This window comes from Neoarius graeffei, chromosome 18, assembly GCF_027579695.1.
Source record: "Neoarius graeffei isolate fNeoGra1 chromosome 18, fNeoGra1.pri, whole genome shotgun sequence".
Taxonomy (NCBI): Eukaryota; Metazoa; Chordata; class Actinopteri; order Siluriformes; family Ariidae; genus Neoarius; species Neoarius graeffei.
The window spans coordinates 2,663,550-2,735,638 of record NC_083586.1 but is presented as its reverse complement, the minus strand read 5'-3'; the positions used below and the strand labels follow the sequence as shown (position 1 = coordinate 2,735,638).

At 42.5% G+C, this 72,089-nt stretch overlaps 1 protein-coding gene across 2 annotated transcripts; it reads right to left on the bottom strand.

The window, feature by feature from the left end:
• Positions 1-16,269: 16,269 nt before the first annotated feature.
• On the bottom strand, positions 16,270-69,294 carry LOC132865873 (zinc finger protein 345-like). 2 transcript variants are annotated; one of them, XM_060898384.1, is made up of 6 exons: positions 69,191-69,294; positions 55,814-55,985; positions 51,965-52,236; positions 24,317-24,384; positions 23,965-24,143; positions 16,270-19,987 (listed from the first exon to the last, which is right to left on the bottom strand). In XM_060898384.1, exons 2-6 carry the CDS (start codon positions 55,971-55,973, stop codon positions 18,687-18,689), a joined length of 1,980 nt encoding a protein of 659 aa, XP_060754367.1. In that variant the 5' UTR covers positions 55,974-55,985; positions 69,191-69,294; the 3' UTR covers positions 16,270-18,686. The 2 variants fall into 2 exon arrangements, with proteins under 2 accessions (XP_060754367.1, XP_060754368.1); XM_060898385.1 differs by lacking the exon at positions 69,191-69,294 and adding an exon at positions 63,490-63,559.
• Between the last annotated feature and the right edge of the window lie 2,795 nt (positions 69,295-72,089).

The window sequence follows — 72,089 nt, the reverse complement described above, 5'->3', positions numbered from 1 at the left end:
TGACGGGGCCTACCCTCTCTCCCGGACTCCCTGGCCAAGGAATCTACATCCTGGTCTCCATCTCCTGGGGTGAGTCTGTCCACTCTTGTCAAGCTTTGTTAGACTCAGGGGTGGCTGGGAACTTTATGGATATTCACTTTGCCCAAAGCATCAATATTCCGACTGCGCCTCTTGAAGTCCCACTGTCTGTGTCTGCCCTCGATGGCCAAGTGTTAGGTGATGGAAGAGTCACCCAAGTTACTTCTCCAGTCTTCCTCCAGTCTCAAGGTCACAAGGAAGAAATATCCCTGCACCTGATTCCTTCACCTGAGTTCCCAGTTATTCTAGGCCTTCCTTGGCTTACTCGCCACAACCCTCGCATAGACTGGGTAACAAGCCAGGTTGTGGAATGGGGCCCTGCATGCCATGCCTCTTGTCTGCTCTCTAGCTCTCCTGTGTCTCCTGCCAAGCCCCCTGATCTCACAGAGTTATCTCAAGTTCCCACAGAGTCCTGGGATCTCAAGGAGGTCTTCAGCAAGAGCAGGGCCGCCGTTCTTCCTCCGCACCGGGCCTACGACTGTGCCATCGACTTGCTCCCTGGGACTACCCCTCCTCGTGGCAGACTGTTTTCCCTCTCTCAGCCAGAATGCAAGGCCATGGAGGAATACCTCAAAGACGCCCTGGTCTCTGGGTTCATTCGACCCTCCACCTCACCTGCTGGTGCCGGCTTCTTCTTTGTCGGCAAGAAAGATGGGGGGCTCCGACCATGTATTGACTACAGGGGCATGAACAAGATCACTGTGTGCAACCGATATCCCCTTCCGCTGATGTCCACTGCTTTTGACCTGCTCCAAGGCGCCACCGTCTTCACCAAGTTGGACCTACGGAACGCATACCACCTCATCCGTATCTGACAGGGAGATGAGTGGAAGACTGCCTTTAACACCCCGTCTGGGCACTACGAATACCAGGTGATGCCCTTCGGACTCACCAATGCACCAGCTGTTTTTCAGGCCCTAATCAACGACGTCTTGAGGGACATGATTAACCTGTACGTTTTTGTCTACCTCGACGACATCCTTATCTTTTCCAAGACCGTGCAGGAGCACCGCCACCATGTCCGCCAGGTTCTCCAGAGGCTGCTACAGAACAATCTGTTCGCCAAGGCCCAGAAATGCGAATTTCATGTTCCCGAGGTCTCCTTTCTGGGATTTATTGTATGGACAGGCCAACTCCAAATGGACCCTGCCAAGACCCTGGCCGTCCGGGACTGGCCTACTCCCAAGTCCATTAAGGAGGTTCAGCGGTTCTTAGGATTCGCTAACTTCTACCGCAAGTTCATCAGGAACTTCAGTTCTGTAGCAGCACCCATGTCAGACCTTACCAAAGGGACAGGTGGATCTTATGTCTGGTCTCCTCAGGCGGAAAAGGCATTCAAAGACCTCAAGGACCGCTTCTGCACAGCACCCATTCTGGTCCTCCCGGACACCTCCCAACCATTCATCGTGGAGGTGGACGCCTCGGACAGTGGTGTCGGCGCGGTGCTCTCTCAATGTTCGGAAGGAAAGCTGCACCCCTGCGCTTACTTCTCCCACCGCCTGAGTCCTGTGGAGTCCCGGTACGATGTGGGGGATTGAGAACTGCTAGCGGTCAAACTGGCCCTTGAGGAGTGGAGGCACTGGCTGGAGGGAGCACAACATCCATTCCTGGTTTGGACTGACCACAAGAACCTGGAGTACCTCCAGCAAGCCAAGAGACTGAACCCTCGACAGGCTAGGTGGGCCCTGTTTTTCAGTCAGTTTGACTTCACCCTCTCTTACCACCCCGGCTCCAAGAACACCAAACCTGACGCACTGTCCAGGCAGTTCTCTGCCACTAACAGGGAGAATGAAGTCGGGCCTATTATCCCTGTGTCCCGGATTGTGGCCCCTGTCTGCTGGGGTATTGAGGAGGCTGTCCGACGAGCTCAACGCCAGGACCCCGGTCCTGGGACGGGGCCACCGGGCCTCTTGTACGTCCCACATCAAGCCCGGGCCAAGGTTCTCCAGTGGGGTCACTCTTCCCCTCTCACCGCCCACCCGGGAGCTCGGAGGACCCTGGACTTCCTGAAAAGATGCTTCTGGTGGCCTAACATGGAGAAGGAAGTAAGGTCATTTGTCCTGTCCTGTGAGGTTTGCACCAGAACCAAGAACCCACGACAGTGTCCCCAGGGTCTCTTGCATCCTCTGACCATTCCCCGGCGTCCCTGGACCCACGTGGCAGTCGACTTCATCATGGGTCTCCCTGAGTCACAAGGTAACATGGTCATTTTGGTCATAGTTGACAGATTCTCCAAGGCCTGCCGCTTCATACCACTGTGCAAACTCCCCTCTGCTCTTGAAACAGCGAAACTTATGTTTAATCATGTCTTCCGAGTCTTTGGTCTTCCACAGGACATCATCTCAGACCGAGGGCCCCAGTTCTCCTCCCGAGTGTGGCACGGGTTCTGCAAGGTCATCGGAGCCACTGCCAGCCTCTCCTCTGGGTTTCACCCACAGTCCAATGGTCAGACGGAGAGGCTCAACCAGGACCTGGAAACCACCCTGCGAGGCCTGGCTATAGATAACCCGACATTGTGGAGCACCTGGCTGCCATGGGCAGAGTATGCCCACAACACCCTGCAGTCATCGGCCACCAAGCTGTCACCATTCCAGTGCCAATTCGGGTTCCAGCCACCTCTGTTCCCGGACCAGGAGGAGGACGCGGGGGTGCCCTCGGTCAACCAATATGTGAGACGGTGTCGCAAGACCTGGAGCAAGGTCAAGAAGACCCTCATACAGACCTCCAGAACCAACCAGACTCAGGCCAACCGCCATAGAAGACCTGCACACGCTTTCCGCCCTGGGCAGTGGGTTTGGCTGTCCACTAAGGACCTTCCGCTGCGGGTGGAGAACCGCAAGCTTGCTCCTCGCTACATTGGCCCCTTCAAGGTGGTGCGCAGGGTGAACCCTGTCTCCTACCAGCTCCAGTTGCCCCGGACTCTGAGGATCAACCCCACTTTCCATGTTTCCCTGTTGCGGCCCGTACTGACGTCTACGTATGCCCCTGCCCCTAGGAACCCCCCACCCCCCCGCATCTTCCAGGGTCAGACTGTGTTCACTGTGCATCGCCTGCTTGACTCCTGCCAGGTCTGCGGCAGGTTGCAATATCTGGTGGACTGGGAGGGCTATGGTCCTGAGGAGCGCTGCTGGGTTCCTGCTCGGGATGTCCTAGATAAAGAACTGTGTCGGGACTTCCATTCGGCCCATCCGGATCGCCCTGGGAACGTCAGGAGACGCTCCTGGGGGGGGGGGGGGGGGGGGGGGTCCTGTTAGGACTAGGACTGTTTTGGCCTCTAGAGGCCGCTGTTATTTCCTTTTCGTGTCATGTTTATTTTGGCCTCTAGAGGCCGCCACTGTTCCTGTGTTTTGTGTTTGTGTTAATTGCCTGTTTAGTCCTGATTATCTTCACCTGTGTTCAATTTAGTTTGTGTATTTATACCCCTGAGTTCAGTCCTCTTGTCACGGAGTCTTTGTGCTATGTTTATCTCCAGTTTCCTCTGTACCGTGTTCTTTATTTTGCATTTTGCTTTTCTTTTGGACCTAGTAGTTACTGTGTTTTTTGGATCTTCTGAGCTTTGGTATTTTTGCCTTTTCTTTTCTGTTTTTTTGGCTTTTGTTTTGTACTTTTGGATTTTTTATTTTTTCCCTTATATCTTCTGAGCGTTTTTGTATTTTTACTTTTTGGATATTTTTTGTACATATTGTAAATAAACCTTTTTGATACTTTTTCTACTTCTGCCTCATGCCTCTGCATTTGAGTCATCCCCCTGGTGGCCTAGTGGGGGTTTGCTGGATTATCATACCAACGAACCAGGTTCGAAACCAAACCCTAACAAACTGGTTTATTTGTTTATTATAAGTAACATTACTACTGCAGCCCAAGCAGTTAATTAAAAGTTAGAAGTGACCGGATTCCTTCTGACTTAATCGCTGTGCACATTGTTTGATCAGAGACTTTTCCTCACGAACGACGAAGTTCGGACCAAGGAAACCTCTGCGCTTTCACGGAAGCGACCCAAGAGCTTCTGTATACCTCTGCGAGCACCCAAAATTCCACGAAACTTCGGGATATCTCTGCATTCTTGCATAGATGCAAGATACTGGAAGTAAGACTGGCATTTGGGCAACCTAGTCTTAGGAATTAGCTTTATGGAGTAGTGTGAATTTAAACTCAGAAACTGTTTAATTGTGCACACTGTAGACACTCAGAGTGTTGAGTTGATCACTGTTATTCTATATTGTTCTCTCAGTTGTTTTAATAGATAGGTTGTTGCATGCTCTTTCTCTATCCTTTCTAACACCTTTAATTTCATTATTACACATATTTTGACCTCATCAAGATTTCAGTGTATTTAGTAATGTTATAAGCTAGTGGGATTAGCAACCATGACATATTCCTTTGTCTCATTAGACCACGAGGTGATTCCTTTTGTCTCCAGAGACCACGAGGTGATTCACTTCCCCCAACCTTAGATAACATTCCAATCCCTGACACACACACACACACACACACACACACTCGCTCTCCCTCCCTCTCATACACACACACACACGTACACACATACATACACACCTCACTGTTTATGCCTTGTATATAATATACTCAACTGCTATTATCCATTTAGTATCATTGTTATAATAAATCCAATTATTCTGTTAAACTGTGCCTGTCTGTTTTTGCTACTGTATACTTGAAGTCACACAAACTCAAAGAGCTCCAAATTGCCTTCACCCAAGTGTATATGAATACTACTGGCTGTAGTGTCTATGTAATATGGTAAGTAATACATTGTTGCTGCATTGGTAGTGATCATAATAATTTGGAATATACCATAATTTAGCTGTTTGGTAATTTATTATTAAACACCAAAATTAATGGTGATGAATGAGACTGATTTAATGAGACTGATTTAATGAGACTGATTTAATGAGACTGATCACTTAAGACCAATTGCACCCACATATTTATTGGTGCCCCGTGTGAGGAGATTGGTTTGTTGACTTCTTGAATATTGTTGCAACAACAGATAAATTATCAGTTTGATTAAGCAACTGCCAAGGTATATCCCCAGGTGTGTTAAACAGTTAACAGTAGCGTGATAACCATATCACAAAATACTAATAACCTATTAATAACTTAGGATAAGAGATAGCATCTCCAAACAAAAACAAATTTATTAATTGATTAATTAATGACATAGTTAATATTAATTAATAATAATTAATTAATTAACTAATTGATTAATTGATTACCTAATATCCAACCTAAGTAAAATGGCATCCCCTCGTGTCTCAGAGGCTGAAGACAATGCTCAAGACGTGTCTCTCTTTGATGTCATTGCAGACCTCATTCACTGCTCTGCCTCTGAAAAAGCAAACATTAGGAACATGAGTAAGGGTGAATGCCAAAATAACATAGATAACTCAATACAACATATGAGAGATCCAAAAAGGACAACTATTAGTGTCCAAGAGGCACTAGGTAGGCTATTCCTGTTACACTTCCAAGGTCCTGATTTAGAAATCAGATACCTCTGCGGAGAGGTTGACAGGCTGACCACCAGCAACGCCGAGCTGGCAGCCAATAACAATGATTTATATAGGGAGCGTGAGCTCTTGAAAAACTCCCTTGATGATTGTGCCAAAAGGCTAGAGAAAGCCGAAAAGGCTGCCAAGAGGGCTGCCAAGGAGCAGACCCCCCAAGAAGGGCGCGAGGGGCGTGAAAGACCCCCAGCAATGCGCCGAAGCTCAGAGTGGGAAGAGGCGTCCGAACCGGACACCATGGATTACCTGGTCGAGGACCAGACATCCCGCCAAACTCCATCAACTCGCTACATGACTCCTTCGTCGTTTAGCCAGGGTGGAGCCATACTGCGCTCATCCCGAGCCCAGGCCCATAGCACACCCAGGTCAGTGCGCTACAGTATCCCTGATCCATCTTCGGATGAATCAGACTACGAATCTCGTGTGAAACAGGAGCGATACCAGAGTAGCTCAGATAGTGAGTACTCAGGAGAGCCAAGGAGGCTGCACAAGGACGTGCACCAAGCCCTCCGCATACGGCAAATTGACCTACTTGCCAAAGATGTTGAGCGATTCGATCCGGACAATAAAAGAATAAATGTAAATGATTATTTGCGAGAAATTGACCGATGCCTGATGGACCTGCCGAAAGCCACAATGCGAGAGAAACTTAAACTGATCTGGAAGACCTCCAGTAGCAGCGTTCGTGCCTTTTTAGAGACGCTACCCCCAGACGTTCGCGATAGCTATTCGAAACTTCGCAATTACATGAGGGAAGAATATGCGCCGTACATGGATGAAACCTCTGCGACATTGTGTGCAATACAAATTAAACAGAAATGGTCTGAGGTGCCTCGTGAATATTATAGACGGCTACGTACTGCCTATTTCCAGGGTAGTAGTGCACCAGGCTTGGAAGAAGATAGAGGCTTCAAATCCCTCTTCTTACATAACCTCCACCCAAGCGTGCGGACTCAAGTCACACTGATGTGTCGACAAGGTTTCTACTCGATGAGGAAAATTAGGCAACTAGCCCAAATGACCTGGGAGACCATTGTCAAAACCACAGACAGAAATGATGATGAACCCAGGGTCCTTAGTCTCCAGGATGCAGACAGCCCCCCGCTAGCTTTAGAAGGAGGTGAAGCTCCAAAAGGGGGACCCCCCTGGAGAAATGCTGGTCTGAACCACCCCTTGCTGAGCCATCACCAGGGTGAGTGGAAGAATCGGCAAGGGAAGGCCAGGAGAGACCGAGGGCAAGGCCACAGTGACTCAGACCAACCTGGTAAGTTCCGCTCAGAGCTGGATTCTTTGAAAGCCCAGTTGGCTGAGGTTAAAGGACTGTTACAGGCCTGATCAAACACCCTCATATGAATGGGTCCATAGCAATCAAATCAAGCCTTTTGAACAGTCCTCACTCCAAAAGGGGGGGACGATAGTTAGGCCCATCCTGACCACCTAGCTTGTATGCCTCACTCACCCATAAGCGTACACTAACATTCCCAGTCACATTTACCAACCCAAACACTAATACTTCTTTTTCTTTCCTTCATCCCTTCTCTTTTCTTGTTTTATGCATAGGAAATGAAGCAACTATGTAGTGTTTAATGTTGAATGTTTTTTTTATAGATGTGATTTTGACCTAGTTAGATAGAGAGTGATTATATGCCCAAATGCTTACAGCCTGATATTGGCCCAAATCCCTATGCCTCCAACTGTCTTACTAGGACTCATGAGTTTATACAGGTTTCACAGAACATCATGGACTGTACAGAGGATGCTACCTGAAGGACTATGGACATGTGTACTGTACTGTACTGTGCTCTCAGTGCTACGACTCCGTCATACCCCTGAGACCAAAAGGGGGAATGTAGGTACAGCCACCGTCCCATCCAGAACTACAAATCCCATCAAACAACTTCCGCGATGACCTACGTCATGGCTGGATGGGATCACCTATGTCACGTCCTCCATGACTCTATAAGTGACCCGGAAACCCTCAGCTCATTCTCTCTCATCTGTGGACCGTCGTGTCATACGGACATAAAGAGACACCCACTCATCAGAACATCCAAAATCAAGACGTCTGCCTTGCAAGAAAAAGAAAACTCAGCGCTCTTTTGTATATACCACTGGCTATGGTAAAAGAGTACTTAAGTTGCGCCGTCTCACTCATATTGAGTTACAACTGGTTTATTTGTTTATTATAAGTAACATTACTACTGCAGCCCAAGCAGTTAATTAAAAGTTAGAAGTGACCGGATTCCTTCTGACTTAATCGCTGTGCACATTGTTTGATCAGAGACTTTTCCTCACGAATGACGAAGTTCAGACCAAGGAAACCTCTGCGCTTTCACGGAAGCGACCCACGAGCTTCTGTATACCTCTGCAAGCACCCGAAATTCCGCGAAACTTTGGGACATTTCTGCATTCTTGCATAGAAGCAAGATACTGGAAGTAAGACTGGCATTTGGGCAACCTAGTCTTAGGAATTAGCTTTATGAAGTAGTGTGAATTTAAACTCAGAAACTGTTTAATTGTGCACACTGTAGACACTCAGAGTGTTGAGTTGATCATTGTTGTTCTATATTGTTCTCTCAGTTGTTTTAATAGATAGGTTGTTGCATGCTCTTTCTCTATCCTTTCTAACACCTTTAATTTCATTATTACACATATTTTGACTTCATCAAGATTTCAGTGGATTTCGTAATGTTATAAGCTAGTTGGATTAGCAACCACAACATATTCCTTTGTCTCATTAGACCACGAGGTGATTCCTTTTGTCTCCAGAGACCATGAGGTGATTCACTTCCCCCAACCTTAGATAACATTCCAATCCCTCACACACACACACACACACACACACACACACACACACACACACGTACACACATACATACACACCTCACTGTTTATGCCTTGTATATAATGTACTCAACTGCTATTATCCATTTAGTATCATTGTTATAATAAATCCAATTATTCTGTTAAACTGTGCCTGTCTGTTTTTGCTACTGTATACTTGAAGTCACACAATCTCAAAGAGCTCCAAATTGCCTTCACCCAAGTGTATATGAATACTACTGGCTGTAGTGTCTATGTAATACGGTAAGTAATACATTATTGCTGCATTGGTAGTGATCATAATAATTTGGAATATACCATAATTTAGCTGTTTGGTAATTTATTATTAAACACCAAAATTAATGGTATTATTAATGAGACTGATTTAATTAGACTGATTTAATGAGACTGATTTGATGAGACTGATTTAATGAGACTGATCACTTAAGACCAATTGCACCCACAGGGGCATGAAGCCCCTATTAGCCCCCATTCTATTAGATATCTGCATGAATGCAGGTTCATGTTACATTTGCTTTCTTCACAAAATCTGTATGGCTTTACTGATTTTATTGATTTCAACAAGGGCTGTAACTTCATTGTCTTGGTATGTGTTTCAAGTTAGGGAGTAGGACCTGTGATTCCCAGGAGAGATTCTTCACTGTGTCCACTATCATAACTAGCAAGAAATTCTTGTGTTTATTTCACCATGATTTATGACTATTACAATGATTCCATTCACTATATTCTACTGGAAAGAAGGCATCCAAAAAAAAAAAAACAGGTTCATGGTGACTTATTATTTACAGGCCCCCGGGGCAATATTCGGAGTTTCTTTCTGAATTTGCAGATTTTATCTCACATCTGGTTATTTCCTCAGACAAAGCTTTAGTTGTCGGAAATTTTAATATTCACTTCGATAACCCAGAAGACCCTTTGAAAACAGAGTTTGTGTCCATTTTAGATTCAGTAGGGATTAATCAGAATGTCATAGGACCGACCCATAATGGTGGTCACACCCTCGATCTAATACTAACATTCGGGTTAAATGTAGAAAATAACTTCAGACTGTGGAAGTATGACTATATCTCAGATCATTATCTCATCTCATTCAAAATATGTCTGAGTAATAATATATGCACCTCACCACGCTACTGTATTAAATGTACATTCACGTCAACTACTGCACAGAGCTTTATAAATGATCTCCCAGAATTATCAACTTTGATTGGGTCACTGTTGGCACATAGACACAGACAACCATTCACACCTACAGTCAATTTAGAGTCACCAGTTAACTTAACCTGCATGTCTTTGGACTGTGGGGGAAACCGGAGCACCCGGAGGAAACCCACGGGGAGAACATGCAAACTCCACACAGAAAGGCTCTTGCCGGCCCCGGGGCTCAAACCCAGGACCTTCTTGCTGTGAGGCGACAGCGCTAACCACTACACCACCGTGCCGCCATATATATAATAGCTAGATAGATAATATGCATTTACACAAAATGGAATCATTTGCTGACAGCTCAGTCCCTCCCAGTTCAAAAATCCTATCTGCACCCCTGACTGAAACCTCTGTTTACGTGTAAATGAGAGGTGCAACCGCATAAATAAACATGCGTCTTCATAGATATCCGGCTACGTGTAAACGCACCATGAGAACGTGTGTCGCTTTATAGCTCTGCGGAACACTGGGAGCTGTTTGAGATGCGCTATCCTGGAGTTTAATATTGAAGGCACGTTCACGCTGTCCCTCTTCTTCCTCGTCACCCGCTTCCTCCTTTTCATCACTTTGTTTGCACTGAACCCATTTTATAATGCCATCCAAGAAGTCTTTGTAAAACTGAAATTTTGGTTTGTGCCAGTCTGTATGATTGACCTCTCTTTCATAGTCCTCTTTTATCAATCTCTATACTGATGCTTGCAAGTTATTAAACTCAATGAAAAATCCCTCAAATAACTTAATTTGTTTCTCAACAGTTTCTTTATCTTGGCCGGATTCAATAAGGCTGTTGATTTTGTTACGTTTATGTGTTAGAACACCAAGCTTCCCTCTGCATGTTGCAATTAACTTAAACAGCTGTCGTTCATTTGAGAAATCCCGGTTTTCAGTCTCTTCCTCAGTCATATTGAAACTGAACTCAAAAGCTTTAAACACAAAAGTTCATTACTAACTTAAAAAGGTTGAACACAGTGCAGTAGGAAAGGCGAAAGGCAGCGTGTGCACAGGTCGGTTCAGTTTGTAAAGTGCGCACGGCGGCCCATTCAGCAGTTCAGCCTTATTCTCACCAACCAGAAAAGTCAGTCAATCCTACAAGCACATAAATCCACATCCACGAACTCCCAACAAGTAATCCACAAGCTTGCGACAATGCAGCTTCCAATCTTCCAAAACCGTGTGCCTGCTGGCGTCTCCAAGCTTCTAAACTTTCCATACACCCTTGAGCACTCACGCGCGCTCTGCTAATTAGCGCAGGTGAACCAATTAACCCTATCATGTACCAGGCTCCACTTAAGGCCAAGACCAACATCTCATATCATCTCTAGCCGCTTTATCCTGTTCTACAGGGTGGCAGGCAAGCTGGAGCCTATATTACAACAGAAGGCTTGGTTTGTCTTAGAAATGGTCAATGCATGACATAGAGGATAGCGTACGAATCCCCAAGAACGTCACAAGAAACTAAATTGCTATAGAGCATAATATTTTGACACTGAATTTTCCCGATACAGGGATTATTCTTTTGAGTACAAATTCCAACTCTGGACCCACCAGAGAGAGAGACAGAGAGGGAGAGGGAGAGAGAGGGGCAGGCGGGCAGGCATCCATCCATCCATCTATCTAAACTGTATCCGTCATTGGTCAAGGGGTTGGCTAGGGAAACAGAGAATTTTGAGGTCCAAAATTGCAATCATTGCTGATCAGTGGTGAAGGTTTTGGGTTAAGAAGCAGAACATTTAGAGTTTAAGAACACAATTATGGCTAGTTAAGTGATTAAGGTCATGGGTCAAGAATGAGAAGGTTTTGAGGTTAAAACAGCAATCATTGCTCGTAAAGGGGTCAAGGTATTGTATACAGAATTAGAAGGCTCCGAGTGTAAGCAGCCAATTAAGCCAAGTGTATTGTATGAAGAATTGGAAGGCTCTGAGTGTAAGCAGACAATTAAGCCTAGTGGGGGTATCCAGTCAATCAGACTTGTTTTAAGGGCTATTCCCCACAACCCCCAAACCTAACCACAACCTCTACACCTAAACTTAACTGTGATCCCAGTACCTAACCCTAACCCCAAACCTCTCAACCCTTAAACCTAATTTCAACCACTAAAATCAAATCTTGGATCTAGACCTTCCCCTCATCCCGTTCCCAAACCCTGGTTGAGGACCATCAGACTGATCACCAACCCCTTCGACCAACATCCAGATTAAGGTACAGAAAGATTGTTTGCTCGGGAGTGTGGTGTCTGGGCTGTGGGGGGTGAGAGAGTAGATGGACTTTGGACAGGCCCATGCAGAACGCAGGCCCCAGCTTTTGCTGGGGCAATGGAAAACTTTCACCCTCACTCTACCCTAATCCTAACCAGAGGTAGCCTATTTTGAGGAGTGGGCCAAAGATAGCACCTTCTGGAACACCAAACTTTACTTTAGCATGAATACGAAAGTCACCATTGATGTATGCAAACTGACAATGATCAGTTAAATAAGACCTGAGCCAGCAGAGGACCATTCCTTTACCTCCAATGACATTTTCTTGTCTATCCAGCAGAATAGAATGATCAGTGGTGTCAAAAGCTGCACTAAGGTTAAGCAGCACAAGCAAGGAGACACACCCCTGATCAGGAGCCATTAGTTGGTCATTTACTACTTTAACCAGTGCTTTGGCTCTGCTATGATGAGATCTAAATCCTGATTGATACCTTTTATGGATGTTATTCCCATGTAGATATGAGCATAACTGTTATGCCATAGTTTTTTTCTAGGATTTTGGAGATAAAAGGGAGGTTTGATATTGGCCTATAATGGGACAGCTGACAAGGGTTGAGGTAGGTTCTTTAATCAAGAGTCTGACAACTGCTAGATAAAAGGATTTAGGTACATAGCCATTGCTAAAAAATAACTGTTTTTCAAAGAGGTTTGCGTCTGGTGTTATTTGTTTAAAGAATCATATAGGTAAGGGGTGAAAAAAATCCCCACAAGTTGAAGATTTTGATTGAATAAGTGAAATTAGTTCGGTCTTTTTAAGGAGTGTAAAACACAAATCATTGCTCATAGTCATAGTGTTGGATACTTATCAAATTGTCTAGTTTCAAATTAATAGTTTGATATTTTTGCCTGATATTTTCAATTTTGCCATTGAAAAAAACTTCATTAAGCCATCGCTACTACATATTGAAGGTTTGCATGTTTCTGTGGTGGTCTTATTCCTAGTTAATTTTGCAAAAGTATCCCATAAAATTTTAAGATTATTTTTGTTATCTTCTATTATGGTGGAAACATTGAACAAGCAGCATTAGAAGCTTGTCTCTGGAGTTCCAGTGGCTCTCATTCCATGCTAATTGGAATACTATCAATTTTGTTTGACACCATTTTCTAATTTTACATGTATTTTGTATGTTTTAAGGTGCATGTGTGATTGTTATCCCAAGGTGCTGGGTTTTTTATCTCCTGAATTATTTTCTTTTAAGTGGAGCTACATTATCTAAAGTAAAGCAGAATGTTGACTCGAAGCATTCAGTTGTCTGATCAAGTTCTGTGAGGTCTAATGGGGATCCAATCATAGTTGATAACTCTGGGAAACTACTGATAAAACTTTATGCAGTAGTTGCTGTGAATGTACTTTTGATGTGATGGTGTGCAAGGTGCATATATTATTGTTAAGACATTTCAAAAAAGATGAGGTAATGGTCTGAGGGAGCATCAGACTGTGGAAGTATGACTATATTTTCTATATTTAATACAAATGCAAGTGCTAGATCGAGAGTGTGACCACTAGGAATCATACAAAAACCTGAACAAAAATAGGGTTAGGTCCTATGACATTCTGATTCACCCCTACTGAATCTAGAATGGACACAGATGCTGTTCTCAGAGTCTTCCAGGTGATCAAAATAATGTTCCCAACAATTAATTTGTTGTCTAAAGATACAACCAGGTTTGAGAAATTCTGCAAATTCAGAAACAACTTCAGAATTTAAACCACGGATCTGTAAATAATTAGTTGAATCAAGTGCGTAGATTTTTTTTTTAGCGACATGCATTAGGATAAAAAACTTCAAGCATACTGAATTTTTGTTCAGGTTTTTGTACAATTCCTAGATTAAGCCTAGGTCACAACCGGACGTACGATTTTTTGGCCGTGCGATTTTTGGCGTTTCCCAAATTGCTGCGTTTTTTTTTTGTTTGTGGAGAAAGACGCACGTTGGCCGTAAGTTTGTCTTGCAACCTGAAAAAACCGTAAGCACCCGTAGTTTGTTTGACATGACAAAGAACCTCTGCGGCCAGTCTACGGCTCGAAAATCAGCACGTCACACGTGCGCCCTCTGTGCGTTTCTTGCACGTAGACCGGCCGTAGGAGCACGTACAGCGGTTGTGACCGAGGCTTTATTATAAACAACTTTGATGCCTTCTCAACCAGTGAGACGAGGTGGATGCATACAGTGGTGCTTGAAAGTTTGTGAACCCTTTAGAATTTCCTATATTTCTGCATAAATATGACCTAAAACATCATCATATTTTCACACAAGTCCTAAAAGTAGATAAAGAGAATCCAGTTAAACAAATGAGACGAAAATATTATACTTGGTCACTTATTTATTGAGGAAAATGATCCAATATTACATATCTGTGAGTGGCAAAAGTATGTGAACCTCTAGGATTAGCAGTTAATTTGAAGGTGAAATTAGAGTCAGGTGTTTTCATTCAATGGGACAACAATCAGGTGTGAGTGGGCACCCTGTTTTATTTAAAGAACAGGGATCTATCAAAGTCTGATCTTCACAACACATGTTTGTGGAAGTGTATCATGACACGGACAAAGGAGATTTCTGAGGACCTCAGAAAAAGCGTTGTTGATGCTCATCAGGCTGGAAAAGGTTACAAAACCATCTCTAAAGAGTTTGGACTCCACCAATCCACAGTCAGACAGATTGTGTACAAATGGAGGAAATTCAAGACCATTGTTACCCTCCCCAGGAGTGGTCGACCAACAAAGATCACTCCAAGAGCAAGGCGTGTAATAGTTGGCGGGGTCACAAAGGACCCCAAGGTAACTTCTAAGCAACTGAAGACCTCTCTCACATTAACATTAGCCAATGTTCATGAGTCCACCATCAGGAGAACACTGAACAACAATGGTGTGCATGGCAGGGTTGCAAGGAGAAAGCCACTGCTCTCCAAAAAGAACATTGCTGCTCATCTGCAGTTTGCTAAAGATCATGTGGACAAGCCAGAAGGCTATTGGAAAATGTTTTGTGGACAAATGAGATCAAAATAGAACGTTTTGGTTTAAATGAGAAGCGTTATGTTTGGAGAAAGGAAAGCACTGCATTCCAACATAAGAACCTTATCCCTTCTGTGAAACATGGTGGTGGTAGTATCATGGTTTGGGCCTGTTTTACTGCATCTGGGCCAGGATGATTTGCCATCATTGTTGGAACAAGGAATTCTGAATTATACCAGCAAATTCTAAAGGAAAATATCAGGACATCTGTACATGAACTAAATCTCAAGAGAAGGTGAGTCATGCAGCAAGACAGCAACCCTAAGCATACAAGTCGTTCTACCAAAGAATGGTTAAAGAAGAATAAAGTTAATGTTTTGGAATGGCCAAGTCAAAGTCCTGACCTTAATCCAATCGAAATGTTGTGGAAGGACCTGAAGTGAGCAGTTCATGTGAGGAAACCCACCAACATCCCAGAGTTGAAGCTGTTCTGTATGGAGGAACAGGCTAAAATTCCTCCAAGCCGGTGTGCAGGACTGATCAACAGTTACCACAAATGTTTAGTTGCAGTTATTGCTGCACAAGGGGGTCACACCAGATACTGAATGCAAAGGTTCACATACTTTTGCCACTCACAGATATGTAATATTGGATCATTTTCCTCAATAAATAAATGACCAAGTATAATATTTTTTATCTCATTTGTTTAACTGGGTTCTCTTTATCTACTTTTAGGACTTGTGTGAAAATCTGATGTTGTTTTAGGTCATATTTATGCAGAAATATAGAAAATTCTAAAGGGTTCACAAACTTTCAAGCACCACTGTATAGTTGAACGAGCTTCATTTAAGTGCTCCGTAGTCATTTGGTTTGATCGACATTTCCATTAAACATTAAAATCCTGATCAGTAATAATTCCATGAACAATTAGTCTCATGCTGCAGTACTACACTGATAAGTGTTACAGTTAAATCATTATTTGTATGGTGGTAATTAATGACTACTGTGGGTGCATTTGGGTAATTGAATGATCAATCTCATTAAATCAGTCTCATATTAAATTTGAAGGTTAATAATTAAATTGAATCAGTCTCATATCATTACATCATTCATGGAATCAGTCTCATTTGAATCGTTTCAATTGAATCATCCAAGTGAATCATTCAAGTGAATCATTTAAAGTGAATCGTGCCGTTTAATTTTGGTGCTTAATAATAAATTACCAAACAGCCAAATTATGGTATAGTCCAAATTATTATGATCAATTACCATATTACATAATTTATATGCACCTTTTTGAATTCTTTGGGAGATTGGGGACTTAAGATATTGTTGGAACACAAATAAAACACAGTTTCAATAATAAATGAATTTATTATAACAAAGATAAAAATGAATAATAGCAGATTAAATATATACAAACAGTGAGGGGTGTGTGTGTGTGTGTGTGTGTGTGTGTGTATACATACATACATGTGGGTGTGGCTTACAAGAGGTTTAGCTTTGTAGCTAACTCCACGTGTGTTTGTAAAAGGCCACTGTAGGCCTAGATTAGCCTTGTGTTGCTAAGTAGACAAAGGAATGCTATCTAAGTAGAACAAAAGGATTAGCATGTGTTGCTAATGTGTGCTTGTGTGTGTGGCCTGTGTGTGTGAAAGGCCCTAGATTAGCCTCATGTGGCTAAGCTAAGAAGGGTGTGTCACCACGTGGGGTTTGAGGAGAACAAAAGAGTTAGCATGGATTGCTATCTAAGGTGTGTGAATGTGGGGGAGGAGTTGACCACGTGGCTAGGCTAAGACAAAGGAATGCTAGCTAACATGGGTTTGTGTATGTAAGCTTTGTGTGCTAACTAGACAAAGGAAAGCTAGCTGACGTGCTTTTGAGGCCGTGTGTAAGGCCTAAACGTCTTTTGGGGACAATACCGCTATCTCTGGATGTTAATAAGATAGAATTAGCCGTGGCAGCTAATCCACTAGCTTTATAACATTACCAAATTCACTGAAACCTTGATAAGGTCAAAATGTGTGATAAGGAAATTAAAGTGTTAGTCAGGGATAGAGAGGAGCATGCACAGCCTATCTATTAAAACAACTGAGAGAACATAGAACAAAATAAATCAACACGCTGCATGTTTAACAGTGTAACAAATAAACCTAGGTTTAATTCACACTATTTCAATAAAAGCTAAATTCCTAAGACTGATCTTTATACCCAAAATGTTTCAGTCTTACTTCCAGTATCTTGCTTATATGCAAGATTATGGAGATGTTCTAAAACTTCTGAGTCTCGCCATTGTGGAGCACGTGAGTCGATTCCGTGGACAGAGAACTTCTCTTGATCTGATGCGTCGTGGCTCATGATGAAAAGAAAGTCTCTGATTAAAATACTGTGCACAGCGCTTCAATCAGGAGGAATTCTGGTCGCTCCTAATTATAAATTAACTGCTTTGGGCTGCAGTCGTATGTACTTAATGAATGAATGAAAAACCGGTTGTAACTCACTGAGTTTAAAATCGCACGATCTTAGATTTTTACCGTGGCCAGTGGTAAACAAAGAAATTGCGCTAACTCGTGGATCTTGCAAGAAAGAAAGAAAAAAAGATGTCTTTATCTGGTTTGCTGGTGGAGGGTCTCTCTTTGTGCGTCCAGATGGCTTGGAATCCGGACACGAGAGACAGCGAGCTGAGCGTTTCCAGGTCTCTTATCACTTCCTGTAGGAAGTGATGTAGATGATCCCGCCCCGGCATGACGCAGGTCAACGCAGAAGTGGGCTGATGGGAAATGTAGTTTCTTAAAGAGAAATCGGACTGTACCTACACTACTTAAGAGCAAAAGAAAACATTAACAGTCTCATTTTAAACATCACTTTTAAAACAGTCATAGAACACAGGTCTACAGCCAAAATGCTTCTGAAATATAGTCAAACTTTATTAATTCTGGATCGCTGAGAACAAAAATGAAACTTAAAATTGTTCATTGGCTCGTTTTCAAGATTGGCTCTATGAATAAATCTATGAGTGGGTTTGGATAGTACTTACTTTTTTGGCAAAAAAATGAATGATGCAATCTGAAGCCGGTATTGCATCATACATGACATTACGTTATTCTTAGAAGTCACTGCTGATGCATTCATAAGTCAACTGACATCACTCTGCTGAACAAACTGTCTTATATCAGCTCAAAAAAAAAAAAAAAAAAAAAAAACATACAGTGCTCTGCACTCGAGATCAAGTCTTTGCTTGACAAGAGATGCTCCGTTTCATGAATACAAGAGACAAGCTGCCAAAAAATAAATAAAAACCCAATGCGTACACACAGAATAAGGACGAAACATATTCAGTACTGATACATGATTGGTTTTTGCAATTTGATTCATAATACATTTTATTTATATAAACTTTTTGCTGATTTTCTAGTGTTACATAGAGAGAACAGGTGAAATATTATGTAAACCGACCATAAACACATGAAGAGACCTAGTTTTACAATTTATACTTAAAACATTACGATCTACACAATGCACATAAGTATAAAATTTAAAATCTTAAATATCTTGGAAACCACAGCCAATCAGCTGATTAACTGTCACTTCTAATTCAACACACCAAATTTCATAATAGCCAATTTCATCTCTGAAGCAGACAACTTCTGAAAAATTGTTGACCAGTGTAACATGAAAAATAAAGTTCAAAGTACAGGTCATTTTCAGTCAAAACTGTAATAACCATATTTAATTTGACAACTTTAAATCATGCAATGTCTCTGAGTTAGTGCACTTGAAGGTCTTAAATGTAACTAAACAAGCAAACATCTTCCCACACTGTGATCAGTGATACGGCTTCTCTCCTGCGTGAATGCGCTGGTGTCGTTGGAGATCATACTGACGAGTAAAACTCTTTCCACACTGTGAGCAGTGATACGGCTTCTCTCCTGTGTGAATGCGCTGGTGTATTTGGAGATGACTCTGATGAGTAAAACTCTTCCCACACTGTGAGCAGTGATACGGCTTCTCTCCTGTGTGAATGCGCTGGTGTGTTTGGAGAGCACTCTGCTGAGTAAAAGTCTTCCCACACTGTGAGCAGTGATATGGCTTCTCTCCTGCGTGAATGCGCTGGTGTCGTTGGAGATCAGACTGACGAGTAAAACTCTTTCCACACTGCGAGCAGTGATACGGCTTCTCTCCTGTGTGAATGCGCTGGTGTATTTGGAGAGCACTCTGATGAGTAAAACTCTTCCCACACTGTGAGCAGTGATACGGCTTCTCTCCTGTGTGAATGCGCTGGTGTATTTGGAGAGTACTCTGCTGAGTAAAACTCTTCCCACACTGTGAGCAGTGATACGGCTTCTCTCCTGTGTGAATGCGCTGGTGAATTTGGAGAGTACTCTGACGAGTAAAACTCTTCCCACACTGTGAGCAGTGATACGGCTTCTCTCCTGTGTGAATGCGCTGGTGTGCTTGGAGATTACTCCGATGAGTAAAACTCTTCCCACACTGTGAGCAGTGAAACGGCTTCTCTCCTGTGTGAATGCGCTGGTGTTGTTGGAGATGACTCTGATGAGTAAAACTCTTCCCATACTGTGAGCAGTGATACGGCTTCTCTCCTGTGTGAATGCGCTGGTGTATTTGGAGATAACTCTGGCTAGTAAAACTCTTCCTACACTGTGAGCAGTGATACGGCTTCTCTCCTGTGTGAATGCGCTGGTGTTGTTGGAGATGACTCTGCGTCATAAAACTCTTCCCACACTGTGAGCAGTGATACGGCTTCTCTCCTGTGTGAATGCGCTGGTGTATTTGGAGATTACTCTGACGAGTAAAACTCTTCCCACACTGTGAGCAGTGAAACGGCTTCTCTCCTGTGTGAATGCGCTGGTGTATTTGGAAATTACTCTGCTGAGTAAAACTCTTCCCACACTGTGAGCAGTGATACGGCTTCTCTCCTGTGTGAATGCGCTGGTGTAGTTGGAGAGCACTCTGCTGAGTAAAACTCTTCCCACACTGTGAGCAGTGATACGGCTTCTCTCCTGTGTGAATGCGCTGGTGTCGTTGGAGATCATACTGACGAGTAAAACTCTTTCCACACTGTGAGCAATGATACAGTTTCTCTCCTGTGTGAATGCGCTGGTGTTCTGAAAGATCCAAAAATGGGCTTTATTTATAAAACTGGATAGGGATAGATTTATTTGCAAATAGTTTCTGGTGGCATTTACACAAGCAAATATGTATTTTCTATCTGGATTTTTTTATATGGATTAGGTTGTCAAGTTTAAAACACTTATTAATTTCAATTACACACTAATTTCATGAAATTAAGTTTTGTGGGATTTTGTGAAGCCCCATGATTCATATTAATGTAATTGATGAAAGCAAGCCAACATCCATAAATTAAGACATATAACAATAGTCATTTAATTTAAATGTAGGTGTATATATAAAAAAAAAAAAAAAAAAAGGGGACACACTGCATCGGTTCAGATGGCATTCAAGTAGGTCTGCAGCAGTAGGAATTTCCTTACTGCAGTATTTGAAGAATGCCACGGTGTGATTTGTAGTAATAAAGCAACCAAACCTCCATGTGTTTAATTGTTCGTTAATTCATCAGACACTATTTGTTTTTTAACATGTTGAAGTTCTTCAGCTGCAAGAGTTTAAAGTGCATATCCTGGACCAATTTATTTATTTTTATATATGAAAAGTATGTCCCTTTACACACTCATCCAGAAGGGTAATTTTTCACAAGACCATCTGTTGACAGCAGAAAAAAATAAAATAAAATGCGTCTGGAAAAATCCCAAGGGAGTCTGGAGCCAGATTCGTGATGTCACCTGCGGAAGCGCCAGCAGGCTGCGAGAGCTTGCACGGTTTAAGTGTACAGCCTGTGTAGACCAAGCGCTCCCATTTCTCTCTCATTGTCCGGTCTTTTGGGAAACGATGAGTACTAATCCCATCAAGATTGATGTTGCTACACCCTCCTACGATACATCTGTTAACCATTTTAATAATTACATGATAACGTTGAAGAAATTTGCAGAAAACCACCAGGTCGTTTTCTCATAAACAAACCACTGCTGATGTAGGATTCAGAGGGAGGCGTCCTGCACGCGACATCACGAAAATCAGTGTTTGCCAGGAAATTCAAATGCCAAGTTCTTCCAGAGGCGGACCGATTCGCCTCAAATGGCTTGATTTCAACTGAATTTTTCTGGTATTGCGCAAGGTAAAAAATTTCAGAGAATGCAGAATGTTCTAGATATTTGACCAAAGTTTAATATAAAATAGGAGAATTACATTGATCTTGCTCCTGAATTTACCCATGATATGCACTTTAAGGAGCTAAAATTTTACATAATTAAAAAGATAAGTTCTCCATGGTATGACTCTTGTGGAAATATTGAATTCCATAAAAATACTAAAATTGTTATTGCTTGTTAAATTGCTTGACAATATACATGTAACCATCACATATGCTCCTGAAATAAAGCAAATGTGTTGCAATTGATTTTTATAATGGTTGATGGGTTTGACCAACATCTGCATTATCCAGTTAACAACTTCGCTTGGTTCAGACACACTGCATGTGTGTTTTCAACTAACTTCTTTCCAGCCAGCTGGTTATATTGCACTGAAGGTATTATAATGACGCCCCCCAGTGTTTCTGTAATATGGGGAGGTCTGACATTATCCTATATTATGTGTTTGCTGTGACAGGGCATTTCCCCCCCGATTTCTCCCCAATTTTCTCCCTAATTTAGCCATGGCCAATTCCCACCCATCAGACTCCTCTCCAGTATCACATAACAGCTACCAACCAGGGAGGGCTATCATGTGCTTCCTCCAAGACAAGAAACACCAGTTGACCATGTTTTACTCATACAATGTCAGGGGGCTGCAAAGCACACTCGGACGAAAGCCCAGTCCACTTACTTCCTATTAAATGTGCTCTCACACACCCATGACTGGCCAGTGTAACTGACAGGGCAGAGAAGAGAGAGCATGCCATCTCTCCCTCCCAGAGAGCCCAGACAATTTTGCTCTCCCAACCACAGATGATTGTGGTATCATCAGGATTTGAAAGTGGCAATATCTGGATGATGGGGAGGATAACGGGGACAACACTTTTCTGCTGTGCCACTCGGGATCCACAGGGCATGCATTTTACGCTACTTCTGGTTAAACTGGGCATGATGAATAAAACTACAACAAAATCTTGTGGTTTACTATATACAGTGGTGCTTGAAAGTTTGTGAACCCTTTAGAATTTTCTATATTTCTGCATAAATATGACCTAAAACATCATCAGATTTTCACACAAGTCCTAAAAGTAGATAAAGAGAACCCAGTTAAAGAAATGAGACAAATATTATCCTTGGTCATTTATTTATTGAGGAAAGTGATCCAATATTACATATCTGTGAGTGGCAAAAGTATGTGAACCTCTAGGATTAGCAGTTAATTTGAAGGTGAAATTAGAGTCAGGTGTTTTCAATCAATGGGATGACAATCAGGTGAGAGTGGGCACCCTGTTTTATTAAAAAAAAAAAGGGATATATTAAAGTCTGACCTTCACAACACATGTTTGTGGAAGTGTATCATGGCATGAACAAAGGAGATTTCTGAGGACCTCAGAAAAAGCGTTGTTGATGCTCATCAGGCTGGAAAAGGTTACAAAACCGTCTCTAAAGAGTTTGGACTCCACCAATCCATAGTCAGACAGATTGTGTACAAGTAGAGGAAATTCAAGACCATTGTTACCCTCCCCAGGAGTGGTCAACCAACAGAGATCACTCCAAGAGCAAGGCGTGTAATAGTCAGTGAAGTCACAAAGGACCCCAGAGTAACTTCTAAGCAACTGAAGGCTTCTCTCACATCGGCTAATGTTACTGTTCATGAGTCCACCATCAGGAGAACACTGAACAACAATGGTGTGCATGGTAGGGCTGCAAGGACAAAGCCACTGCTCTCCAAAAAGAACATTGCTGCTCGTCTGCAGTTTGCTAAAGATCATGTGGACAAGCCAGAAAGCTATTGGAAAAATGTTGTGTGGATGGATGAGACCAAAATAGAACTTTTTGGTTTAAATGAGAAGCGTTATGTTTGGAGAAAGGAAAACACTGCATTCCAGCATAAGAACCTTATCCCATCTGTGAAACATGGTGGTGGTACTATCATGGTTTGGGCCTGTTTTGATGCATCTGGGCCAGGACAGCTTGCCATCATTGATGGAACAATGAATTCTGAATTATACCAGTGAATTCTAAAGGAAAATGTCAGGACATCTGTCCATGAACTGAATCTCAAGAGAAAGTGGGTCATGCAGCAAGACAATGACCCTAAGCACACAAGTTGTTCTACCAAAGAATGGTTAAAGAAGAATAAAAATGTTTTGGAATGGCCAAGTCAAAGTCCTGACCTTAATCCAATGGAAATGTTGTGGAAGGACATGAAGCGAGCAGTTCATGTGAGGAAACCCACCAACAGCCCAGAGTTGAAGCTGTTCTGTATGGAGGAATGGGCTAAAATTCCTCCAAGCCAGTGTGCAGGACTGATCAACAGTTACCGGAAATGTTCAGTTGCAGTTATTGCTGCACAAGGGGGTCACACCAGATACTGAAAGCAAAGGTTTACATATTTTTGCCACTTACAGATATGTAATATTGGATCATTTTCCTCAATAAATAAATGACCAAGTATAATATTTTTGTCTCATTTGTTTAACTGGGTTCTCTTTATTTACTTTTCGAACTTGGGTGAAAATCTGATGATGTTTTAGGTCATATTTATGCAGAAATATAGAAAATTCTAAAGGGGTCACAAACTTTCAAGCACCACTGTTGTCAGTTTTGCAATAGCAAGATATGCAGTGGGCAGACTTCACATGTCTCAAAGGAAGCTGATAGACTTCCCCCTCTCTGGTTGGTCACGGTCATATGATCAAGAAGACCTACTTGGTTGGTGGAACAGGCCAAAATGAGTTCTCTGGGGAATGCTCTAGTTATTGCAGACTGCATTGTACAACAGCTTTCATCCCAGAAACACTGGTAGGCTCAGAAACGTCACGAAATGATGCAGAAAATAACCTCTATAACCTCTTAGACAAAAGTAACACCTTGCTGTCTGGTTGTTCCTGTAGGTGCAGGACTGAGTTCTTTGGTGTACTCCTCTTCATACCACACCAAGAGCTCCTGTCCTGGGTTAATGGATCGACAGCAACGATACAGAATTCCCCCTTGATACTCAAATGCCACAAGATTCTGTTCTTCTTCATTACGGGCACAATTCACATACCTAAAAGAGTGAGGCAATGTTTCAGAAAAAGGTAAAAAATCAAATCAGAGAGTTACAGACTTGGAGAAAGCATGGCAGAGATATCAATGACATGAAGATAAAGTTCTTCCAACAAATGAGGAGCTGTAAAATCAAAATCACTAAAATGACCCAACAGCTAGTGTACTGCTCACCTCATCCAATTCACATGCGTCTCTCTTTTGGCATCGATGTATTCTTCACACTGCATGCTCCTGTATACCTGTAGAAAAATACCACATTTACTTTTTTTTTTTTCACAAGAAATCAATACAGTGGGGCAAAAAAGTATTTAGTCAGCCACCAATTGTGCAAGTTCTCCCACTTAAAAAGATGAGAGAGGCCTGTAATTTTCATCATAGGTACACTTCAACTATGAGAGACAGAATGGGGGGGAAAGAATCCAGGAAATCACATTGTAGGATTTTTAATGAATTAATTGGTAAATTCCTCAGTAAAATAAGTATTTGGTCACCTACAAACAAGCAAGATTTCTGGCTCTCACAGCTCTGTAACTTCTTTAAGAGGCTCCTCTGTCCTCCACTCGTTACCTGTATTAATGGCACCTGTTTGAACTCGTTATCAGTATAAAAGACACCTGTCCACAACCTCAGTCACACTCCAAACTCCACTATGGCCAAGACCAAAGAGCTGTCAAAGGACACCAGAAACAAAATTGTAGACCTGCACCAGGCTGGGAAGACTGAATCTGCAATAGGTAAGCAGCTTGGTGTGAAGAAATCAACTGTGGGAGCAATTATTAGAAAATGGAAGACATACAAGACCACTGATAATCTCCCTCGATCTGGGGCTCCACACAAGATCTCACCCCGTGGGGTCAAAATGATCACAAGAACGGTGAGCAAAAATCCCAGAACCACACGGGGGGACCTAGTGAATGACCTGCAGAGAGCTGGGACCAAAGTAACAAAGGCTACCATCAGTAACATACTACGCCGCCAGGGACTCAAATCCTGCAGTGCCAGACATGTCCCTCTGCTTAAGCCAGTACATGTCCAGGCCCGTCTGAAGTTTGCTAGAGAGCATTTGGATGATCCAGAAGAGGATTGGGAGAATGTCATATGGTCAGATGAAACCAAAATTGAACTTTTTGGTAAAAACTCAACTTGTCGTGTTTGGAGGAGAAAGAATGCTGAGTTGCATCCAAAGAACACCATACCTACTGTGAAGCATGGGGGTGGAAACATCATGCTTTGGGGCTGTTTTTCTGCAAAGGGACCACGACGACTGATCCGTGTAAAGGAAAGAATGAATGGGGCCATGTATCGTGAGATTTTGAGTGAAAACCTCCTTCCGTCAGCAAGGGCATTGAAGATGAAACGTGGCTGGGTCTTTCAGCATGGCAATGATCCCAAACACACCACCCAGGCAACGAAGGAGTGGCTTCGTAAGAAGCATTTCAAGGTCCTGGAGTGGCCTAGCCAGTCTCCAGATCTCAACCCCATAGAAAATCTTTTGAGGGAGTTGAAAGTCCGTGTTGCCCAGCGACAGCCCCAAAACATCACTGCTCTAGAGGAGATCTGCATGGAGGAATGGGCCAAAATACCAGCAACAGTGTGTGAAAACCTTGTGAAGACTTACAGAAAATGTTTTACCTCTGTCATTGCCAACACAGAGTATATAACAAAGTATTGAGATGAACTTTTGTTATTGACCAAATACTTGTATTCCACCATAATTTGCAAATAAATTCTTTAAAAATCAGACAATGTGATTATCTGGATTTTTTTTCTCATTTTGTCTCTCATAGTTGCGGTATACCTATGATGAAAATTACAGGCCTCTCTCATCTTTTTAAGTGGGAGAACTTGCACAATTGGTGACTTACAATACTTTTTTGCCCCACTGTATATGGCTTTAAATGAGGTTTACAGAAACAAGAACAATGGCTCATGCCAATATTATTAAGCCTCATGAAGGCTGAATTAAAGGTTTTTGACTGTATCGTAAGATTCACAAAACAGCCGACAAGCTCCAAGATGAATTAAGTAACTATAGGAAGGCAAGGCAAGTTTATTTATATAGCACATTTCATACACAATGGCAGTTCAATGTGCTTTACAGAAGTAAAAACAAAAAACAGTATACAATGGAGAAATAAAATTACATAAAATAATTTTATTTTTATTCTAAAACAATTAATTAAAAGAATTAAAAGAAAATAAGAATTAAACAATAGTATAAATAAAATAATAAAGTAGAAATAGGAGGAGAGAAAAAAAAGGAAACCAGCAGAATAGAATAAAGAATAAAATAGAGTTAAAATTAAAGTAAATTTAAAACATGCAGAGAAAGTAAAAATTATAAAAAAAAAAAAAAAGACAATATTAATTATTTAACAGAAAGCATCTGAAAACAGCTTGGTCTTTAACCTAGATTTAAAACTGCCAACAGCAGGAGCATTTTTAATGTCCTCTGGCAGTTGGTTCCATAGCTGTACTGCATAGTAGCTAAAAGCTGCTTCACCATACTTTGTTTTAACAACTGGTTTTAATAGTAAATTTTTCTGTTTTGATCTGGTAGATCTGATTGGGTTAGGCCGCTGCAACATATCAGAGGTAATTGGGCCCTGTACCATTTAGAGATTTGTACACCAGCAGCAATGCTTTAAAGTCAATTCTGTAGCTTACTGGAAGCCAGTGAAGGGACCTTAGAATTGGAGTAATGTGCTCTGTTCTTTTAGTTCGTGTGAGAACCCTAGCAGCTGCATTTTGAACCAGCTGAAGTCGTTTGATGGTCTTTTTTGGCAGGCCTGTGAAAAGGCCATTGCAGTAATCAACCCTACTAGAGATGAAGGCATGTATTAGTTTTTCCAGATCATTTTTTGACATAAGTCCTCTTAGTTTGGAAATGTTTTTTAGGTGATAAAATGCCGTTTTAGTGATTGCTTTCATGTGACTATCAAAGTTTAGCTCGCTGTCAATGAAAACACCAAGATTTTTAACCATTTCTTTAGTTTTCATCCCTTTTGTGTCAAGAATAGTGGTAATCTTGAGTCTTTCATCTTTTTTTCCAAATAGAATTACTTCTGTTTTATCTGTGTTCAGCTGAAGAAAATTTTGTGACATCCAGCTATTGATTTGATCGATACACTGGTAGAGACATTCAAGGGGGGCATAATCATTAGGTGATAGAGCGAAATAAATTTGGGTGTCATCTGCATAGCAGTGATACAAAATTGAATTTTTATTGATAATTTGCCCAAGTGGGAGCATATAAAGGTTGAAAAGTAATGGTCCAAGAATCGACCCCTGGGGGACACCACAGGTCAAGGACATTGACGTTGAGGAACAATTTCCCAGGGTAACAGAGAAGCTTCTATCTTTTAAGTATGAATTTAACCAATTTATAACTTTACCAGTCAATCCAACCCAGTGTTCAAGTCGATATAGCAGTATGTTGTGATCAACAGTATCAAAAGCTGCACTGAGGTCCAGTAATACCAGGACCGATGTTTTGCCTGCATCAGTATTAAGACGTATGTCATTTATAACTTTAATCAGCGCTGTTTCAGTGCTATGATTGGCACGAAATCCTGACTGAAAATTATCAAAACGGCTGTTTGCTATCAAGAAGGCAGTTAATTGATTGAAGACAATTTTTTCAAGGACTTTCCCAATGAATGGTAGATTTGATATTGGCCTGTAGTTATTTAATACTGAAGGATCCAGATTATTTTTTTAAGAAGGGGCTTTACAACGGCTTTTTTCAGGGACACAGGAACAATGCCAGTCTCTAGGGATGTATTTATAATTTGAAGCACATCTGTAATTATAAGATGAAGAACAGACTTAAAAAATTTGGTGGGCAGAATGTCCAATTCAAATGTTGAGGAACTGAGATTTTGTACAGTTTTTTCAAGAGTCTCAATCAATTAAACAAAATTCTGACATTGTGTTGAAGTTATCTATCTGTGTCATTGGTGATTGCAGTTTTTCAATTTTTTGCAACTGAGATATATTATGAGGAATATTCTGCCGTATTTTATCAATTTTACCTTTGAAAAAGGATGCAAACTCATTGCATTTATTAACTGAGAGAAGTTCAGGTGCTAATTGTGGTGGGGGATTAGTTAGCTTCTCTACTGTTGAAAATAGCACACGGGCATTGTTCATATTCCTGCTGATAATGTTGGAGAAGAAAGACTGTCTTGCTTTACGAATTTCATAATTATAATTACAAAGCATCTCCTTATGGATTTGATAATGAATGTGAAGTTTAGATTTGCGCCATTTTCTTTCAGTCTTTCTACATTCTCTCTTTAGCAGTTTAACAGCCGGGTACTGCTTCCATGGTGCTTTCTGCTTATCATTGACTCTTTTGATTTTGAGTGGAGCAATATCATCCATAATTTGGGTCATATTTAAATTAAAAAATTCCAGTAAATCATCTACAGAGTCTGACATTTTGGTTGATTTCTGCGAGAGAGCTTGCTCAAAGAGAGCACGTGTTGTCTTTTATGACTCTCCTACCTATAGTCGTTGAGCTATTCTGAATGTGAGGAGACATAGAAACCTCAAAGAAAACACAGAAATGATCGGATAAGGCCAGGTCAACAACAGTATTAGAAACAGTAAGACCCTTTGTGATGACGAGGTCAAGAGTATGACCACGAGAGTGGGTCGGCCCCTGTACATGTTGTACTAGGTTAAAGTTGTCAATAATTGCAAGTAGTTCTTTGGCATAAATGTTATCAGTATTATCTACATGCAAGTTAAAATCCCCAGATATAATAAGACAATCAAACTCTAAGCAAATGACTGATAACAGTTCACCAAACTCTTCAAGAAAGACTTTGGCTGAATGTCTCGGAGGCCTATAAATAGTTAATAATAATATGTTAGGAGAGCATGTAACAAGTGCACATAAGTGTTCAAAGGACATAAAATCACCAAGTGAGGATTGTTTACATTGAAAAGAGACTTTGAATATATTTGTGATCCCTCCACCTGTCCCTTGTCAGGTAACATTCAAAAAATTAAAATTTGGGGGAGCTACTTCAATAAGGGTGGAAGCACTATTTGCTTGATCCAGCCAGGTTTCAGTTAGAAACAAAAAATCAAGATTGTGTTTGAAAATAAGATCATTAATTAAAAATGACTTGTTTAAAAGTGATCTAACATTCAGAAGAGCTAGCTTTACAGAAAGTCTAGAATCTGCTTTTGCACTCTGATGTTTTAAAACAGGAAGGAGATTAGATTGGTTCACCCCCAGGGTTAGATGTGCTCCACGTGTTCTGTTTCTTATCAACACAGGAATAGAGCTGGATGGCATAGGCACATTTTCAACACTACACCCATTTGCAGGGACCCAGAATACATCAAACAAGACTTTCTAAATGTTCCATTTGGTTTGAGGGTGAAAGGATTGGAGATGACATGTATCTTTTGGAAGGTGAAAAAGATTTGTAGCCAGCTGAAAGTCCTGGGCGAACTGGGTACGCTGCTTGTCGCGACAGATTTGGGCTGGAAAAAGAGAGTGTGTAGCCATTGGGAGCAATTTTTTCATGCTATTTGGGAAATCCATCTGAGGAGAAGTGGAATCGTCTGTCCTTGAACGTTGGGAGTCTAGCAAGTCAGATGTTTGTGTGTCCTTGATGACGACTTGCAAAGATGATTGTTTAGGCTTTGTAACTATGTCAGTCTGCGACATCTTATCAACTGTTTTCCTCGGTGCTGGCTGAGAAAAGATTGCAAGTTTGTAATGGTCTGCTAAGACTTTAGCTCCAATCCAGCTGAGTTCAGTGCTATTTGGCTTGTAAAATTCTCTGCGATTCCAGAAAAGGTTAAAATTGTCTATGAAGTTCATACCAAATGAAGAACAAGTTTTTCCAAGCCAGGTGTTAAGACTGAAGAGTCGAGAAAAAGCAAAACTTCCTCTCGCTGGGAGTGGGCCACTGATAAAAGATTGTATTCCAGTCTTATAGAGATCAGAAAAAAAGTTTTCTGAAATCCTCTTGGACAAACAGCTGTTCTCTGAAAACATCATTTGCTCCCACATGCACAATACGTTTAATAGCTTTATGCTCGGACATGAGCTTCAAAATGCTGTCTTTGGTGTCAGAGATGGATGCATTTGGGAGACAACAAATAATCATCCCATAACCTTTTGTCTTACAGTGGAATCACCAAGAACAAGGGTTGTGGGATCAGGTGGTGTTACGAGCTGATTTTTGCCTCTTCTCACAGCTCTTTGAACTTGGTACGATCTCTTTTTACTATGTGTTTGTCTACTTGAAAAATCCTCTTCCACATCCCTGAGGCATTCAAATTTGTTCTGAATCCTTATGGGCTGTGGATTTTCCATAGGATTGTAGATCCTATTGTAATTTGTAGAATGAGCTGGTGTTGAAGTAATCACTCTTCTGTTTTTATTTTTGGGCTTACCACCCATTTTTTTGCCAGTTTTCTGTACTCACATTTTGGCCAGCTTGATTGGTGAATTCATCCACAATGTCCTCAGTCTGTCAGAGTGCAATCTCTGCATTCTCAGCCACTGTTTCTGTACTCCTTTCCTGAGATATCGCTTTTAATTCGTCCGTCTTTGGCAGAGCATTAATCTTTGATTCCAGAATAGAAATCCTCTGTTCTAGTTCCATGCATTTTCTGCAGAATTTTTTGCTTCTTGGCATTTTGTATTAAAAACTAACTTATCTTATGAAGATGAAGGAAAAAAAAAGTGGAAATTAAATTAAAATTAAATTAAAAACTTATAAAGATGAAAAATAAAATGAGAGAGAAAAAAAGTGAAAATTCAATGAGAAAGTAAAGTATAGAAATAAAGATCAAGAAAGCAGGAGCAAAGCAAAGAAGCATCCTACTCGCTTGAGTAGGAGGAGCAGGATTAAAATATAGATTAAAAAGGAGAAAGAATTCCACCTTGCCTGACACCATTGGTAACAAGAAAAGCACTAGAACATGCATCGCCCCATCTCGTCAACATGGCGGCGATGCGGAGACACTGTGAGGCAGGCGCTGCTGACACGAAATGCAGGCAAGGCTTCATCAGAATTTAGGCAAAGGAAAGGTTTCTCATAAAAGGCTTTATTTCTGACATGGCAAAGCTGGGCTGTGAATCAGACCTCTCTGATAAATATCCATCTGTCCCTTGTGTTTTGGTCTCTAAGCAGACAGCTACAAAAATACACAACTTTAAAAGTCAGTTCTGTCTCTAAATGGGTTTTATATAAAATATTTTTTGATCTAAGTAATATTTATTTGGGCACCAATGTTGTTTTAGTTCAGTGTAGCAGTGTTCATCTTTAATTTAAATGATTTTAAATTTACTTTTAGTCTTGTGTCCTGAAAATAGTAGTTACATTTTAGTCTTTTTGTTTTTTGGTCAAGATTTCATCAATGGAACTCAATTTTAATTTTAGTCTCATTCTATCAATGTTTTAATCATAATTTCCTCAGATAGGTACTTGTAAAATATGCCCTGCAGTTTTAAGAGGGCCTGTTGCAGCAGGGGTTTAGCCGGATTCCCCCCAGCATATGGCTGGTTTTGTCACTATGCAGAAGTTACAGTACTCAGCATAAATGAGTACACCCCCTTTGAAAAGTAACATTTTAAACAATCTCAATGAACACAATTTCCAAAATGTTGACAAGACAAAGTTTAATATAACATCTGTTTAACTTGTAACGTGAAAGTAATGTTAATAATATAACTTAGATTACACGTTTTTTTCAGTTTCACTCAAATTAGGGTGGTGCAAAAATGAGTACACCCCACAACAAAGACTACTACATCTAGTACTTTGTATGGCCTCCATGATTTTTAATGACAATCACCAAGTCTTCTAGGTATGGAATGAACAAGTTGGCGATATTTTGCAACAATCTTTTTCCATTCTTCAACAATGATCTCTTTTAGTGACTGGATGCTGGATGGAGAGTGATACTCAACTTGTCTCTTCAGAATTCCCCAAAGAAAATAATTTATTTACACCACAAAGGTGAAGGCTACAAGATAATCAGCAAAGCTTTACTTATCAGTCAGAATACTGTTGCAAAAGTGGTACAAAAATTTAAGAAAGATGGAACTGCAACCATCTCACAGAGACGTCCAGGTCGTCCACGGAAGTCAACACCTCGACAGGAGCGTCTTCTGATGAGAAGGGTTGAAGAAAATTGGCATGCAAGTTCACTGCAGTTACCTAAAGAAGTAGAAAGCCAAACTGGGGTGACTATTTCCTGTGACACAATACGGCGTACACTGCAGAGGAATGGCATGCATGGATGCCGTCCACGAAAGAAGCCTTTCCTAAAGCCCAGGCACAAAAAAGCCCACCTCGAGTTTGCCAGGGCCCATGCTGACAAAGATGAAGCCTACTGGGACTCTATACTCTGGAGTGAGGAGACCAAGATAAATGTTTTTGGAACTGATGGCTTCAAAACTGTATGGTGTCGCAAAGATCATCAAGTCAACATGGCGGCGATGCGGAGACACTGCGAGGCAGGCGCTGCTGACACACACTTCTCACATCAAGAAGATCGCTTATTGTTTGGTAAAACATATAGCTTATTGTTTGGTAAAACACACTCGTCAGCTACTACAACAATTTTAACTAGTTATTTTAAACGGTGTAGACGCACACCCTCACAAGTAATGCACAGCGCACTTTTCACTCTACTGCTGCTGATCATCACATTACCCCTGCAAACTTACCTGTATGGACCGACACATATCGGATATCTAAACCTCGGCAATGTGGGGAAGTGTCGTTTGAACTGGGCTGCTTTAAACCGCGGCCCTTGCACACTGGATATTGACGCCATAAGCCCACATTACAACCCGATGGGCCTCTACACAGGATACTCTTCCGTGCTGGGTCATGGGCAGGCCGCGGCAGGCCGAGATAAACAAACCACCAAACAGCAGAGACTTACCTCTTTGTCTCGAGGAACTCATGGCTTTATCCTAATGATACTACTGCTGCCTGGCGACGTTCACCTTAATCCAGGACCAGTTATTCTGGAGGTTTCTCTAAACATCGCTCGTACTGAGCTATCTTCAGATCCAAAGGTAACATCTTCCTCGGAGGTGAGTGATTATGGAACAATTATACCTGATGCACACAGCGTGGTTTCAACTACCATTGAAAACTGTGACTTGTTCAGAAACTCTTTTGGAGTGTCCCGTGAAAACGACGCCAAAGACTTTAAAACCACAATCATCCGGACCTGTAGGAATCCTGCAGTGATAAAGCAGCGAGCTACTTACTTATTCCAGACTGTCAATCACGCAAAGGTCATATGGGACCCAAAGTTGAAACCCAAAGGGCTTTTTGGTGGACACTTAAAACGCCAGAAGTGTTGTTTCTAAGACTGACCAATTGACTCACTTATCAAACTCAAACTTGGACTATTTATGTTTGTCTGAGACATGGTTACAACAATCAACCCCTGTCAATGTTTTCTCGCTACCCGGATATCAGTGTTTCCAACGAGACCGAGTTGGGGGGGGGGGGGGTGTTATGATCTATGTCAAAGACGGTATTAAATGTGAACGTATTACGTTCGATGCAGCAGATACATTAGAGCACGTTGCCATAAAACTTGTATTATGTCAACAAATGTCATTCATTTTAATTGCATTTTATAGACCACCATCAGCAAGTGATTCTTTTTATAATGACCTTGCTAATATGCTAAAACAATGTAATCAAAACAAAGAGATTATTCTCTCAGGTGATTTTAATCTAAACTGGGAAGACAAAGGGAAAAGGAAAAAACTAAAAGCGATTACAGATAAATACAACCTGCAGCAATTGATTAAAGGACCAACAAGGATAACAAAAAGCTCAAGCACAATGTTGGATCTTGTCTTCTCCAATAAACCAAAGAGGATAACAAAAAGTTACAGTCTCCTCACTGGGCTGTCTGATCACAATCTAACATTAGTAGCAAGAAAATTAACTAAAAATAGATTTCAGAATACACCACATCACACAGAAATCATGGCGCACATAACTAAAACTAAACAACTTGCATATGAGAGTGAGATAAGCAGCCTGGACTGGGAGAATGTTCTGTCCACAGAGGACTTGGATCTTGGCTGTGACTTGTTTACAGCAAAATTGAAATCTGTTAGAGAGAAGTTTACTGTGGAGTCCAAGAGAAAACGGAGAAAGAGAGTAACCCTCCCATGGTTTAGTGACACCTTGTGGCAAATGATGAAACAGAGATCTAGCCTTAAAAAAAGCCATTAAATCTAAAAGAGATACAGATATTTTAATTTATAAAGGCTTGAGGAATAAAGTGGTTAATGAAATGAGATTAGCAAAGTCATGTTTTTATATTCAGGTAATAAGTGAGGCTAAAGAAAATAGTAAAGAAATTTGGAAAAATATCAATAACCTCATAGGGCGAGAAGGACATCACAGATGTAGTACAGCTCAAATCTCAGGGCAAGATAATAAAAGAATGTTTCCATTGCAAACATTTTTAATTCATTTTTTGTTGAATCTGTCTATGAGTTAGGCAATCGTTTTAAGAAAAATGACATTAAGCCTATAGTAGGCCTACACACTAAAAATGACCAGGGCTTTAGTTTGAATGTCATTGATGAAGCACGTATTAAAAAGATTGGTTCCTTAAAAAGTTCTAAAAGTAAAGATGCTTTTCATATGGATAGCATACTCATTAAGAAACATCTGAACACTAACACTTCCAATCACACATTTAATCAATCTCTCAATAACACAAAGTCGCTTTCCTGATAGCTGGAAGCATGCAGTAATTACACCCATTTTCAAGTCTGGAGATTGCTATGAACCAAATAATTATAGGCCGATAAGTTTACTACCAGTACTCTCAAAGGTCGCAGAGAAGGTAGTTATAGAGCAGCTAACACCACACCTAAATACCTGCAACCCTGGTCTAAACAATATGCAATTTGGTTTCAGAGAGAACTACTCTACCGAAACAGCTGTTTTACATTTTACTGAAAAAATCAGAGCACAGCTCGAAAAAGGTGGAGTTGTTGGTGCTGTATTCTTAGACTTACGTAAAGCCTTTGATACTGTTAATCATAATGTTCTCATTTCCAAGCTTTCTTATTTTGATTTTTCAACACAAACATTGACATGGCTTTCCTCATATGTTTCAAATAGGGTGCAGTGTGTCAGAGTCAAAGATGCATACTCTATTTATGTAAGAAATACAATGGGCGTGCCCCAAGGACCTGTGTTGGGACCTCTTCTTTTTAGTTTATACATCAATGACCTTCCACAACACTAAATAAGTTGATGTACAACTGTACGCAGATGACAGTCTTGTATGTACATGGTAAAAATGCTTTGGTAGCAGCGGAGAAATTAACCAATGCTATGCAAGGTGTGGCTGAGTGGCTTGAGCAGTCCTGTCTTACTCTGAACATCAGTAAGACAAAGGGCATGTTCTTCTGTAAAACTAAGGGGCAGACTCCAACTGCCAACATTAAAATTAGACATGAATCCATTGACAGTTACCAAATTCAAATATCTTGGTGTTACACTGGACTCTAATCTCAACTTCAAAAAGCATATTAAAAAAAAAATGACAAAAACAAATATAATTTGGCAAATTTTAGACATAAGATCATCGCTTCCTATGGATGTAGCCAAAACATTTATGCATGCTCTAATTTTTTCACACATTTCATATTGTATCACCTGTTGGGGGCAGGCCAATGAATCTACCATTAGACCGCTACAATCACTATATAAACAAGCTATAAAAATTCTTGATAAAAAAAAAAAACACTTCAGCACCACCATTGCAATATTCTAGAGAAACATCATTTATTAAGTTTTGAAAATTTTAGAATTTTTTCAAGCTTGTGTCTAGTGTACAAGATCCTACATGGTCTGGCCCCAGCTTGTCTATTGGAATTTGTCTGTTACCGTCCTACTAGTTCCATACGATCCTCCAGAATAGCCTCTGTCCATGACTGTAACATACCTTTTTATCGCACAACTTTTGGACAATCTTCTTTTTCTTTTAAAGCCACTACACAGTGGAATGCACTATCAGCAGACATGTGGACTCGAGTCATGTGATTTGGACTCGAGTCAGACTCGAGTCACCATTTTGATGACTTGAGACTTGAAATCCCTAGATGAGGAATGACTTGCAACTTGACTCGGACTTGCACGCTGTTGACTCGAGACTTGACAGTTTTAGCTTGCAATGACTTGGCGTATCAGGTATAAATATTCTCCCCCCCCCCTCGATTTTGAATCCAAGTACACTCGTCATTATTTGAATGCGGTGTAGCTCCTTGTCCTAGGCTACGGCAGCTCAATCCACTAGCACTAGGTGTCACTCAAGCACTTCAACTGGTTCAAATGAAAAACCAAAACGGTGATGGGCAACGAGGACGCTGAACATTGATGACGCTGAATGATGAACGGACAGATAAAAACATGATTCCCCGCGTAATTTCCTTTGGATTTAAAGAATACTCCAATACAGATGGCAAACGCATTGCTACGTGCAGAACATGTGGAGCCACAATTTCGGACAGCCAGTCAACCACATCAAACTTCGCTCGTCACCTGAGGCTGCATAAAGAAAAGTAAGTAGCAAAGCTAGGCTACAGCTAGCAAGACTCTGTACAGGCTAGTTGGTGGCTAGAAGTGGAATGTGTTAATGTATTAACGCTGTCAAGGATTTGTTTTGCTTTGCTGAATATAAAATAGTGAAGTAGATTTTTTATTGGATTGCTTTTGTGTTCAGTCTAGTGTTAGATTATGTGGGCTAGGCTACCAGTTAACACACATTGGGAAGGCATAGCCAGAAGGTGGTGATTTGGTCAGAGCAGAGAACGTTTACAAGATTGTTATAAAGGCTCTGGTCAGAACGACACAGACTTATGATAAGAACCGGACAGCAAAGGATAAAACGTGAATCAAATAAACAGTTACCCAGGCTGCAAACTAAGTATGTAAAACAGAAGTTCGCTCTTTGCAATGGGAAAGTCAGTGCTTGTCATGAAAGGCATTTAAACCACTGAGACGAGATGACTAGCAATGCAAGTTAAACCAGGCGTTTAATTGTTTGCTATGTACTGCACCAAGTTGTGGACGCTGTGCGATGTGTGTTATTAGTGCTGGGATTACGTGTCAGAGACATTCAATTCTATTCTCTTCCTCTCTCTGGTGTCATGTAGGCAATGTGAATAATGGGCCATTTGGGCTATGTAAAATGTAAGCTCAGCTAGGGCTGTGCGATGTCCCCTTAATTGGCATCGATGATGTTTACAGTGCAAACATCGTGATGGACGATGATATCGTGGGCGGGGGGGGGGATTTTAATACCACGTTATTAAATATATTATTATTATTATTATTAAAAGTATTAGATACTCATCCGAGGCTTTGGCACGTAAAGGGAAAAAAAGTGCTAGGTGATGTGGAATATTTGGCCTTGACAACGGATATGTGGTCCAGCTGCAACATGATGCCCTATATGTCAGCTACCGTACATTATGTGGACCGAGAGTGGGCAATGCAGTCCAAATGCCTGCAGACGAGTTTCATGCCAGAGACACATTCAGCGGACAATTTAGAAGACGCACTGCGCAAGACACTTGCCGAATGGAAAATAGAGGAGAAAAAGATCGCCTGCATAACAACGGGGCGAATATTGTCACAGCCATCAGGCAATTGAAATGGCCGTGGTTAAGTTGTTTTGGGCACAATTTGAACCTGGCCATAACCAACTCGCTTGCGCAACAGAGGGCCAGTACAGACCGAGCGTTTGGAGTTTGCCGAGCAGTCAACACTGCGTTTGCGCACAGCTGGCTTCGGAGAAATGAGCTGCGCAAAGCGCAGGTGGAAATGAACCTCCCTGAGCACTCACTGATCACGGCAAGATATTAATCTACTCTAACAATGAAAGACTAGTATTCAAATTATGAGAAGAAACTACACTTAAGCTATTACTCATTGTTTATTTACACCATATCAATTAAAGATGCGTTAAAGTGCCTTTAGTGCGCACTTGAACGTGCTAATTTTTCCAATTTATTAGTGTTTGAATTATTGCATCAGCTTTTAAAATCATGATTTAATATTGTTTTTTTTTACTGTCTTTACATTTATCAGAATCACCTTCATTCTTCCATTTGGTTTGACATTATGGCTTAGAGTGGACCATTTTGTGTCTGAAAGTAGGCCTATTTACCAGATTAAAGTTATTTGACTTCTGCCGAAGTCTGCGCTTCACTGCCGTTTGATAAGGTGCAATATTTCCCGACTGAAGTCGTTAATAGTGGCTATTTGTTTGAACAACATGACAAATTTTACATTAAAAGTATAGTGTAGGCTAAAAAATGAAGTCGAAATTTATTATTAGTAGCATACTGTATTTGTGTAACCACGTTATGTTCACTAGCACGTCCCTGCACCATAGCCTACGTGAACAACCGGTAATAGGATATTACTTTATAATGATTTATATAATTATGTATTTATACATATGTTATATAATATATTTATATATTAAACAAAACTAACTAACTAAACTAACAAAAAACTAACTTTTTAGGTTAAATAGGCCCAGATGATACCGTATATGCATGTTTATGACAGGAGGGGGCGTGGTATCACGATGGTGGCTCTCCATCGTGATGGATGACCACCATCGTCGATGGACGATGGCATCGTCTATCGGCACAGCCCTAAGCTCAGCTGACGTTTTATAGCGCAGTACATCCCGACAGATTGGAGTGTAGCCTACTCCGACGCGAAGCATTATCCCACAGTCTTACCCAAACGACAGGGCACACAATGCCTCTAAATAGCGTGGCTTTACCAGTGCATTTATTAGTCTCTGGCGAGAAACCAAATTCGCCAAAAGCACACAACTTGGATCTGGAGGATTCCGGTGAACATTCTGAAATTCACAACAACTGTTTATTCTACTTTATTATACGGCTCTCTAGAATGTTGCCAGGGCTTCATTCTCACATTCTGGCCAGAGCCCTAGAGGACTCTGATTCTGGCTACATCGTCACAACGTTCTGTGTTTACTGAGGCTACCGGTATTTTAGCGAGTGTTTAGTGAATGCATTGTGGTCTAGCTAAACTGCTTAAGGGAACATCCTGGCTGGCTTGTATTAAACATTATACTGTGTATAAACAAATATGTTCAGATTAAATGAACTCAGACTTTGATATTGAAAATGATAAAAACATGTTAATGTCTACATGATTAAAAACAGAAAACAAGTAGGCCTACTAATTTTACATTTTTTTTCTTGTTTAGATTTGCAGAATATCTGAAGAACAAGATCATCCCAAGTGAGACAGAGCAGCCGTCCATTTCTGGATTCCTTACTGCAAAAGATAGACAGTACAATGCTCCCCACCCACAACAAAAAGCCATCACAAATTCAATACTAACAGATTTGGTCATTGGATGCAACATCCCTTTCTCAGTCGTGGAGAACAGATATTTCCGGAATTTTTTGTCAGTTAGTTGGTCTCTCTCACACACACAAACGTACTCAAGTCACATTGTATTGTGTTAAAGGCATGTCATGTTGTATGTTGGGACAGTGCCTAACTTCAGAAGGAAAACCATTCTTTGATTCTAAAAGTACACAGATCATCTGTTAGCTTGGACTTTGAGTTTCATGTCTTAAAATGCACATGAAAAGCATTTTTATGTGAAAAATGACATGAATGAAATGAAAAGAAAATTATTTTTGTTACACAGTATCAGTACTAGTTTTGTTTAAATTTCTCACTAATTTTCCAATAAAAATTTTAAGGAAATGGTCATACTTTCACTCATTCTCACACCCTTAGCCTCAGATGTACACTGACTCACTCAAACTAAACTCACTGAAAATTTAGGATGCTTTACTAACGTTAACTAACTAATCATTGTCTCCTCTGAGATTCTTTGATTGTCTTGGGGCACAAGCTCTAAAACATTTTAAAATGGAAAAGAATGGGTGTACTGTAGTTACTTGTGCTGACTCTATGAATCATTACATTACATTACATTAAGCAGACATTTTTATCCAAGGTGACTGGAAAAGGAGGACATACACTGCAGTGTGGAGAGGTAATACATTTGTGATCAAAAATGTGTTGATTGCCTGTAGAATAAATGGTGACTTGTTAGGGACTTGGAAAAAAATGAGACTTGGACTCGACTTGGCTTGGGTAGGACTTGGACTTGACTTGGTCAAAAGTGCCTTGACTTGTGACTTGACTCGGACTTGAGTGGTAGGACTTGAGACTTACTTGTGACTTGCACATTAGTGACTTTGTCCCACCTCTGACTATCAGGGGATTTAAAGAGCTGTCTCTCCATCAGGAGCTTCAAATCACAACTGAAATTTTTCCTAAAAAACAGTCAAAACTGTAATCACTTATTCATGGCGCTGACAGAATGTGTTTATGTTGGATGCAGGTGTTTGCGCGTGTGCCTGTGTGCGAGTTTGGGGTGTAGGGGCTTTGGACACTCATGTGAGTGATTTGTTTACTGTACGAGTGGAGTTTGCTACTTGGATGAGGTAGGAGGTCTGGATATTTATTTTGTATGTTTTTATGTATTGTTTTTATGTCTTGCCTGGGACTGCAGATGTAAATTAGCCTGAGGCTAACTCTGGTAGGATGCATTAAATGGCAACATTTATGTTTTAATTGTACATGGTCCCTTATAAAATAAACTGAAACTGAACTGAAGGTGAGGAATACAAAGAAAAATGCATGGTGCCTACAGTGAAACATGGTGGTGGCAGTGTCCTTATGTGGGGCTGCATAAGTGCTGCTGGTGTCGGGGAGCTGCATTTCATTGATGGCATCATGAATTCACAGATGTATTGCTCTATACTGAAAGAGAAGATGCTACCATCACTCCGTGCCCTTGGTTGTCGTGCACTTTTCCAACATGACAATGATGCTAAACACACATCTAAGGCCACTGTTGGATTTCTGAAGAAGAACAGGGTGAAAGTGATTCAGTGGCCAAGTATGTTTCCTGATCTGAACCCAATCGAACACCTATGGGGAATTCTGAAGAGACAAGTTGAGCATCACTCTCCATCCAGCATCCGGTCATTAAAAGAGGTCATTGTTGAAGAATGGAAAAAGATTGATGTTGCAAAATGTCACCAACTTGTTCATTCCATGCCTAGAAGACTTGGTGCTGTCATTAAAAATCATGGACGCCATACAAAGTACTAGATGTAGTAGTTTTTGTTGTGGGGTGTACTCATTTTTGCACCACCCTAATTTGAGTAAAACTGAAAAATGTGTAATCTAAGTTATATTATTAACCTTATTTTCACGTTATAAGTTACAGATGTTATTTTAAACTTTGTCTTGTCAACATTTTGGAAATTGTGTTCATTGAGATATTGTTTAAAGGTCCCATGGCATGGTGGTTTGTTGATGCTTTAAACGGGCTCGTGGAGGCTTCTGGATGTTATATCCGCAGGCTCTCTCGAAATGAACCCTCGGAATGTAGATACAGCCTCCTGGGAGAAAGCCCCATTTTAGCGCTTTTCCCAGTGCGTCGTTTTGCTAATGAGAAGCAGGAGGCGGGGAAGGGTAGAGGGTGGGGGCGTGCCATGGGGGGAGGGGCTGCCGTCTGCCTCCCAAGCCGGCCGAGAGCGCCCCTCGTCGGGCACGGCCAGGCGGGCGAATGCCCTGGTCCGTCCGCCCTGTCTAAAAAAAAAAATGGTACAACTTGAGCCCATGGTAAAACTGGGACTTTGTCGTTTTTTTTTTTCAGCCTGAGGCCCATGGTAAAACTGAGCAGTTTTACCATGGAGGAGTGGGGACTTTGCCGTTTCCTCCCCCCAACTCGCCCCTGGGAGAACCGCTGCCTCCACGGGCGGCCGGTGCCGCTGGAGGGCCGCCCGCGTGACCTCGGCTCCCGACAAAAGATTGGATCTAGGGCTGACTTTCAATGGATCACAGCGATGGAGCTGCTCTGCCACTCACGACACCCCGGCCCAGAATCAGGGAAAAATACCATGCGCTGACGTCATTAAGGTGCGACGCGAGGAAATAAAATAAATTCAACAAATGTTTGGGTTTTTACTGAACAAACAAATAAAATGAACGAGTGACTTAAAAAAAAAAAGTGGGTGTCTTTGTAAAAACTGTTTGGATTGGCTATTATAACAGAGGTAGCGCAGAGTACCTGGCTAACTGCAGGAAGCGGTTAGCTGCACAGCTAATGTAGCCATTGCAAACGCACCGATTTTAAAACACGGCAAAACGACTTAACAGTTATACACTTACTTGTTCGCTGTTTGTGGCTGATGCGGCAGGGATGCTTGGTACGGACCCAGGCTTCAGTGACAGTTGATGTGCAAAACCTGCCCTGTACTGTCCCAAGTTGTGGAAACATTCCTCAGGAAAATGCTCCCGACAAACATACACCGTCTTAGGTAGACTCGACGGCGTATTATTGAAGTAAATAAAATTAAGCCACTGCGTCTTCAGGGGCTCTCCCGTCGGCAGTAAAAACAGACTCTCTTCTGTGTCGTCACATCCATGTACAGCGCAATTTCCATGTTTCGCTCGCTTAGGTGATGCCATGTTGTGTCCTCTATGGTCTCCTCACTACAACTGGGCGGGGCAATCCATACAGTGGGTGGGAATCCAGAGGGGGGGGGGCGTGGGGATCATCTCCCTTGCTGATGTAGTAAAGGGAAGAGCTTATCAACGCGCCGTTTTGACGCGCCATTCTCAAATGTTGGGCATAATTTGGTTTACACATTATGAAATTTCTAGCCACTGGGGTGACTTAAGAAGGTCAGAGGAACTCATTTTAACGTTAAAAAACCTCAGAAAGTGAAAATTTCATGCCATGGGACCTTTAACATGTTACTTTTCAAAGGGGGTGTACTCATTTACGCTAAGCACTGTATGTGGAGTTAGCCACGACTGTAATGGTGATGAGCGCTATTTTCATATGAAGACGTTACTTTGTTCAGACCAATGCCGTGTGTGTGTGTCCTGACTCATATACCCGTTAGAATCCAGGAGCATTATGAAAGCCATGCGAGCAGGGAAGTGAGCGAGTCTGGCAAACCGGATTCACTCCCGCTTCCAAACTACATTCAGGAACGTGAAAAAGAGGGAAGGCAACATACTGGAATGGATTTTGCTCAGGATATTTCCCCTAGCTGTAAAAATGTCACTGGTCATTATAAACCTATGTAAACAGGAGAAATGTGGAAGAGTTTGGTCGCATCTAACTACAGCCCCAAAAAAATACCATTGGCCATGCTGAGCCTAGCTACATTGCTAACAGGAGTGACAGCGTGTCTGACTGACTGGGAGGTCGCGCAAAGCTCGGAGAGGTACGGAGCAGCTCGTCTCAATTCAGATAAGAGCATATTTCATTATGGAAGTACGGTGGACTGTTCCTTTAAGCATGTTACACAGTTTAATTTCATTTTCAAGACCATTCCATAAATTAACTCCTGTTATAGATATACACCTCTGTTTCACATTTGTTCTGAACTTTGTTTTAACAAACATATGAGTTCCTCTTAATTCATGACGACACTCTCGGATTTGAAAGAACCTCTGAATACAGTCAGGGATAGTTTTTTGTTTTAAACATAAATTGAGCAATTTTGTAATCCACAAAATGAATATGAATATGTCTTTATTGTCATTGCCACAAGTACAACGAAATTGAAAGTGCTATCCAGTCAGTGCAAAGAGTCAATAAATAGGGTAAAATAATAGGGTAAAAAGCAATAAACAGTGGCCTAAGCCCAAGACACACAGACCACACACTCACACATACCTACACAGTTCCAGTTGCCTCATTCACACAGTTCAGACATCAGACATCATGTAAACAAATTCTCTGTATGTAAGCAGAGTTCCTTAGTTTCTAGCAGCATTAAGGCAGGTGACTGCAGTGGGATAGAAACTGTTCTTAAATCTATTTGTCCTTGCCCTGATTGCTCTGTACCGCTTGCCTGAGGGCATCAGTTCAAACAGGGGATAGCCAGGGTGTGAGGTGTCTTTTATAATGTTCTGGGCTTTTTTCAAACACCGCAAGTGGTGAAGTTCTTCCAGTGTGGGGAGAGGGCATCCAACAATCTTTTGGGCGGTGTTGATGACCCCCTGAAGCGCTTTCCTCTGAGCTGCTGTGCTGCTTTTATACCAGATGCATATGCAGTATATTAGTATGCTTTCAATGGAGGCCCTGTAGAAACAGACCAGCAGTCTTTGTGTGACGTTGTTCTTTCTGAGTATTCTGAGAAAGTACAGTCTCTGTTGGGTCTTTTTCAGCAGCTCAGAGGTGTTTACGCTCCAGGACAGACTGTCCTCGATGTTGACTCCCAGGAAACGAAAGTCTGCTACCCTCTCCACACATTGCCCGTTGATGGTTAGAGGTGGAATCTCAGTTCTTTTCCTTCTGTAGTCGACTATGAGTTCTTTTGTCTTTGAGGTATTCAGGAGAAGGTTGTTGGCCACGCACCATGACACCAGCTGCTCTACCTCGTCTCTGTAGGCGGACTCGTCACCCCCAGATATGAGCCCCACCACTGTAGTGTCGTCTGCAAACTTTATGATGGTATTGCTCTGATGGACAGGGGAGCAGTCATGTGTGTATAGAGAGTAGAACAGTGGGCTAAGCACACAGCCCTGAGGAGAGCCAGTGCTGAGGCTCAGGGCTGGGGATGTGTGGTGGCCAATTCTCACTCTCTGTTTGCGGTCAGAGAGGAAGCTGTTAATCCACATACAGGTTGTGTGAGGAAGCCCCAGGTCTCTTAGCTTGGTCACCAGTCTGTGTGGGAGGATGGTATTAAACGCAGAGCTGTAATCCACGAAGAGCATCCGCACATAGCTCCCCTGTCCCTCCAGGTGTAACAGGGCGGCATGGAGCGCTGTGGCCACGGCGTCCTCCGTGGATCGGTTTGCTCTGTATGCAAACTGGTGGGGATCAAGGCTGCGGGGCAGGGCTGATGTAATGTGACTGCGGACCAGTTTTTCAAAGCACTTCATTATCACTGGGGTGAGTGCCACTGGTCTGTAGTCATTTAGGCCGGAGATGTGGGGCTTCTTGGGCACCGGAACTATGATGGAGGACTTGAGACAGTGTGGGACAGTCGACTGTGCCAGTGATTGGTTGAAGATCCTGGTGAAGATCCCAGCCAGCTGGTCAGCGCAGTCCCTCAGCACCCATCCCGGGACGCCATCGGGTCCCGTCGCCTTCCTTGGGTTGATAGCCTGCAGCGAGCGCCTCACCTCGTGTTCCTCCAGAGTGAGGACAGTGCTGCTGTGGGCCGCATGATGTTGTTGGGCCTCTGGTGCTGTGACCTCAAAGCGGGCGAAGAAAATGTTCAGCTCCTCTGCCAGTGCAGGATCACCTTCGGCGGCTCTGGGGTTGGTCTTGTAGTTTGTCAGGTGCTGGATACCCTGCCACATCTGCCTACTGTTGTTGCTCTCCAGGTGGTCCTCAATCCTCCTCCTGTAGTCTGCCTTGGCCACTTTGATTCCTCTCTTCAGGTCGGCTCGAGCTGCACTGTAGTGGCCTCTGTCGCCGGTCCTGAAGGCGATGTTCCTCTGCTTCAGCAGCTGCTGGACCTCCCGGGTCATCCAGGGCTTTTGGTTTGGGTAGACCCGGATACGTTTGTGCACTGTGACAGTGTCTATGCAGTTCTTGATGTAACAAAGAACACTGACTGTGAACACGTCCAGGTCTTGATGTTCAAAAATATCCCAGTTGGTCCTATCAAAGCAGTCCTGCAGCTGCATGGTAGCATCCTCTGGCCATGTGGCAACAGTCTTTGCTGTGGTGGGAGCGGTTTTCTTGAGGGGTGCATATGCCGGGATTAGAAACAGTGATACATGGTCTGACTGGCCCAGGTGTGGTAGGGGACTAGCCCTGTAGCCCCCTTTGATGTTTGAATATACTTTGTCCAAAGTGTTGTCACCCCTAGTGGCACATTTGACATGCTGATAGAGTTTAGGGAGAGCTGTTTTTAAGTCCGCATGATTAAAATCCCCAGCTATGATGTGTACAGCGTCAGGGTATCTGCTCTGCTTGTTGCTAACATTTGCATGCAACAATGCAATAGCCGAGTTAGCATTAGCATCCGGTGGTATGTAAACAGCAGTTATTATGACAACGGTGAATTCTCTTGGAAGATAGATAGGTCTGCATTTGACGGTCAGATATTCTATGTCAGGAGAGCAGTGGCAGTCAGTTATCACTGTGTTGGTGCACCAGCTATTATTCACGTACATACAGAGTCCTCCTCCTTTCCTCTTACCGGATTCTGCTGTCCGATCGTGGCGATGTGTGGTATGGCCCGCTAGCTCGATAGCAGAGTCCGGAATGCATTGATGAAGCCAGGTCTCGGTGATGAGCAGGATGCATGAATCTTTGACGTGTTTATTGGCTGCCACTTGTAGCCTCAGTTCATCCATCTTGTTCGCCAGGGATCTGGCATTGGAGATGAGTAGACTAGGAAGCGGTGGTTTGAGTGGCTGCCTACGTAGCCTGGCTAGCGCGCCAGCCCTGCAGCCTCGCTTTCTCCTTCTCTCCCGACGCCGCTTCCGCCTCCTCCCTGCCGGGATGGTAATCCATGGAGAGCCTGGTCCTCTCGCTATCTCTGCTGGTATCTTATGCAGTCGGATAAATTCGCTAGAAACGTTATGATAGCGTAATCCGATCTTAAGGAGGTCATGTCGGCTGTAGATGTTATTCGCTCGACTGACAGTACACAAAAACAAACACGAGACAAACATAAACATCCAAACCCTACACCGACTGGTAGGACACTGAGCTGCTGCAACTGTGTGCGCCGCCATCATCCAAAGGAATCCAAAATCACGAAATTTAAAGCCATTCACGTTTATAAACAACTGATTGGTTGTGTGCTGGTCTCAATAACCATATATATCCATTTGTGTTCCTGAATAAGGTTTTTCCTGTGATTTGCAGTGCACAGGCACCATCTACTGACCACTAGTGGTAACGCAGTGCAAAGGTATACAGTTGAGTTTCGATTTCCTGTTCTCAGAAAGACAGAGACGTTTGCCAGAGCAAGGATGTGCATCCTGTTTACAAGTTTGTAAAGTTTCTTTATACCCCACGGGGGCAATACCCTTTTAAGGCGTGATTTTTCACATATGTTCAATTCGTGTGTAAAATAAAGGAGAGGAGCAAAGGAATTGGATACCCTCGGCATCTTTTCTTTGTTCACCTCACCTAGCCGTTTATATGCGCTGGATCGCTGAGTACACATAAGGCCAATTTATGATAACAACCCAGTCCTCGCAGATAGCTTCACAGACAGTGTCTGCGTAGCCCCCCCACCTTCGCAGACGCTTTGCGCGCACCTCCCAAAAATTGTGACCACCGCAGAAGCCTCGCAGACAAGAGGGCGCTGATTGGCCCACTCTACATCCGCTGTACATGCACTTCCGCTTCCTTACTTTCCCGGTTTGGTTTGTTTTCACGACCGCCATTTTTAAAAACACGAGCGAAGATGGAGCAGCACGAAGAGCAGTTGATCGAGGAAGTACGTACATCTATACGACTCCAGTTCTAGTCATTATAAGTAACTGGAGGATAAACACTCCACTAACCACACCCACCAACTACTCCTAGCGATTTCGCGCCCCCTTGCGTTGTGGCAGTGAATAACATCGCGCACGCCTATTACTCCCCGCTCAACAATAAATTCTGCTCAACTGTCTGCAAAAAGCTATCTGCAAAAGCCTTGTCGCAAGAGCATGCAGAGGCCTTTAGTGAGGCCAGTACAGGTTGGTTCACTATAACATACGTTGTGTATGATCCTAATAGCTCTTTTCTGCAATATGAAGATCGGGTTTGTGATTGTTTTACATGCATTTCCCCAGACCTCCACACAATAAGTTATGTATGGAACAAGCAGAGAATTTAAAGTGCGTGCAATGATTTTTGGCTTAGAATGTGTTTAGTTTTATGAAGTATTGCAATAGACTTGGACATTTTTGTTTTTACATGTTTAACTTGACAGGTAGTGAACTAATGTGACAAGTGTGTGTGGAAGGAGAAATCATGAGACGGAGAGCTCCACTTTTGAATATAAAAACGTGTCATAGCATATCGTACAACGAAATTGGATGCCATCCTACCAGTGCAACATCTGCTTATTAAAAATAAAGAAATAAAATATGTCCACATAATATATATTAACAACTCAAAAACTCTAAAAAGACATACACGCACAAAACATTCACACACTGCTGTTTTTTTTTTTTTTTTTTAAATTGCACGGTCCCTTTAAAACAAGCACTGTTTAGTGCAGTTATGGCTCTTGGATAGAAGCTCTTTTTCGGTCTATAGACCCTTTTCACGTGACGTCACGACAAACGCGGCCGCCATTTTGGACATGTACTACCAGTAGTTTACCACAGCCAGCATTGAGGAACGGCAGCAAAGAAAGTGTTTATTTTCAGCAAGACTTCCATCATGCCACTATATTGTTGTGCACCTGGATGTAGTAACCATCAACAAACAAGGCAAGGGTTATCATTTTATCGGATCCCGACGGAGAAGATGGATAGCGGCCATAAACAGGAAAGATTGGCAGCCCTCGGCATACCAGCGCTTGTGCAGTGACCACTTTGTTGGAGGTAAGACGAATAAAATTAGCCAGAAAAGGCATTACATTGCTGTTAACATTCTGTGGCGGCGAGTGTGTAACCAAATAGGCTAAAATAACCCATTGTAACCTCTGTTCTTCTGTAGTAGCTATTAGCTAACGACATTAGCTAGCGTTGTGTTCCTTTGCTGTTGGTAGACTGTAGGACAGATCAGAGGCAGTGTCCTACAAACAGCGCTTAATTTGAGGGGGAGCAAACCGGAGCGCACTCCGGAACCTCGGGCGTTGGCTCCGGCAGCTATTTACACTGGATCCGGTGATCTGACACCTCTTTTGACTATGTAACAAAAAAATAAATAAATAATTAAATTAAAAAATGCAAGTTTATTTAGTGTTAATGTCTGATTTTGATATCTGTCTTGTTGGTGATTTCTCTCATGAAACGACATCCACAAAATATCTGCAGATGAACTTAATTTGCAGTGTTATTACAAAACATGCCCAGAAGCGCAGCGCCACACCCCCCTCCCCCCCTCTTTTTGTAGAAATATTTCTAAGAGAAGAAATTCAATGTCACTACACGACGCAGAAAAATTAGTTCATGCTTTTGTTACCTCCAGGTTGGATTATTGTAATGCCTTACTGTCTGGATGTTCCAATAAGTGCATAAACAAGCTCCAGTTAGTTCAAAATGCAGCAGCAAGAGTCCTTACTAGAGCTAGAAAATATGACCCCATCACCCCTGTCTTATCCACACTGCACTGGCTCCCAATCAAATTTCACATTGATTGTAAAATACTATTCTTGACCTTGAAAGCACTGAATGGTCTCGCGCCACAGTACCTGAGTGAACTTCTGCTCCTCTATGACCCACCACGCCTACTTAGATCAAAAGGTGCAGGCTATCTGCTGGTACCTTGTATAGTGAAGGCTACATCAGGGGGCAGAGCCTTTTCTTACAAAGCTCCACAGTTATGGAACAGCCTTCCAAGTAGTGTTCGGGAATCAGAAACAGTCCATGTTGAAGTCAAGGCTGAACGCATATCTGTTTAGCCAAGCCTTTTGTTAAGAGTGTTTATGAGGGAAAGAAGTAGATCTGGAGGGTCCTCAGACAAAGTGTTTTGGTAAACTGGGATGTATGGATGCTGTCAGTTCCCCACTCGCTTGCTCGCTCGAGTTTGTTGATCCTGTCGTGGCTGCTGCTTTATGTCCTGGGGCTCCCTCATGCCTGTGCTACCTTCTGGCTCTCCCCTTTTAGTTATGCTATCATAGTTAGTTGCCGGAGTCCCTGCTTGTACTCAGTGCAAAATGTATACTGTTCTTACTCATCAGGTGACACTGGCCATACCCAACAACCTGTGCTTTCTTTCTTTCTCTCCCCCTCCCCCCATCTGTCCCTCTGAGTTACATGGCAATCCTGACCTCTTCTGCTCCTCAGACCTGCCTGATCCATTCTGATGCCCTACATCTGGTTGGAGTCTCATCACGTCGCTCCTGTGGAGGATGACCCCATATGGATAGTTGAAAATCACACTTGGAAGATGCTCTGGACTCTTACAGTAATGCTTTTATGGCTGAGGACTACAGCTGACTTGCTAACTTTAGGACTGCAGTTGTCATGAACAGTTTCACACTCAAGTTTCCATCAATGAAGAGTTAGAACATCAACAAAACTGATTTCATGTTAAAAATGTTAGAATCACATTGTCTCTTATCACCCAAATGAGGATGGATTCCCTTTTGAGTCTGGTTCCTCTCAAGGTTTATCTCTCATGTCGTCTGAGGGAGTTTTTCCTTGCCACAGGTTTGCTCATTGGGGATAGATTAGGGATAACATTAGCTCATGTTTTAAGTCATTCAAATTCTGTAAAGCTGCTTTGCGACAATGTCTATTGTTAAAAGCGCTATACAAATCAACTTGACTTGACTAGAGGGTGAAGAGTGGGGAGCCATTGCTCAGGCAATCAGACAGGAAGTCCTTTATCCAGAGGCAGATGGATTAAGACAGTCTCAGGTCTGTCAGGTTGGACACCAGTCTGTGAGGGAGAATGGTGTTGAATGCTGAGCTAAAGTCCACAAAGAACAGCTTAGCATAGCTCTCCTGCTGCTCAAGGTGAGTGAGGGCAGTGTGGAGAGTTGTTGCTATGGCATCCTCTGTAGACCCATTAGCTCTACAAGTATACTGGTGTCTAACATGGGTGGGGGACTTGAGATGATGCAAGTCTGAACCAGCTGCTCAAAGCGCTTCATGATGACGGGAGTAAGTGCCACTGGTCAGTGGTCATTCAGGCTGCTAATAGTCTTTTTTTGGCAATGGAAGATGGTAGAGGACTTCAGGCAGGGTGGGATGGTGGACTGGGACAGGGACTGATTGACTTATGTGACATCCTATGCTCTGTACATAACATGGTTCTAGATGTTTTATTTTACTACAAGATACATGCCTATCAGAAATACTGGACAGAGGTGGTCAATTACTGCAGGAGTCTTGGTCAAGGTGGCTCATTGCTATTTAGCCCCTAATGTTCTTCATGCTTTAACATTAACAGCCCCATGAGCCTTTGCACTCTGGCAAGGCTCTGTGGAACTGGCAACAACTAAAGTGACTGCCTTTTCTGGTCGCGACAATAATAATCCTCATCCCTGGAGCCAAATTTATTTTCAAAATGGAATTAAAGGCCATTTAGATAAAAAAAAGTAAAAGTGACTACCTACAAACATTTTTAATGAAAAAGTACAGCCTGCATGAAAATGCATGGGGTTGCTCAAAATTCCACAGCACACTTCACTTTGTCTCACAGCACACCAGGTATATACTGTCTCATCTCATCTCTAGCCGCTTTATCCTGTTCTACAGGGTCGCAGGCAAGCTAGAGCCTATCCCAGCTGACTACGGGCGAAAGGCGGGGTACACCCTGGACAAGTCGCCAGGTCATCACAGGGCTGACGCATAGACACAGACAACTTGAGCACTGAGGTGTTACTAGTATTTTCATTAACAGGCAAGTTCCACCACACTGTCCACCACACTGGCTAAAAGAACCGATGTCGGACCACGTTGTGCTCAAACTTGCGATTTACACCACTACTCCACATATCTGCAGGGAAGAAACTGATATTAATTGGAGCTACCTTCATCTAGTCATCATATTTTGTTACATAAAAATATACAATCTTTATAAAAAAATTTATGACAAACTCACAACTGAGGAGTCTCCACTGTTCTTGGCTTCCTCTCGGTTCACCAGCTCTCCCTGGCAGTGGCCGAAGTGTGCACCTACTGGAACAGTCTCCCCCTTATTAAACACTCCCAGGCCGGCATCAGGAATACTGGACTTCTGGATTTCTAGCCCAAGAGGAATTGTTTGTCTGGCTCGGTCAGGGACTCCCATGGGAACAGGAGTATCGGGGATGAAGAGGGGTGGTCCATGAACCTCGCATTTGTTGAGGAAGAAGGATTTGCAAACTTCACAGTCTAGGAGTAGAGAAAACACAACAGGAAGAAATGACACCCAAATGTGTGTGCAATCTGTGTGTGTCTATCTAAGACCGTATACAGTACATTAGTACTGTATAAAGATTATCCTAAGAAAGCTTGCCAGTAAGGTTCACTGAGCATCTGGTTGAGACTAGAGGTGTCCATCAGGACTGGGATCAAACAGGACACAACAAAGTACCAGTATTGGCAAAAAAAATAAGGAAACACCTACCAAAATGACAAAACACCACAATTTGACCTTTTGTTCTCAAGTTCTCTTAATAAACTAAACATTTATCATAAACAAATGTTACAAGTAACCAAGGTAAATCATTCTAAAATATCAATATTTGGTATGGAACCCCTTGACACTGAAGTGCACTGACAAGATCAGGCATGCTATCAAAGTTTATGAATAAAATCAAGTGGAATTGATCTCCATATGTCTTGCAACACTTCCCAGAGCTGTGGCAGGTTTGAAGGAGCCCTTTTCACCTTCTCTCGCTCCATGTAGTTCCAGACTTGCTCAATTATATTCATGTCAGGACTTTGGGCTGACCAATCAAGAATTGCCAAGCTGCCATCTTGTTCTTTGTTTTGTAAACACTGTTTAACCATCCCACCTGTGTGTTTTGGGTCATTATCTTGCTGGAAGATAAAGTTGTTGCCAATGAGAGCTCTTCCAGAAGGCACAGCATGATTGATGAGGATTTGTCTGTACTTGTCAGCAGTGAAGGTCCCATCTATTTTGTAGATATGACCAACTCCATTGTAGGTGATGGCTCCCCATACTTGCAGGACCCCACCGCCATGTTTTACTGTGGGAGAAATACAGTTTGCCTTGTATCTTTCTCCCTTTCTGCACCTGACTTACTGTTGCATAGCGTTGCCAAATAATTCAAAATTTCTTCTCATCTGAGAACATGACCCTTTTCCACTGCTCAGAAGTCCAACTCCTGTGAATTTTTGCCCAGTTAAGGCTCTTCTGCTTATTTCCACCTCTCAACAAAAGTTTTGCGCACTGACACATGACCTTTGAGGCCTTCTGCTGAGAGCGTCTTCCTAACCAGGTGTGGGGAGACATCCTTGCCTGTAAGCATCTTGGAGGTCCTGTGCCAGTTCCTTGCTGGATTTCTTCCTCTCTCGCAGGGATGTAGTCTTGAGATACTGGACATCAGCTTTAGTCAACTTTTTCTTCCTTCCTCTGCCTGAAATGTTCTTGAAGTTCCCAGTCTTCTGGTGATGCTTGAGGCATTTCCAGACAGCACTGTGGGTCACATGCAGTTTCTTTGCTATGGCTCATTATGAATGGCCCTCCTCCCGCAAAACTTTCATCCTAATATGCTGCTCTTCTGTAGTTTCTCTCTCTGATGCCATTTCTGCCTGTTGCCTGGCTGTAGTCAGAGGATAAATACTTTTTCTAATGAATTATTTGTAGAGACCACATGATTTAGTTAATGGTTTTCACCTGTGGAATAATTAGCATATCATGGTAGGATTGCCCAACAAGGAGTGATTAAGGTGGTTTTTGGGGCTAAACTAAACAAAAAGAGATACTATTTCCAATATTTTTATGATGTTTATCACACAACGATGGACAAAACTAGTGTTTTCATGGTTAAAGTATAAAATTGTGGTTAAAAGGTGTCTCTGTATCTTCATAATGCATTTCAGTTGCCTTCAGTGCAGATTCTGATGTCATTTGCATGGATTAAGTATGCAAAATCGATCTTTTCCTAGGCATTTCCATATTTTGTGCCAGTACTGGGTACGAGTATGAGTTTTTTTTTTACTTCCTTGCGGGAGTAAACAAATGGTCAGATACAAAGCTTGCAGGGCAAAATAAAACGAATGTTCATTAACATGACTGTGGCACTGCATGATGTATTTACAGTATTCTCTTAGGACTTGCCTGGTCAGGGTTGTTTTAAATTCAGCTACTTGTTTGCTTATCTTCTGGGGAACAGAATTTCCCAAATTGTTATGAAAATCACATGCAGGTACAAACAAAATTAACTGCAGCATGGTGGTGTAGTGGTTAGCACGGTTGCCTCACAGCAAGAAGGTTCTGGGTTCGAACCCAGTGGCCGGCAAGTGTGGAGTTTGCATGTTCTCCCCGTGTCTGCGTGGGTTTCCTCCGGGTGCTCTGGTTTCCCCCACAATCCAAAGACATGCAGTTAGGTTAACATGGGGCGGCCTTGGACTGAGGTACCCTTGAGCATGGTACCTGACTGCTCCCTGGGCGCTCTGGTGTGGCTGCCCACTGCTCTGGGTGTATGCGCGCGTGTGTTCACTGCTTCAGATGGGTTAAATGCAGAGGATGAATTTCACTGTGCTTCAAATGTGCATGTGACAAAAAGTTTCTTCTTCTTCTGTCCACACAGTAAGAAAGTAAGTAAATAAATAAATAGTCCAACGGGGAGGAGAACTTGCAGAACTTCACACAGACAGCAACCCGAGCTTAAAATCGAATCCAGGACCCCGGAGCTGCGCCACTGTGATGCCCCGAAATCCGTGTATTTGGACTCCTGTCTCTCACACCCACTGTCTCTTATTGAACATTCCATTCCAGAGGCATAATGAGGGGCATACTCTCTGTCCCCTATTAAATCACAGCTGGTTGGGATCTTCTGCGAGTTTATGCATGTGGGGAACAGAGCACATAACACTGTCCTCCAGGTGTTTTGCTATCATGTGACACAGCATGAGCTGCAACTGAAAAAGAGGAGTTTGACGGCTTTACATGTCTTGGAGGAAGTACGTGTTAGCCTTCACTCACATGGTTAGAGAGACCTGGCTAGCGGGTGGATACTAGCAGGTGACCACACTGGACGACAAATGGGTGGAAGAAAGGGGGGGGGGGGGGGACTATAATCTTCTAATGTGGTGAAGACGTTAGGACACATTTATTTAACATTTATGGAAGGAGACCCAGGTATCAGTCAGTAAGTTTCCCAAGATGGAAGAGTCTTCAGGACAGAGGACTTTGTGCTTTCTGGTTTCTCAGTCACACGACATCCCACATTTTTTTGTTTTGTCTCAGAATAAAACACAGGAGTGGCTGGAGAGAATGACAGGCATTCTGCAACATTAAATGTAAACAGAAACAAATTAAACATTGAATGTGCCATTCATTAATAAATTCAAAATTGCAATAACAAGCAAATCACTATGGTTTGAGGGGAATCATACATTTTGGGCCATGCTGTAATATGAAAATAAAACCATGCAGCATAGATTTTTTTAATACACACCCATCGTGTGATATTCCATGCTTTTTTTGTTCAGGTTAACATCCTCGGTTTATAACGACTAAAGTATTTTAAATAAATAAACAAAAACAAATAAAGTTTCTCTCACTCCTCGCTACCATGTTACATGCTCTATAAACAAAGCTCATACTTTAATCAATAAAAAAAATCTAAATTTCAATGTCAATTTGTTGATTAAAATTATAAGAGAGACTGAGGCTACATGCCAAATGTACTGTATTGCACTTTTAGTGCACCAGATAGTGTGCAGGGTAGAATCAACAGTGAGTGTTACTGAGCACCAGAGTGGCCTCATGTCTTACAGAGATAGTCTTTATCGTCAGGATCTTCCACTTTAACGGAGAGACCTTCAGGTGGGTTGTCGAGATCGTCTCCATAGCTGTAGATATTCAGTTCCAGCATCTCCTCTTTCTTCACACAGGCTTCTGAGGTCTCTCCATCCATGGATGTCTCTGTTTTCATGTCCTCACACAGCTAAGGATCAAACAAATCTGTTAGGGCGGGACGGTATCCATCCCACTCGGGAAGATGCTGCTCTCATTTCTCGCAGCATAGCTCAGTCTCAGAACAGGCCTAGTTAATCCACGACAATCCAGAGCCAAGGCCAGGGAGCAGACGGACAGGCTAAACTGTCTGCCTGCTACCTGCACAGAGTCATCACACAGGTACCATTACATTGAGACTGTGCCTGTTCCCCGAGCTATACAAAGAAGTAGAAATACTCACAGTTTGTTCTAATAATCTAATTAATATAAAATTAGATCATACTGACTGTACAGCCACTGCCAGCACCTTTGACCTACTGTAAAAGGTAAGACTTTTAAATATTTTCTCTCTTATGTCTGAAGCACAAAACGTTAATGAACTTCTTACTGATCAGCAGTTTAATGTACTGTGTTTAAACAGAAACATGGATTAAACCAAAGGAGTCTGTAGCATTAAATGAAACTAGTCCTCCTGGTTGCAGTTATATACACCAGCCTGGTCTAACTGGCAGAGGAGGCATCGCGATTCTTTATAATGATTATCTCAGCATGACACAAAAACCTGGACAGTTGGTATGAAGAACTTCAAACGCATTTGTGGCAGTGGGGGCGTGGCTTAAGGCCAATTTATGCTGACAACCCAGTCCTCGCAGATTGCGTCTGCGAAGCCCCCCCGCAGACGCTCTGCTCGCACCTCCCAAAAATTGTGACCACCGCAGACAGTGTCGCAGACAAGAGCGCTCTGATTGGTCCACTCTATATCCGCTGTACACGCACTTCCGCTTCCTTACTTTCCCGGTTTGGTTTGTTTTCACGACCGCCATTTTTAAAAACACAAGCAAAGATGGAGCAGCACGAAAAGCAGTTGATCAAGGAAGTGAGGAAGTACGTACATCTATACAACTCCAGTTCTAGTCATTATAAGCATAATTATAAGTAACCGGAGGATAAACACTCCACTAACCACACCCACCAACTACTCCTAGGGATTTCGCGACTTCGCGCCCCCTTGCATTGTGGCAGTGAATAACATCGCGCACGCCTATTAGTCCCCGCTCAACGATAAATTACAACGGTCTGCGAAAAGCTATCTGCGAAAGCCTTGTCGCAAGAGCATGCAGAGGCCCTTAGTGTCAGTTTGTGAATGTAGGGCGGGGCCAGGGAAGGTGAGTGGCAAAGTCAATGCACCTGTTGTCAATTAAATGTGTGCGCGCGTTTGTTGCAGTGACTGTGGAGAACAGAAAAAGAGGGAGAGAGCAGAGAGAAGAGATTTCCCCAGACCAAAACACAACTGTGTACGCACATGTCTGTGTACCTAAATGGACGTTAAAGCTGAAAAACAACATGAAAATAAAAAGGTGTGTGTGAACGTCATCACTCGCCTGCCATGCTTCTGTACTCCACCCACATGAGGGACGTATTAGAGTGGTGCTGAAACCCGGGAGTACAGAAGGGAACCACCACATGAAGTCTTCCCCATTGAAGGATCTCATCCATGCCCTCGCTACTGCCCAGCAGAACCAGAATCAAGCGCTGACCGCCCTCTGTAAGGAACAAGAGCAATGCTTTGAAGCCTTGACACTTGCCCAGCAGGAAGATCGCCAAGCGTACCGGCATCTGCTTGTGTTGTCGGGGACCTCGACCGCAGCGGACCCTCCCCACAGCACCCTCACAAAGATGGACCCGTACAACGATCCGGAAGGCTTTAATTGCTCACTTCAAGCCAGCAGCCTAAGTGTGGGGGTGGCCAGTCGAGCAGCGCGCGGCATGCCTACTTCCGCTCCTGACTGGCGAGGCACAGCCCGCCACACAGCAGCTCGCTGCCGGCAGCCAGCTCATATACACTGACCTGAAGAGAGCCATCCTGCAGTGTGTCGGCCACTCTCCGGAACATCGCCAGTGCTTCTGGACACGGACATTGGAGGTGGTCAGCCGGCCGTTCGCATTCGACCAATAGCGCTGAGGGTGGAAGACCATGACACTAACAGGATCATCGATCTGGTGACACTGGAACAGTTTATCGCTCAACTTCCGGAAGGAACGGCAGACTGGGTCCAGCGTCATCGCTCAGCGTCCCTGGAGCAAGCCATCAAGTTGGTGGAGGGCCATCTGATGCCGGTTCCGACAGCAGGCGGATGGGTCGCCTCTTCTCCCTTCTCTTCCCATCCCCACCCCATTCCCCCACCACAGAGACGGGGGCTGGCTCCACACAGCTGGCCCACCGCACCAGTGGTGTCCTCCCGTATTCTCCTTCCGCGTCTGTGATTGAGGAATCACACAGTGACTGGAGCAGCCCGGCGGTCCTGGTACCCAAGACTGATAGATCGGGTCTGGTTCTTTGTAAACTATAGAAAAAAAAAGTCAACGTGGTGTCTAAATTCGACACATACCCAATGCCTCGCATTGATGAGTTGCTTGATCGGTTAGATGCTGCTCACTTTTATTCGACACTGGATTTAACAAAGGGATATTGGCAGATCCCCTTGACTCCTCTATCCTGAGAGAAAATGGCCTTTTCCACACCGTTTGGATTACACCAGTTTGTCACGCTTCTTTCTGGGTTATTTGGGGCTCCCGCCCCATTCCAGCAGCTCATGGAGAATATCCTCAATCCCCACACTGTCTATGTGGCAATGTACCTTGACGACATTATCACGTACAGCAATAATTGGCCTCGGCACCTTGAACACCTTAGGGCTGTCCTAGAGTCACTGAGGCATGTGGGTCTCACAGCTAACCCAAAAAAAAATGTGCAATTGGGTGGGTGGAAGTAGAGCCCTGCACTCCCGCGGGACCCGACGCAAAGCAGTGCGGCGCGGGACAAATTTTGAAAGCTCATTGCGGGCACGAGGGGGAGTGCACAATGCAGGCGCGGGCGAGAGAGGTGATAAGCTGTAGTCCCACTAACTAAAAACATGTTTAAAATAAAATTTATAAATTATTAATTTATGTCTATCGTACATAATTTGTGCTGGATATTTTATTTGGCATTAATAAAAACATTTTAAGATGCCTAAATTTGTGGATGTGGTCTAATCTCGCGTACGTTTCCGATTCCTTTCCGCTCTTCCGTGTTTGAGATCTCCGATCATGGCAGAAGAGCAGAGCTCCTCTAGTGAAGCTCACAGTGCTTCAGAAGTAAGTGCTGCTTTAAAAAGAGGTACATTTACTGTTAAAAAGTCAAGAGTATTAGTCCTAAGTATTAAAAAGTATTAAAAAGGACTGTGTATCGCACAGATTGTTCAATTTAAAACTAGAAATAGACATTGTATAATCTGAGGAGCTGGTTGTGGTTGCGCAGCACTTCATATGAGAGGAGAATGAAATCGCGGTTGGAATCATAACGCCACAGACTCGGAAGTGGGAGTGCGAGTGCGCAAAGCGAGAGCTGTCAATCAAAGCGAGAGCTGTCAATCATGAGCGCATGCAGCGCTCAACTTGGAATGTGTCAGCAGAATGTCAGTGTCTAAACAATAAACTTACAATAAATGAAGGATCGGTCAGTGGAGAACTCAGCTAAGCTCAGCATGTTTAACTCCCCAAGCCAATGACAAGAACTTTCGTGGGAAATAACGTGAACGTCTGCATCATGCGGGATTTGGGGGCGGGAGCAGGACAAAATATGGCAGGCGCGGGCTGGAGCGGGACTGAAAATCAATTCTTTGCGGGAGCAGGACTGAAAATTCTGTCCCACGCAGACCTCTAGGTGGAAGTACGGTATCTGGGTCATGGGCAGGTGTATCCCCAAATTGACAAGACTGCTGCGATTGCGGCTTGCCCGAGGCCCAAGACCAAAAAGGGGGTGAAGCAGTTCCTGGGGCTGGCTGGCTACTATCCTAGGTTCATACCTAATTATTCAGATGTCACCAGCCCACTGACTGATCTCACTAAAAAGGGAGCACCAGATCTGGTCCAGTGGACGGAGTAGTGCCAACAGGCTTTCACCAAGGTAAAAGCTGCAAAGTGTGTGTGTGTGTGGGGGGGGGGGACTTTGACACTCCCCTGACTTCTCTCTCCCCTGCATTTTACAGACAGACGCATTGGACAGAAGGCTGGAGGCCGTTTTATACCAGAAGGTGGAGAGCAAAGAACTGTAAATCAGCTGCAAGCTCTCGATGTACGAAAGTATGTACAGCACTATTAAAAAGAAGTGCCTGGCCATCAAGTGGGCAGTCCTCACCTTCCTGCTGGGGTGCCCTTTCACTCTCTGTTCGGACCACGTGACCCTCCAGTGACTCCACCACATGACGGATGCCAATGTGCGGATCACCCATTGGTATCTCACCCTCCAGGAGGTTACATGGTTACATTCGAGGTGGTCCACAGGCCGGGGCACAGATGGTGGTGGCAGACTTCCTGTTCCATTGAAGGGGGAGTCCACTGCAGGATGGATGGCTCCCTGGCCCGAGTCGACCGGTGGGGGTATGTGGCAGTGGGGACATTGCCTAGCGGCAGTTTGAGAATGGAGGGCGGGTCCAAGGTTTCTTTATTTGTACCATACCATAGTACTGGTAAATTCGTTGTGCAGGCAGGAATTCAGCGATCCCAATACAAAATAACAGCTACGTAAAATACATTGTAACAGACAAGACAACAACAGTACACACATCCTAACATATGGGCAATTCCATGTAAATGTCAACCTCACCATGCAAAAATAAAGCAACATGTAATACATCAAAACCACTCCCAGAGATATCACCTAGGCCTGTATTTTACAGATGTGAATAAGTTGAACCAATTTGTAACCAACCTAATATGTCACTGTCAGTCTTTCTTTCTTATAATGTAAACCCCAAGCTAAAACCAACTTTGATCATGTACAATTCTATATTATTGCCACAAGCCACAGAAATGTATGCTAAAATCCACAAAACAGCAAAACAATAGCCATCCTAAATATTATTTAAGAACTTTGATAGTTTTAGCTGATATTTAGAGAGTTTTTCAAAGGGTTATGGTGGTTAAATTGCTGATTTTCTAAACATATGCCATGTCTATTTCAGACGCGTCACATCCATAACGCTGACTTTTCCTTCCGAAACTCTGCATGAAATACAAAATATTTTAAAGATTGAATATTCACCTTGGCCCTCTCTATCAAATGGATATCTCCATTTTGACATTAGGTTTATAATTTCAGAGTTTGATAAAAATGTACAGTCACCCAAGAAAAGTGATACTTTTTCTGTCACATCCATAACGCATCTTTTATTGGCATTTTCTGGCATGCCCTAGATGTACTATGGGAATTGTTCTTGTTCTATCACTTCTCCAGTATGGTACAGCCTTAAAATATGCAACACCTGTTTAAATACTGGGAGACAATAAAACATGCACTGGGTCATTTGTTGCCATTTTGAGTTCAAGTGTCACGTCCATAACGCTGGAATTGCTCATATACAATCCTTAAAAGTGTGATCTTTAAAAAGTGCTTCATCATCAATTGTTCAGTATGAACAAAATTATTCACCTCTGGGCCTTACTGTTCAGCAATACAATTGCTGTTGGTACAAAGCTCTTTCTGTACCGTTTTGTCCTTCCCTTAGGGACCCCAAAACGACGACCAGAGCGAAGGAGCTGGAACTCACCATGCAAAGGGTGTGAGCCATCTGTAAGAATACAGGTAGCTTTACGTTGTAACCATGTCATAAAGAGAAGACATGGTGGGTTGAGGCTTCCCAATTAGCCACCCAACCCATTTATTTGGTTCAGGGAGTTTTTGTCCTGTAGTGACAGATTACCAAACCAAGACACGAAGGCAAAAGATAACAATGACTCAGTAAAAGCATGAAAAAATAGGGTCAGCATAGTTTTATCAATGTTAAAATGGAACAATTTCCGAAGATAAAACAACCGCTGATGTCCCCTCTTGCATACTGCTTCGCAGTTCTTGTTAAAAAAGTCAATTTATCATCAACGACAATCCCAAGATACTTGTAATTATCCACGCGTTCAACAGATTGGCCCTTGATGACTGTGGGATCATGGTTTGGAGCCTGATTTCTAAAATCAATAATCATGTCCTTTGTTTTGGATGTATTAAGCACCAAGAAAGAAAGATCACACCACCTAATAAAATCCTCCAAGACTGGACCATAGCTGTATTCATTATTGTGTAACAAACTTACAATGACGGTATCGTCTGCAAATTTTAAAATATGCCTGTTTTCATAGATCACTCTTATACATATCTGTATAAAGGATAAAAAGTAAGGGACAGAGAACACATCCCTGAATGAATAAGTTTAACCAGACAATTCCCCTGTGGGAAATCGTGAGAGTGATGCAGTGGGCGTAGCAGTCGCTATTGCAGGAGTTGTACTGTACTGTGTGAATGTGTGACTTGCTATGATGCTCCGATGCTATGATCATGTGTGTGTTTGAGAGAGAGAGAGAGAGAGCAGCCCCTCCCCCATCTGCTCCCTGACTGGAGCTTGTTGCCTTGGTGACGGTGCTCAGGTGCAGAGCAGAGACATAAGATTACAGGCAGAGAGAGATTTTTCTCAGATTTCCTTCTCCTCGAACAACGGCGATTTACACAAAAATGAAAGGAGGTATTCACAAAATTCTTTCACATTGAGCGCTACAAGGCTCTCATTAACACATTGATGTAATTTTTTTGTCCCTAGTGTAAAAAAATGTGGACAACAGAGCGAGTTGAAAACAACTGACATTTCTGATTTTGTAGTAAAAGCACTGTCGGAATTATAATGGGAGTCAATGGAGCAGTTGGGCTGTGAACCTGTCACTTTGAGGCTTCTTGTGAGAAAACTGTAAATCCTATCGTTTAGGTAGACACATCACGTGAATCAAGACAAGTGTGACTCCAACTTTTGAGAAAATTATGTGTGTAGAGCATTTTTTAAGGATTTTCCACTAGGAGACCAACTGGTTTGGGCAATACAATCACAGGCCACAGAGTCCATGCGGCTGCACCGCTGTGGCATATTCTGTGATGCAAAATGGTTCACCAATCACCATACAGACAAACACACTACAGTCACTACACAGCTATCAAGAGCAATTACCAAGCACAAATGTTACAGGGGCAAAGACAGGTTTTTAATTTGGGCACCATGGCGACCCTAAAATTTTTTTTTTTTACTATTTTCACGCGTAGCATGCCGAAAATTTTTGACGTATCATATTTAGTAATTTTTTTTAACCAATTATAAAATATATCGAGCAATAAAAATAACAAATTACATAATCATGTGCAAGTATAAAGTAGTGCTGTATCTAAAAAGTCAAAAGTTTTCTCCAACATTCTGAATAAATAAAGATTAAAATATTTTGTAAGCCTAATTATGATCACAGCATCTATTTGGGCACACATCTATTTCAATTCAACTTCCAATATAATTTGGTATAAATTAATTTGGGCATAAATGGGATAAAAATAATTTTCACCTAAATTTAAAAATAAGCTGGTACAAAGCAGATTACATAAAAGTCCCTCATAAAATAGGTCATAAAAATCCATAGCGTACCTGGCAACTGTAAGGCAGCTGTTGCAGACGACAAGTCAATGACCTCGACCTTGTGAACAATATCGTCTGATGTCTTCTGACTGTTCTGTCGTGTGATAAACCTCCCCATTCCCCCGCCTGTAGACTTAATAATGCCATCGATTGCGCGTTTTCCATGAATATATGAACTGCTGTTCTTATTATGTGATTTACCAGTTGTCTTAGGTCTACCAGGACCCGGCATGACGACCACTTGTCAATCTAATATACTATCAACAGTATCACAAACCGACAGCCACGTGTTATCATGAATCGTTGAGAATTTCACAACATAAACAAAGGAAGTATATTTTATGACATTCAGACGTCAGACTCAGACATGGTTTACGGTAATCGCTAGACGCATTTCATGTTCACTTCATGTTATGAAGCGACTGAACAACAAATTGAAATATATATGCAAAAAAATTACATTTAACAATAATTTAAAAATATTTTGGGTTCTCCACCCTCATGAAACAGGATATTTTCTAATTTGGGCGATTTTCGTAAGTTCTATTTTGGGCCTTTTGACAAGCCCGTAATTTGGGCGCCGTTATACGGTATGTAATTGGGGCTGTATTTGCCCTTGTGTTATGTCAAAGACACTCAAAGTTACACAGTAATGACATCGGATTCTGACATCAGCCATCTCAGTAACCAAATTTTAGTTTTGTTTTTCTTAACCAACATGATCTTGTGTGTATATCTTATAACATAGATCTTCGTTTTCCTTGTTAAATGTATCTGTGAAGATACTCAGTCGTCCAGGTACATAGTAATCTGTGGTTGGTAGAAGAGAGCAACTGGACTTGCTTGAAAAGTCTTGAAGACGTTTCGCCTCTCGTCCGAAAGGCATCATCAGTTCTGTCTGTCTAATAGGGAGTATCAAGTATTTATCCTCTCATGGATCATAATAGAATCCAAATCAGAATGCTGATGGCTGCATTGAAGGTGGCTGATAGATGTCATAGACACCCACCTCTGTTCAGTGATGGTCGTTCCAGGCTGACAAAATTGAGAGAGCAAGTCCAGTTGCTCTCTTCTACCAACCACAGATTACTATGTACCTGGACGACTGAGTATCTTCACAGATATGTTTCTACACACTTTGGGATGAGTTCCCTTCGACTAGTGCGGGAGGATGAGAGAACTTCCAGAAAACTGGCAGACATCTTAGCCAGAGAGGATCGTTCAATTTTGTCAGCCTGGAACGACCATCAGTGAACAGAGGTGGGTGTCTATGACATCTATCAGCCACCTTCAATGCAGCCATCAGCATTCTGATTTGGATTCTATTATGATCCATGAGAGGATAAATACTTGATACTCCCTATTAGACAGACAGAACTGATGATGCCTTTTGGACGAGAGGCGAAACGTCTTCAAGACTTTTCAAGCAAGTCCAGTTGCTCTCTTCTACCAACCACAGATCCTTGTTAAATGTATACTTACATGGTACTTGGTTAATTAATTGCAACTGATTGAACCAAATGATAAGACATAACTTGGTTTAAAATTTGGTCTCCCAGTGAAGCTGGTTTGGCATTGACTAGGAGACCAAATCTGGCCACTAACTATGTTAAAAAATGTTTAAAAATGGTAGAGTGAAATTTGTGGCTGAAAACACAGTTTTAAAGAGAAATGTAGAGCATTTTTTTAAAGCTGTGTACACTCTAGCTCACTCTAGCTCGACTGCATAGACACTCATTATAAAGTCTGAATTTCTCCAGAATTGATCATGGCAATTGATCTGTGACTGATCAAAAAGTATAGAACCTAGCAAAAAAGTTGAATGCCAGATCCACACAGGAGAAGTTTGTCTCCATTTTAAAGTTTGAATCAAGTCTCTAGGAGCAGCGGATGTTTGAAAAACGTTGAAAATGTGCGATTTCTTTCATTTATTCCCATAGAAATTAATGGGAAATTTTGCGTGATTTTTTCGCGACTACGTCACAAATCGTAGAATGCTGAACAAAGTAATAGCACACCAAGTCCGATCAAGCCGCACGTTTTGATGTATTGTTTGTGTGCGATGTACGGTTATTGGGTTATTCGAAATTTGTACGGAAGATGAATAAGTTTAAGAAGAAGAAGGAAAAACACGCAGAAGAAGAGTTTGCAGTGCCTAATAGAGTGCTTCGAGGTCAGCGCAAACCCAGCGGCGGCCATATTGGAAGTCAAAGGTCGCCTGGGTCAGGCTGTGTCAGTGCATTGTTGTTGTTCAGCGAAGCAAAAAGGCGTGACAATGCCGAATACGTGCGTCATTGTTGGCTGTAGTAGCCGGGGGGGAAAAGGGTGGCAAAAGCTTCCACAGACTCCCTAAAGTCATGACTAACCAGGGAATTGCAGCACAGGAGAAAAGCGAGCGGAGGAGATGACAGTGACTACGTTTACATGCACATCCAAATCGAGCTGCTGTCGGTAATCGAGCTGAAGGTCCCAGCAGGGTGCCAGAGAAATCCAATCCTACATGCACACACTGAAATCGGGCTATAGTGTGAGGTGCATTGTGCACCCGAGCCACAGGTGGCGCAACACGCCCCATCGTGTTGGTACACTTCCGGTTGTCGTCATGAAGAAGAGCTATTCAAGAGTGTAAACAAAGTTATCAGTTCCGTGTTCTCCACTGCGCGTTTTTCTCCCGTCCATGAATTTTAATATATTCAACTCCTTAAGCTGAATGAGCATGAACTCTGTCTCCTCATTGCTCCAGAAGTGCACGTTTCTGCTTGCCTGTGGCAGTGGGGGCGTGGTCAAGTGCCGGTCTGTGACAGGAGGGCGGAGCCAGGGAAGGTGAGTGGCAGAATCACTACACCTGATGGTAATTAACCTGTGTTTGTGTGTCTTCCCAGTAACCGCGCCCTATTTAAGGAGGCAGAGGGAGAGCAGAGGGGACAGCTCATCCCGGGACTAGAACACAGCGCGCGCGCGTGTTTTTCTCTCAAGAATAAAAGTAGGCTGTTAAACTGAAAAGTCTGACAATAAAAAGCCTATTAGTACCAGAAGCTTTGTCCTGCCGTCCTCTGTGCTCCACCCACACTTCAGAGAGCTCTACATCGCCATTTTCTCTTCTTCGTTTGTTCCTCCTGACCTCTTCTGCTGCTCGCTACTACTGTTGTCATGCCGACCGAGGCTGTTGTGTTTCCCGCTTGTGGTCTCGTCACTCGTCACTTCCGGAAGTAGCTCGACAACTAGCTCGATAGGGTATACATGCACAAAGTAGCTCGGCAGAAATCGCATAAACTAGGTCGTGTAGCTCGAGTCCGAGAAATCAAGTTCGGTTCAATTTCAGCCGAATTAAGGTGTATACATGGCATTTTGAACTTCGATTTCAGTTGAGCAACGGCAGAAATTCGATTCTCTCTATGTGCATGTAAACGTAGTGAGTGGCTGGCTGCCATTAACCGATCAAATTTAGGACAACTTGACTGTATCCGGATTTGTTCTGATCACTTTGTGACAGGTAGGTTAAATTGTCTTGAATTTCATAGCTACTAAAATAAATGTGATACAAACTATTATCTTTTCTATGTACTTTCAGCAATGATTAATGGATATACTTGTCACATTAGGTAGCTTATGTCTACTGCAGTGCATTGTTGCATCAAATGGCATTTAAGATCTAGGCCTAGTAATGTTTATGTACACATGCTTTAGTTCACAAAATGGACTTGGGTGAAACACTAGATAGTTCACAAGATCGATGTATGTCACATGCAGCAACAAGCTGCGGTCAGCTTTCCATTCCTTCTCACTAACAGTGTATGGATCTACATTCCCAATGAAACGTACCTTCTCAGCATAACGCTCCCGTGCCTGCTTATCCAAACTTTCACAGTAGTGCTCCATCACTTCAGATGTCTAAATTCTTAAAAAATCCAAGCTTCTAAGCCCTCTAACGCGGAAACGAATCGGTGAATGTGTACTCTATGATGTGTACTCTATGGCTACGTTCACACTGCAGGCTGAAGTGACTCAAATCCGATCTTTTCGCCCATATGTGACCTGTATCCGATCTTTTATTGACAATATGAACGACACAGATCCGATTTTTTTCAAATCCGACCCAGGCCGTTTGGATATGTGGTCCTAATTCCGATTCCTATCCGCTCTTTTCATATGCGACTTCAGTCTGAACCGCCAGGTCGCATTCATCCGACTTACACGTCATCAACAAGCCACAAACGTCACTATTCTGCGCTGAAGTAGGCGGTGGGTCTCTCAAAAAAAGTTACAACAACATGGCGCATAATCACGGGCGCAGATAGAGGGGGGGACGGGTGGGATTCGTCCCACCCAGATTTAAATTCACTTCGTTCGGTCCCCCCCCCACACACACACACTTTGCATAAGGCAAACCTCACGGAAAAATCAAAAGACTAATTACCATTCGGTTTATTGAGGTGCACAGCAGTGTATACACAGTTGCAACAATTCACATAAAACAAAGACTGATATTCGGTTGGTTGAGCTGCGCAGACTGCACAGGTTGCGAGCTCGAGCTTGGTTGCTATAGTAACCCACAACAAGTTTGACAGGCATATCGGGGTTGGTTTGTTGGCAGCTTTGTCCCCCCCAGTTTTTTGTCCCCCAGTTCAAAAAACGTATCTGCGCCCCTGCGCATGACATCAATGTGAGGGATGCTTCGGGCTGTGAAGGTTCTGAATCTTCTCAATGGAAGGACGCAGAGGTTAGGGAGCTGATTTCCATTTGGGGGGATACAGCTATTCAAGCTAGATTGGATGGGTCATACTGCAACCGGGCGGTTTTACTTCCGTAAACACTGGCCATGCTCACTGCGTGTGACGTCGTCGTATCCTGCAATGCGCATGCGGAACACTTTTAGGTCGCTTTTCGTTCATACTGAGGATCACATACAAGTCGCATATATTTGTTAATGTGAACGACCTCACAAAAAAATCGGATTTCACAAAAAAATCGGAATTGAGCATTAAGCCTTGCAGTGTGAACGTAGCGTAAGAGCGCTCTGGAGCGAGTGACTTCCAAGATGGCCGCGCAGACCGCAGTGTTACTATTTTTAGCATCATCTCGGAGCACTCTATAAAGCCCTGCGTATAAAACCAGCCCTGAGTTAAAGTAAGAGGTTTCATTGCTGCCAGAGCTAATTGTTAGACACAGTTCTCTCTCTCCAGGGATCAGAGGCTTCGAGCTCAACACCATACGATTCTTCTAACAACAAGACCTCCCGGTTCGGGAAACCATGCCTAAAACAGTCCCCTATGATTTCATCCATTTTCATTTTCAGTGTGTAAAGCTTTCTGCTCAACACACTGCAGAGGGGGTGATTCTGCCTGATTAGCTTAACAATAATAATAATAATAATAATAATTTAAAAAAATAAATAAAAACCCCGAGGAAAACAAAAAGTCTGAGAAATCAAGTTGAAATTTTGAGAAATAAAAAGTTGGAATTGCAAGGAAGTCGCAATTTAGAGAAAGAGGAAAAAAAATAACCCGTGATGGAAATGAACTTGAAGTGAAGATTTAAATACTTTCAATATACAACTAAACAGGTTAGCCAAACTACAACTCTCTCCTGAGTGGATAAATAGTGCACTATCTAGGGTGCACACGGCATTATTTCATACTGAACGGAGTTCCTAAAACAGTAAAGTGGAGATATATTTGGGATTCGACCACACACCTTCAGTTTAACTTACCTCAGGGTTTTAAATCCTCAGAGCCAGACACAATAACGTGTTTTTATTTTTATAACTCGAGGGGCTAAAGCGGCTCAAGCGAGCAGCGTTTTTTTCTTCTCCAGTGTTTTCTGGCGGTTGGAGAAGCAGCTACTGGACGCGTTACCGCCACCACCTGGACTGGAGCGGAGTTTCAGGGTGGAGTACGCCTATCCCAGCCGAACCCAAAAGCCAGTATCTCACTGGGCTGCGACAGCCTGCGAACGTCATGCGCGAGAAAGTTTCAAAAGTGTCTTGAAACATTCGCGGGGCTTCTCAATTTCCTCGCATGAGTCGCAAAGTGTCGCTCCTTCATCGCTGATATTTTGAACATGTTCAAAAAATTAGTGCGACAAAATTTCTCTCAAAATAGCCGCAAATGCATCGCTGGTGTCGCAAAGCTGTCACGAACCCTTCTCAAGTCAGTTTCCGTGAGACAGGAGGTGCGAGTTCTTCAGCCAGTATCTCACTGGGCTGCGACAGCCTGCGGCTAGTTGGAGACACAGCAATTGCGATAAAATATGTGAATATCAATTCAGTGTGATTCCAAATGAAAATTGTCGCTAATTCATATATTTTATCACAATTGTTGTGTCTCCAACTAGTCGCAGGCTGTCGCAGCCCAGTGAGATACTGACTTAACCCTCACACACTTCTACTAACAATTATAATGTAATTTTAAAAAGTGTAATGTTGCATGCCTGGACCCATTTGGTTGTTCTGAACATGTCCGGATTGGGGGTTTTTTTGTTTGTTTTCTGCCAGAAGCTAAAATTCTGTGGGGCTGGAATAATAAAGACTCCTATGAGGCACATAAAGCCAGCATCTTTTTTTATTATTTATTTGTCACAATATATAAATACAGTTACAATAAAATGAAACTGTGGGTGGTAGAAATGGGCAACTGGACTTGCTTGAAAATTCTTGAAAACGTTTCACCTCTCGTCCAAAAGGCTTCCTCAGTTCTGTCTGACTAATAGGGAGTGTCAGATATTTATCTTCTCCTGGATCAGAATCAGAATTCTGATGACCAGCTCATCTAAGGTGTCATTGAGGCATCATGTTGGTGTGAGTCACTGGAGGCTCAATGATGCCTCAATGACACCTTAGATGAGCTGGTCATCAGAATTCTGATTCTGATCCAGGAGAAGATAAATATCTGACACTCCCTATTAGTCAGACAGAACTGAGGAAGCCTTTTGGACGAGAGGTGAAACGTTTTCAAGAATTTTCAAGCAAGTCCAGTTGCCCATTTCTACCACCCACAGTTTACTATGACCTGGATGATTGAGAATCTTCACAGAAATAAAATGAAACTAGAAGCAGGTAATGATAAAATTTCTAAAACTAAATCTTGTGACAGGTGGAAGCTCCAGGACTTTCGTCCCAATTGATAACCTTTTCTGCTATAAATTTAAAAAAAATTATATATATATATATATATATATATATAAGTCTTTATATAATTTGATCTTATTCTTCAAAATTATCAAAGTTTATGGGCTATAAAATAGGGTTCAATAGTCAAGTAAAGAGTTAATGAGGTTTGTACTGTGACAGTTGATTATGATAGTAGCTAATTGCATGTATCTTAAATTGCGATAGTCTCAATTTCGTTGACTTAGCTTCAGTTGGAAGCTTATTCCAGAGACCAACTGTTCTTGGGAGAAAGGTGGCTCTGTAGTAGGTTTGCTTGTGGTGTTGAGGCTGACAATTTCTGTCAAAGTTCCTTGTGTTGTAGGAGGATGCAGAAGGTAGGAGGTGCTGTTTGAGGTCAGTGTCAATTAAGTTGTTTCTTATCTTGTATAGGAGAATAAGGTCAGTGATGTTCCTTCTATTCTCCAATGGTTGAAGCTCAAGTACTCAGAGTCTTTCAGTGTAGCACATGTCTTCTGGATAGTTCAGAATAAACTTTGTTGCCCTACATTGAATATCTTCAATTAGCTTGATATGTTTCACAGTGTATGGTGACCATACACTGGAGGCATACTCAAGCTGCCATCTTACCAGCGAGCAATATAAAGTCTTCCTCATTGCCACCTCTTTAATGTGTCTTCACAAGTTCTCTTCACCAAAAAAAAACAGAAGAGTAATTACCTCAACACCAACTCGTTCTGATACTATGCAACCCATGCTCCACAGCCATGCTATTAGAAATAGAGCTAGGTCTACAAATTACAATAGGATTTACAATCCTATGGAAAATCCACAGCTTCAGAACAAATTTGAATGCCTCAGGGATGTGGAAGCGGAATTTTCAGGCGGACAAACATCATAAAAAGAGATCGCACCAAAACCGAAGAGCTGTGGGAAGAGGCAAAAAGCAGCTCGTAACACCACCGGATCCCACAACCCTTGTTCTTGGTGATTCCACTGTAAGACATTTAAAAGGACATGGGATGATTATTTGCTGCATTCCAAATGCATCCATCTCTGACACCAAAGATAGCATTTTGAAGCTCATGTCCAAGCATAAAACTATCAAACATATTGTTGTGCATGTGGGAGCAAATGATGTTTTCAGAGAACAGCTGTTTGTCCAAGATGATTTCAGAAAACTTTTTTCTGATCTCTATAAGACTGGAATACAATCTTTTATCAGTGGCCCACTCCCTGCAAGGGGAAGCTTTGCATTTACTCGACTCTTCAGTCTTAACACCTGGCTTGGAAAAACTTGTTTTTTATTTGGTATGAACTTCATAGACAATTTTAACCTTTTCTGGAATCGCAGAGAATTCTTCAAGCCAAATAGCACTGAACTCAGCTGGATTGGGACCAAAGTCTTAGCAGATCATTATAGACTTGCAATTTTCTCTCAGCCAACATTGAGGAAAACAGTTGATAAGATGTTGCAGACTGACCTAGTTACCTCTGCAAAGCC

What these genes read in the sequence shown, in the direction of transcription:
- LOC132865873 (XM_060898384.1), bottom strand. Translation starts at nt 55,973, where the DNA reads ATGAAAACAGAGACATCCATGGATGGAGAGACCTCAGAAGCCTGTGTG. An exon ending in TGACGATAAAGACTATCTCT is followed by an intron (nt 52,237 to 55,813) that starts GTAAGACATGAG and finishes CTCTACTCCTAG; the next exon opens with ACTGTGAAGTTTGCAAATCC. An exon ending in ACGCATGTGAATTGGATGAG is followed by an intron (nt 24,144 to 24,316) that starts GTGAGCAGTACA and finishes TCACTCTTTTAG; the next exon opens with GTATGTGAATTGTGCCCGTA.